Below are 72,089 nucleotides of genomic sequence, written 5' to 3' on the forward strand. Positions count from 1 at the left end.
TGTGATGACTCCTGACTGAGGTGTCCTGCGGGTCGCTGTCCCCCCCCCCCCTCTTCCCCTCCCCCCGCCCTTCTCCTCGTTGTCTCCCCCCCCTCCTCTACCTCCCTCGCCCCCCCCGCTTTGGGGGGTGGGGGGGGGGGTGACGATGCGGGGACGACGTCCGGATGGTGACTCTCTACAGTGAGTGCCCTGAGCCTGGCAATTGTCTTATTTATGGTGTATATCCTGTGATTTGTGTAGCCGGCCTACTATCCCACCCTAGATGTATTATGTATGTGCTGATTTGCTATGACTTCGTGCAATCATTCTGTTGCCTTTGTGGCTTGTACTGTCATTGATTTGTGTGTATCTTTGTTGTCTGTCTTCAAAATAAAAAAACTTTTACTGTTAAAAAAAAAAAACTTCAGTCCCGCCCAGCGTCTTAAAGAGACATTTTTTTGTTGTCATTTTTTCAAATGACAAAATTTCCATTTTTTTTTTTTTTTGCATTTAAGTCTAAATATGAGATCTGAGGTCTTTTTGACCCCAGATCTCATATTTAAGAGGACCTGTCATGCTTTTTTCTATTACAAGGGATGTTTACATTTCTTGTAATAGGAATAAAAGTGATACATTTTTTATTTATTTTTTATTTCAGTGTAAAAAATTATAAAATCAATAAAAAGAAATAAGAAAAGTAAAAAAATGTTTTAAAGCGCCCCTTCCCGAACGCATACGCGCTTAGCGCCCGCATATGAAAACGGTGTTCAAACCACACAAGTGAGGTATCGCCGCGATCGTTAGAGCGAGAGCAATAATTCTAGACCTAGACCTACTCTGTAGCTCAAAAAATGCAACCTGTAGATTTTTTTAAACGTCGCCTATCGAGATTTTTAAGGGTAAAAGTTTGACGCCATGCCACGAGCGGGCGCAATTTTTAAGCGTGACATGTTGGGTATCATTTTACTCGGCGTAACATTATCTTTCACAATATATAAAAAAAATTGGGCCAAATTTATTGTTGTCTTATTTTTTAATTCAAAAAAGTGAATTTTTTCCAAAAAAAGTGCGCTTGTAAGACCGCTGCGCAAATACGGTGTGACAAAAAGTATTGCAATGACCGTTATTTTATTCTCTAAGGTGTTATGAAAAAAATATATAATGTTTGGGGGTTTTAAGTAATTTTCTAGCAAAAAAAACTGTTTTAGTCTTGTAAACGCAGAATCTGAAAAACAGGCTTGGGGTTTAAGTGGTTAAATGTAACCTTATTGCTACGATTAGAGGCTCCTCTTCTTTTTTATACTCAGTTGTGACATGACGCTACTCTTATATCAAGACATCGCTTGTATATCAAGGCAAACATTTTAAAAACATTTTGCTTGTCTTGCAAAACGCTCTCAAACCAAGTTACTCTCAAATCAAGGTTTTACTGTAAAAAAAAAAAAAAAATGCTAAAAAATGCCATATGGGTACAGTGTTGCATTACTGCGCTGAAAGCTGGCGTGGGCAGGAAGGGGGGTAAAGTGCCGGGTATTGAAGTGGTTAGTGAAGGGGAGAGGGGACACTTCATTAGTCTGGGGTCCCAAGCAGCACTCACTAGCCGGGGCCTATGCGCTGTGTGAGCAGTCAGGAGATCACGTGTGTGTCTGTCATCATGGTGTCCCCCATCCTTCCTACATTGTCCCCTCCTGTCTCCAGGGTGACGTGCGCTGCCATCCAGCACCTGACATCAAAGCAGCTACTTGGAAAACAAGTGGGCGGGACATCCGCCGCCCAATCACAGAGAGCGCTGCTGAACTCTTGCGACCCTGTTGGCCAACCAGCGATGAGTCACATGGCGAGTCCGGGAAGCGGAAGCTGAGGAGAGAAGTGTGAAGCGGTGTAAACATTATTTGTGTAGGTAAATAATTGTATGCGATGTGTGTGAGGATCGGGTCCTTGTGTGTGTGTGTGGGTGTAGAGGGGAGGATAGGGAAGGGAAGCGCCCCAATACGGGGCTGTATACTTCTATAGGGAAGTCGCCGTGTCTACACTTACGTAACGTCACCAAGTGGCGCTGTGACTGGACGGGGTGTTGTGTGTTTGTGAGAGGGGAGGATGGCTACACTGCACACAAAGCGGGCTCATGCCATAACGTCATGACTGTCACTTTATATATGTCCGCAGCCTGACGTCTTGGTTACATTGTAAACAATGGTGACATTTGTGGCTGTGATAAGATCACAGCTCTCTTCTATAAAGGAGGCTGGGGGTCTCCTTTGTATGAAGTATCCGGAGACCTTCATGAGGAGGTGACACATTGTTTGTATGCCAATATTTTTACTGATGGGGAGTATAAATGGAGCCAGTTCCCATCACAAAAGGTGTGTGATTTTAACATCGCCCCCATTCCCACCGGTGCGACTTGTCATGCAATGTGACAGATCAAAGTCCACATCCTGTTCCCAGCTATGGAACTGTTCAAATTGGTGTGACTCCGGCGTGCACCGCCGTTGAAAAGGTTCTTGCACTATTTTTGGCGATTTTTCACATGCGACTTGCTATGACATCTATGCAGGAAAATGCACAGATGTCAGAAAGCCGCACATGAAACTGCGCTGACTGGCCGCTTTGAAATCGTGCTGTAGTAGCGCAATATCAAAGCTGCGTTTGGTGTAAACTGGGGCTAAAGCAGACTAATCCTTCCTGTCCTGCCATCTAAGGCCCCTTTCACATTGGACCGGGAGCCGGGTTGGCGGTATATCGCCGCTAAAAATCGGGAATCGCCCGCTAGCGGTGCGGTATTAACCCCCGCTAGCGGCCGATAAAGGGTTAATACCGCCTGCAATGCGCCTTACAGGCCGTATTGCATCGGTTTCCCATTGTTTTCAATGGGAAGGAGCGGTATACACGCCGCTCCTCTCACCGCTCCAAAGATGCTGCTTGCAGGAGATTTTTTTGTCTCTCGCCAGCGCATCGCCTCAGTGTGAAAGCCCTCTGGTTTTCACATTGAGGTAGCTGGGCAGGAGTTTTTCAGGCGGTATAGCAGCGCTATTTTTAGCGCTGTACCGCCTAAAAAACTCCTCAGTGTGAAAGGAGTCTAAGCCTGAGTTCACATTGGGCCAATTTGGCATGCGATTTAACATGCCAAATCGGAGCATATTGCCGGAAATGGCACCGTCCAAATAGCCATTACTTCCCTTGCAATCGATTTAGACTACATTTTTTATTTAGATTTGATTAAAGTGAAACAGTCACATAGGGTAGAAAATTATCAGTCAGCAGCACTAAGATGCTTTGAGCATGAATTTGGTCATATCTGAATCAATCAGATTATGTGTAGGTTCACACTGACAGCAGGAATGAAATTGTGCGAGTTCAGCTTAATTGCACTATTTCATTCCCGCATGTCAGTCCCGAATTTGGGGTGCGATTTCAGAGACATCTGTTTGGGTTGCTGCACAATGGAAATTGCACCCCAAAGTCGCCAAAAGTAGTACAGAAACTGCTTTTGGGAATGGATGCGGCGTTGCACCGATTGAGACATAGCGATTGTCGGCAATTGTAGCCGATTTGGCATGCGATTTTACCTGTCAAATCGCTCCACTGTGAACTAGGGCTTTGAGTTTGCATGTAAAGACAGAGATGCAACTGATAATTTACGACTGTATGTACCAACTATCTGTCAAAAGCCGCTCCAGTCCAGCCACATGATCAGGTCCCTGCACCACCTTCTGATTACATCAGGGATATGCAATTAGCAGGCCTTCAGCTGTTGCAGAACTGTATATGCCTGGTTTAGAGGAAAGGCAGAGACAGCGACTGAAGAACCTGGACGTCATCGCCCATAGGCTTACTGTGGGGCATCTGTTGTTGGCTGTCACTCCTCTACACTGAAGATGAAGTTGTGTAGAGGAAGGGGATAATTACTTATAAATATCATCTATTTTGTGCATTAAAGTGTTTGTTAACCCTCCCCAAAAAAATCGATTTCTCGGTCCTTTAAAGCAGATCAAACAGCACAGTGCTTGTGCTGTGTAATCTCCCCCCTCTAAACTGTAAAAAAACTGCCACTTCCTGTGTCCCTTTCTTTGTACTGACCACCGTGGTCAGAGTGCGTCCCTCCATCATACGCAGCCCTGCTCTCAGCTCCCCTCTCCCCCTCCTCCCTGCCTGTCATCTCTGCGTCTCCGTCCCCCGCCACTATTCGTAAAATTAAAGATTTTAAATGGTCCCTGCCAGCCCCTCTCTTTCAGCCTGGCATTGCACACTGCATTCGTATTCTATAAAAACAAGCATTGTAAATACTGATTTAGCACGATCTTCAGGCTGCTCACATGACTCTCGGCCGGCTTCCAGGATTACTGCAGGAGAGGCTTGTGATCTCTTCGGCTGCTGTGAGAGGGAGATCTCTGCCCTTCCTGCAGAAGTCATATATCGCATGTATACAGCGACTACAAGTCATGTGACCGGCCTGAAAGATCGTTCTAAATAGGTATTTACAACGCTCGTTTTTATTAAAGACTAATGCAGTGTGCACTGCCAGGCTCTAATAGGGTCTGGCAGTGTTTGTTATATATGGGTTAACAAGCACTTTTAGGGCCAGTTCACACCAAACGCAGTTCCGTTCAGTTCCGTGTGCATTTTTTCTGCACAAAATGCATGCACAGTGTTCTCAATGTATTCCAATGGCTCTAGTTCACACCATGCAGTCAGTTTCTGCACCGGAAACTGATTGCATGGTGTAAACTAGAGCCATTGGAATACATGGAAAACACTGTGCATGCATTTTTAGTGCAGAAAAAATGCACACGGAACTGCGACTGGTGTGAACTGGCCCTAAGGCTTTTCTTTTGCATACATGACATGTATTGTTTTGTGACAGCCCTAAAGTGGGATTTTGTACAGAATTAAAACAAAGGGTGAACAGAAAATGAGAGCTGAGCAGACATTTGTTTTCCTATTGCATGTTAGAGCTGTGTGGTAAATACCAGTAAGGATAACTATACAATTGTATTACAATAGCAACTTTTTTGAACCTTGTGATACATAAATGTAAGATGTATATTGTTTTTGTTCCTAGTTCATTAAAGTGTATCAGTTGCATTTATACAAATGTCTTTTTTTGAAGCTTACCACTACTGAGATGTGGTGGCTGCATTTTATGTCTAGTTCACACCCATGTGTTTTTTTTAGTGCGTTTTGCAGAAACTTTGGTAGGACCAACTATTACAGTGATTTGCAGCTTCCACAGTGATTTGCTCCGGTATGAGACATGTATAGGTACATTGGGCCAAATTCACAAAAGGGATACGACGGCGTATCTCCTGATAGGCCGGTGTATCTCTGTTTCTATCTATGCGACTGATTCATAGAATCCGACAGGTGTAATTGTTTTACACTGTCGGATCTTAGGATGCAGTAGCGCGGCCGCCGCTGGGGGAAGTTCGCGTCGTAAACCAGCGTCGGGTATGCAAATTAGGAGTTACGGCGATCCACGACGGATTTTCGCGTTCGCTACGTCGCCGCTAGTCTAGTTTCCCGTCGCAAAGTTAGTCGTCGTTTTGGGTGCCCTAACTTTAGTCAGCAATCGTATTGCTGTCTAATGTATGGCCGTCGTTCCCGCGTCGAAATTTAAAATTTAAGTTAATTTGCGTAACACGTCCGGGAATACGGAAGTACGCTACGCTCGTCGCCGTTCGAAAAAATGACGTCACAGCGCGCAAAGCACGACGGAAATTGCGAAACTGAGCATGCGCAGTAGGTCCGGCACGGGAGCGCGCCTAATTTAAATGGCACACGCCCATTTGAATTGGCCCGCCTTGCACCGGAGGCTGCCAGCGTAGTTTTCATCGCAAGTGCTTTGTGAATCAGGCACTTGCGATGAAAACTTGCGGCGGTGTAACGTATCTACGATACGTTACGCCGTCGCTCACCTACGTGAATCTGGCCCATTGTGCCAAGCTGGAGCAATATAATTATGCACTAAAGATCATACCTAGTGGTCAGTTTTAAAGACTCGGCACATGAGCAGTTTCGCCCTTATAGCGTAAAAACACAAAACATTTTAGAGGCAAAGTTGTAGTTTATAGTCCGCTGCCAACAGCCAGTAAAAATCAATGCAGGCTTAAATACGTGGCAGCTAATCCGAGCAATACTCACCTTTGGGGCTATATGCGTTTTAAGGATGTAGGCCCCAAACACAGAATTCTTACATTCGGTAAAAAAAATGGCTTAGTAAATTCTATGCAATAAAATGCTAAAAAACTTTATACCAGTACAGTACAGTACAGTCTCCCTTTTAATTTATATAGACAAAGCGACAGGGATATTCCACCTTTGGAACAAAGTCCCTCTTTCCTCCTCATTTGTCCCTAATTTTAGTCTGGTGTGTGTGTGTGTGTGTGTGTGTGTGTGTGTGTGTGTGTGTGTGTGTGTGTGTGTGTGTGTGTGTGTGTGTGTGTGTGTATGTATGTATGTGTATATATATATATATATATATATATATATATATATAAATATATTTATATAATATCTATACAATTTATTTATTTTTTTACAGTGCTAACCCTTTCGTACAATTTCTAAATTGTTGCATATATAAACTTCATAAGCCAGTATAAAGGAATAGTAGTGATAATAAAAAGCACTTGTGGGTTTAAAGTGGAGGTTCACCCGGAAATGTAAATTTTTAACATTAGATTAAGGCTCATTTTGTCAAGGGGAATCGGGTAGTTTTTTTTAAATCGAAGCCGTACTTACCTTTTTAGAGAGCGATCTTCTCCGCCGCTTCCAGGTATGGGCTGCGGGACTGGGCGTTCCTATTTGATTGACAGGCTTCCGACGGTCGCATACATCGCGTCACGATTTTCCGAAAGTAGCCGAACGTCGGTGCGCAGGCGCCGTATAGAGCCACACCGACGTTCGGCTTCTTTCGGCTACTCTAGATGCGACCGTCGGAAGCCTGTCGGAAGCCTGTCAATCAAATAGGAACGCCCAGTCCCGAAGACCATACCCGGAAGCGACGGAGAAGATCGCTGTCTAAAACGGTAAGTACTGCTTCGATTTTTAAAAAAACTACCCGATTCCCCTTGACAAAATGAGCATGAATCTAAGGTTAAAACATTTTTTTCGGGTGAACTCCCGCTTTAACTAATCAGTTTTTGTGTTTTAATTCTGAATGTAACAGGGGTGTGTCATTTGCCTCTTTCCCATCTCAGAAAGCCAGTTATTCTTCTGCTCAGTCTAGCATGTGGTAGGAAATCAAAGTGTTCTGAAAAAAAGATCACAAGATAATTTGCCACGCATAGTCTGCCCTCTTTAAAGCTTTGTTCTGATGATTTTAAAATTGAACTTTCTGTCAGTGTAAGGCTGCTTTCACACTGAGGCGCTGGGTGCGCTGGCAGTAAAGCGCCGCTATTTTTAGCGTGGTTTTACCATTGTGTTTGCTGCGATTTTTGGGCGCTAGTGTTTGGCCGAAAAAGGGTTAAAAACGCCTGCAAAAATGCCGTTTTGCGGGCGGGTTGGAGGCGCGACCCCATTGTTTTCAATGGGCCGGGGTGATATAAGAGCGGTATTTTTACCGCTCCTACTGCGCCTCAAAGATGCGGCTGGCAGAACTTTTTTAGCGTCCTGCCAGCCCAACGCTCCAGTGTGAAAGCCCTCAGGCTTTCACTCTGGATAGAAAGGAGTGGCTCTTTCAGGGCGCATTGCAGGCGCTATTTTTAGCGCAATAGCGCCTACAAAGCGCCTCAGTGTGAAAGCAGCCTTAAGGAAGCCTTTCTGCAAGTAAGAATGTTGGTCAGTATAGATAGTGATATCATCATCATCCATCAATTTTGCAGTCAGTATACTATATATACCAGGTGTAGGCCAGCCCAGGAACTAGGTAGCCATTGCACCTAAAAAGTACCGGTGGTGTTTCAAAGACCATTTTTACTCCTGTGAGGCGTTGACAATAGGATTATTTGTTTACATCTCCTTTCATTGATAAAATATTTTATTAGTTAAAAAAGGAGTGTTCAGTTGCTGTGGATCAGTATTTGTTTTTCTCAATGTTGACCAGCTTTTTATAGCTCACAGAGTAATGTGGTTTTGCACCAAAAACTACTTTAAATACGTTCCATTGTTATGGATCGCCTTCTTTTTTTCTTGATTTGCGTTTGTGGTTTCCTAACTGATTGGTCAAAAATATTTATTACAGTAAAAATAGGGTAATGCTAAGGTTATGTTTTGAAGTGTGTGTCATTTTATTTTTACTGAATTATTAAGTTCTAGTGTTATGTCTCTCATTTTAATGGAAAATGTTTTTATGTTTTGCTACATGAAAATGTATGTGTAATGTGCAGGGTAATGGAGGATGGGAACACGCAGTAGCAGCAGCGCAGGAGGAACTTCAGGGGATCCTCCAGAGGACTCCCACAACAGTTCCGGATCTCGCAGTGGACCTCAGGATGATGATGATGAGGAGAACGTTGACCTGGCGCAGGTACTGGCGTATCTTCTGCGCAGGTAACAACACACCCCACATGCCATCTATTGCACTTCAGAACAACACATCTTCATCTGTTTCTGCAATTTTTGGCCTAAACATCCTTATCAGCGGGACTTAGATCTGGACACTGCCTGCTTGATAATGTTCTGCACTGGATCGCTTTAGTACAACTAGCTTGTACATGCCTAATTCTCAGTTACTCCTCAGACTGATATTCACCTATTTCTCCACAAAGGCAACACACTTGATCCAATCCAGCATGTTTTCCTGTTCATTAATGAATTAAATAAAGCAAAAAAGACAAACGTTGCATACTAAAAATATAAACTTTAGCATATTTCCTTTATCATGAAATTTCCAACATTTACCCATATACAAACATTCTATAATTTTAAAGGATAAGTTCACCTTTGCAGGTAAAAAAAATGTGCATTTACAATTTTTTTTTAGCCTGGAAAGGACTGTACCAGCGATCAGATGATGGTGCCATGCAGGTCTCCTGCAGACTGTCAGTGTAGTACGGGCAGACAGTTTCACACTGACAGGAAGAATCGGTAAACTAAGGCCCTGTACACACGACCAAACATGTCTGCTGAAACTGGTCCGCGGACCAGTTTCAGCAGACATGTTTGGCCGTGTGTAGGCACGAGCGGACCATTTTCGGGCGGATCGGACAGGTTTCCAGCGGACAACTGTTTCCTGGACTTGCTTTAAACAGTCCGCTGGAAACCTGTCCGCCCGGACATGTATGGTCGTCTGTACAGACCTACCGTACATGTCCGAGCGCCCGCCGTCCCTCGCATGCGTCGAATGACTTCGACGCATGCGTGGAAGCATTTAAAAGGCAGGCCCGCCCACGTCGCCCGCGGACTGTTTACGCGCGGAGTTCTGTTCGATGGTGTGTACAGCCATCGAACAGAAGTCCCCGGGCAGACATGTCCGATGAAAACGGTCCGCGGACCGGTTTCATCGGACATGTCTGCTCGTGAGTACAAGGCCTTACAGAGCGCTCAACAGCACAGTGGTAGTTTCGTGAGAACTACGAGCCAACAGCCACATGTAAATAAATGATGCAGCCATGTGGGTGGAGCCCTGCACGGCCATCCTCTTTTCAAAAAGGAATAGCGGGTATGGGGAGAAGATCCCCCCCCCCCCCCCAATACTGCTGTCCCACAGAGGCAGCGGATTGGATGGAACAATGTAGCATTGTACCGAAGGTGAACTTATCCTTTAAATAGAAGGTTGATTATGGTAGTTATTTTCAAATGTTTAATATATGAGCAGTCCACTCAGATTGTCTTTGGCGTAAGCTTTATTTATACATAGCCAAAAGCAACTTACATTTAATACATTTTGATCATGAGACTTACAGTAGGATGCCACCTTAAAAACACTTGCCTCACTTGAAAGTACTTCATAAATTTTGAGTACCATAATACTTTAAAAATTCCTCTTCTTTATCTTTAAAGTAGTTTTAAAGCCAAGACATTTTTTACCTTGATGCATTCCCTGCATCAAAGTAAAAAATGTAACAGTATCGTCCTCTTACTCCCTAAAAACTTGTTTGATCCAGTGCTGTGCCCATCTGTAGCGGCTCTTTCCTCTCTCCCTATTCTCACATGCTTTTTTAAGGCAGAAGGATCCCTCGGCTCCTTCTACAGTCAATCAAATGCTGTAAGCAGAGATTAGGGGGCAAGGCCAAGCCACACTGTGTGTGTCTATGGATGCACACAGCCCGGCTTTGTAGCTCACTCGCATATCTGCCCCCCTTGCAAGTGCTTGCTTTGGGGCAGACATAGATGAGGAGGAGCAGAGAGCTCCAGCAGGTGACCCCAGAAAAGTAGGTTCAGGCCACTTTGTGCAATACTATTGCACAGAACAAGTTTTTTTTTTTGTTTAAAAAATCCTTTACAACCAGTTTAAGAGATTTAGGTATATATGTTTGCATTTGCAAATACTAGTGAAATTATCAGCTGTATCCTGGCTCCCTGTTAGTTTATGAAAGCATATCGTAATCAGTCGCTGAATGCGTAATGCGTGAACTGATAAGAAAGTGCACCAGCTTGAGTCAGGACATAGTTTACATATATAATGTTACAGCCCCATTGTTAATATTTAAACAAAGTCAGGCTGCATAAAATCAGTAAGTGCTAAATATCTTACGTTCTTTTTTGTTTATTCTTTTAAGTTTTCCCAGTGGAAAACTCTAATTTTGTCCAGAGGCTGCACATAAAGACCTCATGTGTGTTTTGCAATCGGCAATGCACACAATCCCTACTGGTTGCAGTGCTATAGCAATGACAAGGTGGGCCAGCATGTTGGACCACTGTAGAGAGCACTGCTTTAAAACAGAGCGTGTGCAGTTTATGAATGATGTTTTTATAGTTGTATTTCTCATTAAACAGAATGTATAGTGGCTTTGTATACATTCCCTTTGTTTATACCGTAGTCAAGGTTTAAAATACATATTTAAAAAATGTTTCCTTTTAATTAGGCAAGTATGAAATATTGCCTATGAATATTTTGTATTCTGATTTTCAGCCAGCAGGTGACAATTTAAGTAGGTTTTTTTTATTTTTTTTTGTTTCTTTTCATATGTTTTCTACCGTTGTTTGCTCTGCTTAAAGCCTAAAACAAACAAAAAATAAATAAATAAAAAACAGAAAAATCAGCACATAACTTGCAGTCCCTTGTGCTTCTTCTGTTAGTTGAAATCCTTCTCTATCCATGCCCCCACACTCTGTAATCTTCCATCAAGAGGCTTACTATGCCCATCCTTTTCACTCATAGAAGCTGCTATAAATGGAGGATGAGCGAAGTATTGATTGCCACACCCCCTTTATTTATAACTAGTTTCGTTCATAGAAGCTGCAGTAGGCCTTCTATGAATGGAGCAGATGGGGGGGAAAGGATGGACATAGTCTCACTTAATTAGAGCCTGTCACAGCCTCTTAGTTGTATTAACTCCCGCCGCACCAGACGGTTATGGTGGCGGGGGTGGGGGAATGGCATGGATCGAGGAGGATTTCAACTAACAAAAGAGACAACAGCCTCAAGGGACACCTCTCACTTGTGCTGATTTTCCAGTTTTTTATTTTGGCTTCACTTAGACTTTAAGACAGCCTATTTACAGACCTCAGTAGCTCAACCTGAAATGTACACTGCAAGTAAACAGCTTCTCCTGTGCCCTCTCTTTATATAATCTATAGTTCTCTGTAAACATTGTCACTTGTATACCCAGTTTTAAGTATTTTTTAGTAAATTAAAAACTGCTATAATAGTGCAAAAGTAGCTGTAATATAATATTTTTTTAAACAAAATAAAATTGACCCAAATCGTTTATAATTCCCTTTACTAGTCTTCTTCCATGTGTAGAGAATCTAATGACAACTATATTTAATAATTTGTGTAGACTGCTCCGTATAGGGTACAGAACTGCAGGTTACACAAAAGCAAAACATTTTCAACTCCACATTGAAATTAGTCATAGGGCCATATGCACAGTACTTTCTTTTAATATCAAACAGTTCGTAAAGGGCATCACAATTATTCTACCATATAATTCATTTCTGCACATATCATGTCCTATTCATGCATCACCACCTAAAGTGCAATCAAGTAAACATATTACAGAGTTGTGGTGTTTTGGCTGATATATTGTGTTATTTCTGTACATCCACAGAGGGCAGGTGCGGCTAGTTCAGGGAGGAGTTCCTGCAAGTGTGCATCTGATACAGTCCCTATCTGATTCTGACGATGACAATGACAGTGCTTGGGAGGGATGCTTGGGAGATCGCTACAACCCCCCTGGTAAGTGACTTCTCCTAAATCTTTAGGATCATGGTGTCAGCATTCACCAGCATTTAATCTAACGTAAAGCTTTTAATGGGTACAGTTTTTATTAATGTCACCGTGCCTTAAACTTGCATGTATTCAAATTTAGTAGAGTCCAGAAACTTAGGCTGGGTTCACACTAGTACGATGCCAGACATTTCATGTGATTCGCACCGTATTGCTGTGCACATCACATGCAATGTCTGTGCGATGCAAATTGGCTGAAATCGCATCACATTCACACCAAAATGGTGCAGGACCCTTTTTTGGTCCACACTGGAATCGGATTGCATGGGTGTCCACACCCATGCTATCCAATTCCTGCACCATTTCACAATTCGCACTGCGATCTGCAAACAGATTTGGGGGTGTCATTAACTTTACATTGACACTTGCAGCGGTTCACAGATGTCAATTTAAACTGCCTGCGATTCAGGCGCAATGCGGGAACCTGCACAGGAATTGCAGGGTTTTCTGCATCACACTGGTGTAAACCGAGCCTTACACTGATATACATGAACCAGCTTAACTCCTTTTAGGATCATATTAGTCAAATTTGTGAAGATAGGGTGGGTACCTCCATGCTCGGCCGCCGGATATATGTGTCGCTGTCCTTTTCTGGGGCGCTCTTCATCAATGCTCCCATAACTGTGACCAAGCTGTCAACTATCAATGATTGGGAGCCGGTAGGAGTGGTTGGTTACCTTATGATAAGGAGCCCCTAATACTGACCTTGGGCATCATGGCCCATTTAAAGTGCCGGCTCCCATTAGTGAAAAGGGGTTAACTAAAAAAGCGGTGGAAAAAAAATGTTGTTTCAGTAACCAATAGCACAAACCAAATAGACAACTTAAATTGCACCCCACATATGTTTAGGGGAGTAGAATAATGACGACTTAATAATGTTCTGCTACTTTGTCTGGAGTATGTTTTGACCAAGTGTTGCTGCTTCTGGTGTTGCAGTGCATGTTGGTGACCAGGCTGTGCTTTCTGGCAGGGGTGCTAGATAACAAAGCTAGCTGCACAGAATTCTATTTTATAAACAACCTGGTATTCAAGGGGTTAAAATAGGCTCGTGACTGCAGCAGCATCGGTGAGCTTGGTATTAATTTTTTTCAGACAGCGATTGGCATTCAAGTAAAAGTGATCCAAGTGGCTGTAGAGCCACCCAGTCACTTTTACAGGGCTCTGAAGGTGCTGCTGATAGCCATAAGGATTCACATGGTTCTGCTGTTCCTCTGGGAATCTAGGCCTGCAGTAAATGTATTACAAGACTTCAAGGTTCAGAGATGGCATTTCTTTGGCTATTGTAGCCTGGGAAGCAGCTAATCAAGTATGATGTGTGCTTTATTAGCTGTAGTGTAAGGCAGGGGAGACATAATTATAATAGACCCTTGATGTGTCACTAAAGAGGACCTGTGACTTGCCCATGCTATTACCAAGGGGGTCCACTCTAAAAAAAAATACACCAAAATGCTAAAAAACAATTGAAAAAATTTGATTTTTTTATTTATTTTACTTACCAGAAATTGCAGTTGCTATGCGGATCTTCCTAATCTGCCTCTTCCTAGTCCACAGCTGGTCTTCATCCTCGTTTGGGGAATGTGGCGCGCTGCCTTCTGGGAACTGTGTGTATCCCAGAGAGCAACCGCCTATTCATACAGCGCCGCAAGACTCGCGCATGCGCAGTAGGAAACGGGCAGTGAAGCCGCAAGGCTCCACTGCCTGTTTCCCTTAGTGAGGATGGTGGCGCCGGGACCTTCCACGATCGAGGGATCGGCCTCGGGGACATCGCGCGTGCCTAGGACAGGTAAGTGTCCTTATTAAAAGTCAGCAGCTACAGTATTTGTAGCTGCTGACTTTAAAAACAAAAAATCGTGGGTGGAACCCCGCTTTAAAGTTAAAAAAAAGAAAAAAAGTGTTAGAAAATATTAAAATTAATTAATTCATTGAAAGCACCCCTGACATCTCCATAAGGCCTCGTACACACGACCGAACATGTGCGCTGAAACTGGTCCGCGGACCAGTTCCCGCGGACATGTTCGGTCGTGTGTAGGGCCGACCGGACATCTTCCGGCCGACCGGACAGGTTTCCAGCGGACAACTGTTTCTTAGCATGCTAAGAAAGATGTCCGCTGGAACCATGTCCGCCGGACATGTCCGATGGTCAGTATGACTCATCGGACATGTCCGCTGGCCCGAGAACCCGCGCATGACGTCGAATTGATTCGACGCATGCGTGGAAGCATTGAACTTCCGCGTCAGAGAACGTCGGTGTCGTATACGTCACAGCGTTTTCTGTCCGCGGGGATTTTGGTTTGATGGTGTGTACAACCATCAGACCAAAATCTCCGAGCGGACATGTCCGATGAAAACGGTCCGCGGACCGTTTTCATCGGACAGGTCCGCTCGTCTGTACGCGGCCTAATGCGTTGCAAATGTTGCAGTGATAGTACTTAAATTAAAGCTTAACTTTAGGCTTCATTTCGTTTTAAAAAGTTTGTTTGGACCAAGCTGGTCTATTTCCTTTGCTAACACATGCACCTGCTGTCAGCATCATATAAACTGTATGTAGCATTAGTTCTGACAGTGGGATGGGGACTTCCAGTCCAGTTCCTTAAACAAAATAAAGTCAGGCTGAGTGCTGCTCAACCATTCACAGGAAGCTTTGTATCTTTATGAATGAATATAAGGTTTCCACGGGGTGTCTGAGATTGTGACAAGGTAGCTTGCGCATAATAATTGTATCTGCTGTAATTTGTTTTATATAAATATTTTTACTTTGTATATCTTTTATTAAGTTGCCTTATTTATTGAAAACATTTTGTTTGCTTTTGTTGCTCTTTCTTGTCACCTGCTGTAGCTGATCCAGCTCCAGACACTGCTTTACTGGATCAGAGCCAGATTAGAACCCAGGTTCTGCTAGCTACAGGGAGGTTACAAGCACGCACAGAGAAGAATATGACCCGACAACTGTTGGAGGTAAACTGTTCATTGTGTCTTATGGTAACATTTGTATGGTATTTTTACATGCATTACATTTTATGTTTTAGCCCTCATGAATTTCACATAAACTACCCTCTCCTACAAGCCCATCTCTAAGTAAAATGTACCTAATGCAGCAATAAAAGGAGGGAGGTACTTTAGTCTTTTATATTTTATTTGGTAATTTCACACAGTGCTGACCATGTTCAAGTGAAACTCAAAACATACCAGAAAGAAACCTTACTGTTTTTATCTGTCCTTTTTAAAGTGTGTCCTTTATAGGTGGAATCTCTTATTACTATGTCACTAGAACCTAGACCACTTTCAACCAATCAAAAAAAAACATGGTAAAACCCATGAGGTCTTGGTGATTCCACTTCGAGCCATTGGCATGCCACATTAAAAACTAGTGGTGCACCAAAATGAAAATTCTGGAACGAAACCGAATATTCAGATTGCACGTAACCGAAAACCGAAATAGACAGTTTTAAAAAAATATATAAGCAGAGGTCCATTCCCACCAGAGCCTTGGGGTTTTGTGTGATCCATCCATTTACACCATCTATACTGGAGATACCTGAGCGATTGGGTGTCCAGATTTGATGTGTAATCATCCCTGCTTGTGTGACTCATTTCCGTAAGGCACTTGGGTCCATACTGTCTGGTAAATGCAATATCACTATCCATGCCCTGGTGGCCATCGGCATTTGTGGATTATCATTTTCATTTCATTCACCCTTGTGGATTCTGATTGCATATGGGCACTTCCTTGTTTCATAGTGGACTGTTCTCATTATGAATTTTTCAATATGCACTCATTTGATCTGATGTTTTCACATACCTTTTGTGACATATGTTTATGTATATGATAATTGTATACACCATTTAGCGCTGCACTGTATGGTTTCCTAGTTAAGGCTGTTGACATGACTTTTACGTAAACCTTTGGTGATATCTTGCTTAGCATGCTGTGATCTCTAGCTCAAATATTGCCATCACAGAGTAAAAATAGTGACTTTCTGAAAATCTTTTTGTATACATATCAATGCTGTCTTATTGATGGGTCACTGGAGCCTTACACATTACAGTGAGATGATGATGGCCTTTATTTTCTCCACAGTTGGGACGCAAAGCTGTTGGAGAAGGGGCACTCCAGCATGAACTGATACCTTCTGCTGTTAACTGCCAGATACAGCTCTTATTTTATTATATTAGGTGTCACCAAATGTTTCTTTAGGTTAGCATTTAAAGTATAACCAAAGGAAATTTTTTCTTTTTGGATAAAGTGGAGATGGATTAGAACACCTTGTCAGGTAGAGCTGCACGATTAATCGTTAAGAATCGTTATCATGATTTTTTCCCCCCTCGCGATTTTGGTTCTTGATCATTTTCCCAAATTTTATTTTTATTTTTTATATATACAGAGAATTCTCTGCTGGAACAGACAGCTGTCAAAAAACAGGCAGTCTGCCAAGTATCATAACATTCCTCAGCCGCCTAGCTATAAACATTGTAACATTTTAAAAGAATGAACTTTGGTGTGTAAATGAGGAAAGTTTAGCCACTTAAAGACTAAACCCTTTTCTGACATTTGGTTACTTAAAATCATAATTTTTTCCTAGAAAACTACTTGAAACCCCCAAACATTATTTTTATACATATATAATTTTTTGCAGGAATCCTAGAGAATAAAATGGGGTTATTGAAATATTTTATGTCACACTGTACACTTTGCGCAGCGGTCTTTCAAATGCAACTTGTTGGGGGGGGGGGGGGGGGAAACACTTTCAGGAGTTAAAAAAACAAACAAACAGTAAAGTTAGCCCATTTTTTTTTTTGTATAATGTGAAAGATGATGTTACGCTGTGAGAATCGTGATCTGTATTCTAAGCAAAAAAATTGTGATTCTCATTTTGGCCAGAATCGTGCAGCTCTACTATCAGCTTTTTATTGCTGTCTGTGCCCCTGTTAGGGAGATTCGCCCTCTATATATGTCCTGTTTACCATTATCATCAAAAGTGAATGTAAAAGAATTCCCCAATTTTTTGTTGTGCTCTAACAAAGTAATAGAGGGGAAATTTTCCAATGGGATACTAGTTCTGGTAACCTGGGGGTCCCCAAGAAATTCCCTTACTTTTCAGAGCTTTTCTAACTTCTATTGTGGCTATGGGACAGGAAGTGAATGGAAATCTCCCCAATAGGACACAGATGGCAAAAAATAAAAATAAAATAAAAATAAGACTGTGCATCCTACTGCTAAATGTGGATGCTCCAACCCCTTTAATGGGTACAATGCAGGAAAGGTATACAATCCGTTATCAAGATGAAACCACCAAATATTGTTGGAGGGGCTGTTCCGAACTGGGAACTATGTCACATATATGGTGGACCTGTCCCAAAATTAAAATTTATTGGAATAATGTATTATTAATAATTGAGGAAATTACCGGAATTAAAATACCTGCCGATCCGTGGGTCTGTTTGTTCCACGGGACAGAAATGCCAACTCAACAGTATATGAGAACTCTACTTCCCCATGCACTAGATGCAGCAAAGAGCCTGATTCCCAGACAGTGGAAGGTCCCTATGAGTCCATCAGAGAGGAGCTGGCTTTGTAAAATCAACGATATATATTATGCTGAACAGCTCAGGTTCATGGGGGAGGAAGGCAAAGGAGAATTTAAATTAAAATGGCAGGACTGGGTTAATTATAGGCTTTCACCGAGTTACATAGATAGGATGATATAGTGCAGGAAGGGCAAGGGGCAAAAGGGAGACACAATATGAGATAGATTTCCGGAGATAGGGGCGGGTGGGGTGATAGGGTTGGGGGTGGGACGGGGATATGTTCGGCTTGGGGAATTTAATGTATTTATTCGTGTATTTATTCACGTATTTTTTTTTTCATTTTTTTTTGTATTTCTATTGGCATAGGCTTATTATATTTAAACGTATTTTTGCAATAACAAATATTTTCCCAACTATGATGTGAACTAAGGAGACTGCGAATGAACGCAGATTGATTAAGTCTCCTGCTAGTTCTCTGAGGCGAAAAAAAAAAAACAACCGTCTTTGGGAAGGATTTCAATTAATGATCCTAGACTCTGATTGACATACTATTGTTGCAGAGAATAAACTGAACAGTGTACCATGTTCTTACAAAATTAAGAAGATTAAAGCAACAATAAACAAAGAATATAAAGGACAAAATAAACAAAAGAGAGATAATTGTACCAAAGTAGGGTAGGTATCTCTAGGTCTATATCTAACGGTAGTACCATTAGGGAGGTTAGACTGTATTGGAGGGTCTAGACTGTATGATAGAATCTAGATGTCCATGGTGCCCATTGGCTATTGAAGGAAAGTACTGAACGAGATTGAATAGCAAAGTGTTTTTCATAAGAGTGCTGCAAATTGATCCTTTGATTTACTTCATTGGTATTAGGAACTAAATTAGATTTCCATTTTGAAGTAATTGTTAGTTTGGCGGCAATTAGTATATGGTTTACTATGCTTCTAAATTGCTTTGGAATATTTTTAATGGTCAGGGTGAGGAGGGCCAATTGAGGATTCGGCTTTACAAAGAAGCCAGTAATAGAAGATATTGATTTGAAAACCGCATACCAGAAGCTGCAAATGCTTTTGCAGTCCCACAGTATGTGATAAATATTGCCCTTTGTTCCACATTGCCTCCAGCATAAGCTGGATTCCAAGGGGAAGATCGGGGAGATCGGGGACAGCCTTACTGGCGTAAGGTAAGATCTGTGTAAAATCTTCATCAAAAGGTCCCAATGGTTGGTGCAGTGGGAGTATCTATAACAAGTTTTTATTGCCTCCTTCCATTCTTCTGGAGAATGGGTGGATCCTAAGTCCTTTTCCCAGTTTGTCATGCTAGAGGTTTTAGTGAAGGTATTGTAGTTTTGTAGGAGAGTGTAAAACCACAGCAGGCCTTTGGGCCTTTAATGGTTAGACAACAAATATCTCCACACATCACAGTGTAATTTATAAGATTTAGTTGGCTGGTTGGATTGAAAATGCTGTATCTGAGTCCTAGCGTAAGGCCCCATACACACGAGAGGATTTATCCGCGGATACGGTCCAGCGGACCGTATCCGCAGATAAATCCTCTCGAGGATTTCAGAAGATTTCTATGCGATGGCGTGTACACACCATCGCATTGAAATCCGCGCGGAAATCCTCTGGCGATGACGCGTCGCGCCGTCGCCGCGATTATGACGCGGCGACGGGCGCGACGCTGTCATATAAGGAATTCCACGCATGCGTCAAATCATTACGACGCGTGCGGGGAATCCCTTTGGACGGATGGATCCGGTGAGTCTGTACAGACGAGCGGATCCATCCGTTGGGATGGATTCCAGCAGATGAATTTGTTGAGCATGTCAGCAAATATCCATCTGCTGGAAATCCATCCCAGGGGAGATTTATCCGCGGATAAATATCCGACGGAGTGTACACACCATAGGATCTATCCGCAGAAACCCATTTGATGGGATTTATCTGCGGATAGATTCTATGGTGTGTATGGGGCCTAAGTATGAGAGGTGGGATTTCTAAGAAGTAAGTTACCATAAGTAAGTATGCCTTCTTTCAGCCATAACTGTATGTTAAGATTCGGAATCAGGAACTCATAAACTCTAAGGCCCCGTACACACGGTCGGACCGAACCGATGAGAATGAACCGAAGTTCAGTTTCATCGGACCAAACCGACCGTGTGTATAGGCCATCGGTCTGTTTTCCTTCGGTCCAAAATTGTAAAACATGCTTCAAAACCAAACCGATGGACCGCTGCCCGATCGGTCCAAACCAATGGTTAGTACAGAAAAGCATTGGTTCAAAACCCGCGCATGCTCAGAATCAAGTCAACGCATGCTTGGAAGCATTGAACTTTTTCAGCACGTCGTGTGTTTTACGTACCCGCGTTCTGACCCTATCGGATTTTGAACTGATGGTGTGTACACACATCAGACCACTTCTGCGGTGAACCAATGAAAACGGTCCGTCGAACCATTCTCATCGATTCGGTCCGACCGTGTGTACGGGGACTTAGATTTGTGATTTCTTGACGTAATTTAGATTCAGGATTCATGTTCAAATGGAACTTTTCCCAAGCAGAAAGTGTCGCCATAATGCAAGAGAGTGGAGGATAGATAAAGGGTATGTTTGTCAGTTTGGCTAGTAATAATGAAGGGAGATCTCTATTTTGTAAAATAGATTTTTCTATTTGAACCCATAGCTTAGTGGATTCTGGTTCGAACCAGGCCTTCATTTGATCTAGGATAGCCGCTCTATAGTAGTTATGTATATTTGGAAATCCTGTCCCCCCATTGGATCTATGCTTTTGAATAATTGAGTAGGGTATTTTAGACATTTAACTTTTCTAGATAAATTGCCTGAACAGCTTATAAATCAGCTTGAAAAAGGATTCTGGTAATACCAGATTATTTTTCAAAATTACAGCCTATAGCCCATTATATTTTTTCCTATTGATAATGAGAGTGATTTCATTATTGCACTTGACCAATATTCTTTCTTTCTTTGTTTTGTTTTCTTCTTTTAAGAGAGTGCGGGGAAGGTGTGGTTTTTCTCACGGAGATCAATGTCGTATGACTTCAAAGTAAGTGTTATCAAATTAGTAATAAAATGTATTTTTGTAAGCATATATTCAGTTGATGTGGAGAGAAATGATTTGCTGTGTATCTACGTCACAACTACTGCAGCCCTTTTGACTCTGAACTCTTTCATTTCAGTTTTCTGCCAAACAATGTGTCTGCCACAGATTTATACTCCCAAAAGGCATTCTGTGGAGTATATTCTCGAGATGGTTCAATCTTTATGTCTGCCTGCCAGGGTATAGTGTTTCCTTAATTTTTGCTATACTGTGTACAGTTTTGTAGGCATTTCAAGTTAATTTGACCTCTTGAAACTCTTACGCTTCCCTGTGTTTTATGTGTTTACATACTGCACACCTTTATGTTCTATGCTCTTCTTTTACTTGCAGAATTAGATGTAACAATTAAGCAGATATTTGCCTGTATGGAGTTTATAATTTCTGTGCATGTAATATGTTCTCATAATGTATTGGGAAGTGTCTGTGTCATAATTAGCAGCCAGATTGTATTTCTCATCTACTGGGCTTGCCAGAATTTGAATAAATGCTGTAGGCAGCACCTCACCTTCACCTTTTAGATTTGAGTATTTAGACATAAGTGTCTGCATGGATACCCAATAGCATTAGGATTGCTGTTACCGGAAGGAAAATGCTAAAATAACCCTGGAGACATTACCTGTTTGGATGTTTGCAGAACAATGGTGGCATTACTTATCCAAGTAGCTTCTCTTTAGAAAATACAAAGAAACAGTAACAAGTGATTGCAGACTAATTACTTTTGCAAAAAAACACACTTCCCATCCCTAGTGTGCAGCAATGAAAAATAGTTAAATTATGTTTCTTTATTTGCAAATACAGCATATGCAGAATCCACACAAACAACTTCTAAGTTGCCTTTTTGAGTAAAAACGTGTATAAATTGGGTGCAGCAGTACACAGGTTCCAGACTGGCCCAGGGCATCTGAAGACCTGTCTTTGCGTATCAGATGCCAACTTCTGACCCAGTAATGCCTACCCTAACCTATATCACTCAGTTACCTTTTCCATCACGTTAAGAACACTGGAACGTCTAATAAATATTCTGAGAAAAGCATAGGTAGAACAACTTACGTGTTTGACTGTCAGTGGTTTAAATAAATTGATTTAGGGGGAGATCCTCCAGCTTATTTGTGTGTCGAAAAGCACCTCTAGTGTAAAATAATTTATAAGGGGGAAAGAGAATTAGTCCATTAAGCCATATTTCAGAAATTACTATTTTGCATAGCTACACTGATCTAGGTTGGACCATTGTAACTCTGCATGTACCATAAACAAAATACGGTAATTGTGTTGTCAAACAAAATGCTAATGCATTTATAATACAAGCTATTAGCTAGGGATATTGCATTAAAATCACGTGAAAATCAATTCATAAACAAGTGTCCAGAGATGATAATTCAATAAAGTGCATGCTGCAAAATCAATCCAAATAAAAAGTGAACAGTGGAAGACATTTCTTGAAGTAAATGTGTATGTTGCCCCAATCTTCTTGTATAACCATATGCTAGAGCTGCACAATTAATCGTAAAAGAATCATGATCTCGCTTGATTCAAATCCCCCCGCCCCATCTCCAGCCTGGATTACCACGATTTTCAGGTGTCCTGGGATGTAGTGTAGACCGGAGGAGAAGTTGTTGGAACGCAAATGTCATTGATGGCGCCAATACCGGAACTGACATCAGCAGAGAGCATGATGCAGTGGATGCCTGAGCGGTACCACGTTTCTTCGTCTGAGACCCCAGCTGGGAAACGCCAGCATTGATCCGAGTAGGCATGGCATTCTTTTTCTAACATGTGAGCTTCATTATGACTGCACAATCGCATCCAGTAGTCTCAGTCCTCCCTATGTCACCATGCACCACTCTGCGACCTGGGGTTTGTCAAGCCCTGATACATATAGATGGATATCTCTCTCTCTCTCTCTCACACACACACACACATACACCTATATAATCAGTCCTTCATATGTTACCATGCACCACCCACAGATCTACATTTTATATATAATTTTTTCTTGTTCAGTTTACATTTTGATAAAGATTTTTCTTTTTTAAATTAACCATTTTAAAATGTAGATCTGTGGGTGGTGCATGGTGACATAGGGAGGACTGATTATATAGGTGTATGCATGAGAGAGAGAGAGAGAGAAGAAAATGGAGCCTGGTGCCTGGGCTGTTGTCAGGCCCAGTGACTAGCCTGAAGGGACGCAGAGGGGCGCAAAATTGCCAAGCAGATGTCCCGATGTTTTCTAATGCCATGGGCGGGGAGCAGCATCAGTGCGCTGCGCAGTCTCGTAAGTGGTGTTTTTTTCTTTTCAAATATTTTTTATTGTATTTTTCAAAGATACACAATAAAGCACGAATAAAAGTCATAACAATACAACAGTTTCTTAGTCATACTTTGTGTTCAACAGTGTGCCTGGGTAGGCCTCAAATTATCATTTCACTAAACAGTAACAACATAGGGCCTTAGTCCAGTTGGATGATGGTCAAATGCTTAACCACTTCCCGCCCGGCCTATGGCCGATTTACGTCCGGGAAGTGGTTATGAAATCCTGACAGGACGTTCTAGAACGTCCTGCAGGATTTCATGCCGCGCGCGCCCGTGGGGGCGCGCATCGCGGCGATCGGTGATGCGGGGTGTCAGTCTGACACCCTGCATCTCCGATCTCGGTAAAGAGCCTCCGGCGGAGACTCTTTACCACGTGATCAGCCGTGTCCAACCACGGCTGATCACGATGTAAACAGGAAGAGCCGCCGATGGCTCTTCCTCACTCGCGTCTGACAGACGCGAGTAGAGGATAGCCGATCGGCGGCTCTCCTGACAGGGGGGGTTAGCGCTGATTGTTTATCAGCGCAGCCCCCCTCGGATCGCCACACTGGACCACCAGGGATGCCCACCCTGGAGCACCAGGGTGGGCAAAAAAAAAAAAAATGACAGAAAAAAAAAAAAAAAAAAATGACAGAAAAAAAAAAAAAAAAAAGCATAAAGAAAAAAAAAAAGATGCCAGTCAGTGCCCACAAATGGGCACTGACTGGCAACCTTACAAAAATCAGTGCTGCCACCCCAGTGTCCATCAGCGCCACCCCAGTGTCCATCAGCGCCACCCCAGTGTCCATCAGTGCCACCCCAGTGCCACCCCACAGTGCCCATCCATGCCCAGTGCCCACCTATCAGTGCCCATCTGTGCCACCCATAAGTATCCATCAGTGCCGCCCATGAGTGCCCATCTGTGCCGCCTATGAGTGCCCAGTGCCGCCCATGAGTGCCCATCAGTGCCGCCTATGTGTGCCCATCAGTGCCGCCTATGTGTGCCCATCAGTGCCGCCTATGTGTGCCCATCAGTGCCGCCTATGTGTGCCCATCAGTGCCGCCTATGTGTGCCCATCAGTGTCGCATACCAGCGCCGCCAATCAGTGCCACCTCATCTGTGCCCGTCAGTACTACCTCATCGATGTCCATCAGTGCCATCTCATCGGTGCCCATTAGTGCCGCCATATCAGTGCCCGTAATTGAAAGAGAAAACTTATTTACAAAAAAATTAACAGAAAAAAATAAAAACGTAATTTTTTTTCCAAATTTTCAGCCTTTTTTTAGTTGTTGCGCAAAAAAAAAAAATCGCAGAGGTGATCGAATACCACCAAAAGAAAGCTCTATTTGTGGGGAAAAAAGGACGCCAATTTTGTTTGGGTACAGTGTAGCATGACCGCGCAATTGCCATTCAAAGTGCGACAGTGCTGAAAGCTGAAAATTGGCTTGGGCGGGAAGCTGCGTAAGTACCTGGTATGGAAGTGGTTAAACAAGTAACTAACAATCCCTGTTTACCCCAACTGGATCATGCTGTAAACAAGGGATTATGGTTCATTATCTCAAATTATAAAATCAAAATCAACCCCTTTAGGTAAGTGGTGTTTTTTGAGAATCGTGATCTTTATTCTAAGCAAAAGAGTCATGATTCTCATTTTGGCCAGAATCGGGCAGCTCTACCATATGCCGCTCCACACTCAGGTGCGCACCCAACTCACAAACAGCTTACCGTCAGGTAAGATCTTAGATATTGAGGCCTGGCTGCACTTTTTAGTAGAGATCCCTTCTGTAATAGATGGATGGCACACTTCAGGACACAGAATAAGGGCTTCCAGAATACTCTGCAGGAAAAGCTCAGGGGAATATAAAGATAAGGAAGAAACTCCTAGTGTAGTAGTATAAAACGCTGTAGCTCAACCCGACATGTTTCATCCAATGGGACCTCATCCAGGGGTATAGGAGTACACCCCCATTGGATGAAAAATGTCTGGTTGAGCTACAGCAGTGACAGAATCCCACCCGCTAGACTCTGAGTGATGACTGCTAATTTATCTACTTGCCTGATTTTATCTGCCTTTTGTGAGTAGTATTCTTTTTTAATAAACTGATTGAGTTTTATACTATCACACTATGAGTTCCTTCCTTATCTCTATATTCCCCTGAGCTTCTTCTGCTGAGTGTTTTAGGAGCCCTTATTCTGTGTCCTGAAGTGTGCCATCCATCCATCCCAGCAAGGATCTCTCCTAAAAGGTGAGGTCAGGCCTCTATATCTGAGGTCTTACCTGTCGGTAAACAGTTTGTAGGTTGGGTGTGCACCTGCGTTTGGCGCAGCATGTGGTTGCATAAGAAGATTGGGGGCGATTTATACACATTTACGTCAAGAATTTTCTTGTACTGTTCACTTTATATTTGGACTGATTTTGCACTGTGCACTTTAGTGAATTATCATCATTGGACACTTTTTGATTAATAGATTTTCACATGACGATTTTTATGCAATATCCCTATGCTAATGGTTTGTATAATCAATGTATTAGCACTTTGACAGCGCAACACAATTATTTTGATTATTGCTTTTACCTGTATGTGGGAGTTTAGTGAGTGTTCCTGTCACAATATTAGTTGATGTTAACTGGTTTCATATGATTGTTTGTTAGTGTTTTTCTTTTTTTTTTTTCTTTTTTACTGTAAGCGCAATCAATACTTTCCTATGCATGTACCATACCTGGTTGAACCCATAGACCCTGGAAATCACTGTAGTAGGCACCACTCCAAAGCATTCTCTGATTGGAAGAGGTGGAGATTGCGGCATCACTGCCTCTTCTCTTCATCCAATTGGAGAATACTTTGCATTCATTGAGAAAAGTAAAAACTGTTCTCTGACAGTGCGAGTGATCTCCTGTGTTTACTAAGCAGCAGGGCAGCTGCTCAGCACAGGACCCGGAAGCTACCGTCAACCACTACGTTAGCGGTGCCCAGTTTCAATGAGGAATCGCCAGATATAGCACATTCATAGTTACATTGGTCTAAGATAGACCAATGTAATTTTTGCAAAAATAGCCATACCTGTAATTTGAGCTTTGAGGTTCTGTGCAACACCTTCAAATTACTAATGTTTTCCTTTTTTTTTTTTTATCGGTTTCCTATGTTCCCCCATGTAGCTTACACTTTCTTGATTTGTCTTAGATCAAAATATTCGCCTCTATGACTGCCGGTATGGCGCCTTCAAGAAGTTCCGGACTGTGAGGGCACGAGATGTTGGATGGAGTGTGCTTGATGTGGCTTTTACTCCAGATGGAGGACACTTCTTGTACTCCAGCTGGTCTGACTACAGTCAGTATACACACTGTTTTCTTCTATCTATGCTTAGAAAAATGTGTCAGCAGGGCTAATCATTTTGTAGGGAGGACATAAAGATTGGAATTTCATATCATTGTCTATCGAGAGTAAATAGGGTAACATCCTACTTCATCAGTGTTGTTAAAAAGTGAAAAAATAAATAAACTTTCATATAATATTTTGTTAATATTTTTAGGTCTGACGGTTTGTGTTTTTTAGAAGGTAGTCACATCCTGAGAAGAAAAGCCTGCCTGTCTACTGTCAGCATGCAGTAGAGAAGGACCCCTGCTCTCTGTGAGAAAGAAATCAACTCTCTGCAGTAGTCTGACACTGCCCCTTGCTGAGTCGGACATAAAATTCTGCAATCAACAAAGTTCATGCTCTTGCTTATTAGAGAGTTCTAACTCTGACCTATCAGGGAGTGTGCTGGTCCTATCCAGAGAGACCACTGTTTCAATCCAAAGAACAAGGGTCCTTCTGTGAAGCATGCTGACAAGGGACAGACCTTTCTACTCAGGCTTTAGCTTCTTTCTAAGGAAAACAAACTGTAAAAATCACCACATACATTACAATCTGACTGTATAATCTTTAGATCTACTAGCAACTATGTAGTGCAGGGGCCTGTGTGGTTACAGATTGAATTGATAGTTTAGGTAGGTCCTCATATTACATAGAATTGGTAAATCTAAGGTTGATTGTTCAAAGATTTTACTGTAACATGCATGAGAAGCTTAAGATTTTACACATGATGCAACTGGAAAGTATTTAGCTAATTTAAAGTAGGAATTAAAGAAGCAGATACTTGCCTCCACTCTGACATGCGCAAGGTCAGTCGCAGCATCTTCTCCATGGCTTCTTCCTAGTGCCAGACCTTCAGTAGTCTTGATTGGCTGCTGTGGAATGATGTAACTCCTGCATATGAGAAGGAGTTCATTCATCCCGGCATGCAGAGAGTGTTCCCTGAGCTTTTCGCATTCCCAGCTCAGTGTACATTGTAAAAAAGATTTTGAAAAGTCAGGTACGTTTTTTATTTTTTTTGTTTTACACTTTATTTTCACTTTAAGATGAAAGTTCAGTTGGGCTAAAGCAAATTAGAAAAGCAGTAATTCACTTGAGGTACGCTTCAACAAGTATTCAATGTCAGAGTGATGGTCTTTTAGTATACCATAATTTTATTTGACTTTGCATCACCCACATGGGAAAATAGCAGAAAGTTTAAGAAAGAACATCTATACTTTCCACAAATGGCAAACGGTAAATACTTGCTTGAGAATATAAGGACTTTATTTTATATTAGATCACTTGGTGATGTTAAACAAAAATCTAGTAAAGACTAAGGTTAAGATCTGTATATACATATATATTCCCCATGTAAACTGACAATCATAAATTGATTCATAAAAGCTATATTGAATGAACACTGAAGGTAGCCAGACACAGTAATATTTTGCTTAAGATTTCAAGCCCAGCTGCAAAATTGTTTTAACTTTGGGCAGCGTGGATAAGGATTAAAACCTCTGTCTTGTTTAATTGCTGACTGTGTCCGCATTGGGAAAATTGCCCTTTGAATTCTGTCTATCTGATAGTGACACACTGAATGTGAAGAGATCGCTAAATGCAGAGAAATATAGATCGGGTAAAATAAGTATTGATCGCATCACCATTTCTAGGTAAATGTATATCTATATCTATCTTTTGCACCTCTCTTTCTTCAATACTTTTTCTTTGTGTCATTCCATTTTATTACACATAACTTAAAGTGGATGTTAATCCTCACATATACCAAGTGAAGTGAACAGCCTCCGATGATACACAGTAGGGATCAACCGATATATAGTTTTACATACAATACCATTTTTTTTTTTTTTTTGTACATTTAAATTGTATTTTTTTTTTTTTTTTTTTACGCTGTCATTTAAAAAAAAAAAAAAATGTATTTCTGTTATTGCTGTCACAAGGAATGTAAATATCCCTTGTGACAGTAATAGGCATGTGAAAGGTACTATTTATGAGGGGATCGAGGGTCTATAAGACCTCCGACCCCTCCTATGCATTTCAACGTATTCAAAACGTCAAGATCAGCGTTTTTGAATACTTGCGCCTTTATTTTTTTAAACTGGCGCCTTTAGGATGCCAGTAATTCCGGAAGTGATGTCATGACATTGCTTCTGGATTACTAGATCCGAGACCCGGATGCAGCATCGGCATTGTTTGGGTCTTCTGGCCAGCCGGCGGACGTGCGGGCTGGTGGCTCAGCCGTGCCGGTGGGAAAGGAGAGCCCGGGCGATTGGTGGGAGGGCGTCCCCTCCCGCTGCTTGTAATGACAGCCAAGCGGCATCAGTTGTTATTACAATAAAGCCGACCATCCGATCTAAAGAACGATACCGGGGTGATGCATGCAGTTGCATGCATCACCCTGGTAAAACCTCTTCAAGCAATATCGGTCAGTTTTTTAAATAAATATCGGCCGCACCGATTATCGATCGAGCCCTAATACATAGGGATGAAACAAATCTCCCTATATATATGTTTTACATGTATATCTGCAGTCTTCAGCTTTCTACACTATTTGGAAAGTGCACACCCTGTTAGAAATTTTGCTTCCTCTCTCAGCAGTGAGTGTGAAGTCTGGGCATACACTGGTGTGAGCTGATTGGAAGAAAGGCAAACTACTACCCCCACCCCCCCACATAGGCAGACAAACAAAGGAACTTGCAGAGCTGCAGTCTGAATAGACAAGCTCTCTGCTAATCTATCTCTAAGTTCCCTCCCTAACACAAATTTCCAGCTGCTTTTATCTTCTGTGTCAGAGAACTTGTCAGAATTTACAATGCTGATAACAGAGGATCAATGCAGCAGAAAGATACAGGACTCAGGCCCCGTACACACGATAGAATCCATCCGCTGAAAAATCTCAGCGGATCGGTTTCAGTGGATAGATTCTATGGTGTGTACAATCCAGCGGATCTGTTTCCGCGGATTTTTATCCCCTGGGATGGATTTCAAGCGGATAAAAATTTGAAGACATGCTTTCAAATCTATCCGCTTGAATCCATCCCAACGGATTGATCCGCTGGTCTGTACAGACTCACCGGATCAATCCGTCGGAAGGGATCCCCCGCATGCGTCGTAACGATTCGACGAATGCGTGGAATTCCTTATATGACAGCGTCGCGCTCGTCGCCGCGTCATCATCGCGGCGACGGCGCAACACGTCATCGCGAGGGGATTTCGATCCTATGGTGAGTACACTCCATCGGATCCAAATCCGCTGAAATCCTTGAGAGGATTTATCCGCGGAAACGGTCCGCTGGACCGTATCCGCGGATAAATCCTCTCGTGTGTACTAGGCCTTAGAGCTTTGGAGAGAGATGGGTAAACACTACATATATATGTGCCCAAGTTAGATTTCATAAATGGGGTTTACTTCCGAACTTTAATTTCTGAACTTACTTGCTTTGGTTTCTTTGTATGTATGGATTGCCTGGTTTGGTACCAATGTGTGGTGAAAATTTCATGTCAATAGCACCTTTTAGAAATATATTTACCTAGAAAAATGGTGACGTATTCAATATTTATTTTAACCACTGTACACACACACACACCCCTAGTTTTTCTAACCAACACATTGTGAAGAGCTGTTTTCCTGCAGCCCGGAGGCTTTTGTAGCGCTTCTGGTGAAATAAGTCTTCCATTTCTAAGCCCTGGTTCACACAGAAAATGCGGATTTGAAATCGTGCGAGTTCATTGGCGATTTGAAAAACATTTGTGTGGGTTCATGCACAGATGTCTATTAAAAATGGCAGCAATTGGCATAGTGCCTGGCAATAGGCTGCGATTTGACATGTCAAATCGTGCCGATGTGTCCACATCTTGCCTCTTAGCCAAATCTCACTAATTAGTCTCAGCTGTCTACAGGCCTTTTCTCATTTAGGCCCTTTTCACACGTGCAGACCATTCAGATCCTCCTGTCAGTTTTATCAGGCGGACCTGAACGGGCACTCCATGAACCTCCATGTAGCGTCGAATGTCAGCGGTGACATGTCCGCTGACACCCGATCCGATCCTCTCCGCTAAAGTGTGACGGATGCAAACCCTATTTTACATCTGTCTGGCGGATCGGATCAAATGAAACGGAAGGAGAGCGAAGATCTTACTGGTCCGTTTCTGCACAGTGTGCAGAGACGGACTAATCATCCACCGGCTCAGTGGGGATCAACGGATCGATCCCCGCTGAGCAAGCGGATGCCTAAAAACAGATCCGCACATGTGAAAGGGGCCTTAAACTGACTGATGTTAAAAGTTTTCTCTTTCTCTGCTATGAGAGTCTGGTGCTGGGTGAAAAGGTTGAGTGCTGATTGAACACCAAAAAGATACCAGAGTTGCCTGTGTCTTTTGGGGAACCCATTAGAGGGCACCCGTTAGGCCTCTTACACACAGGACAGGCTCCGTTGGAGTCTGCCTGTTCAGCGGGGAATCTGTCAGCCGATCCCCACTGAGGCCCCATACACACCATAGAATCTATCCGCAGATAAATCCCATCAAATGGGTTTCTGCGGATAGATCCTATGGTGTGTACACGCCAACGGATATTTATCCGCAGAGAAATCTCCCCTGGGATGGATTTCCAGCAGATGGATATTTGCTGACATGCACAACAAATCCATCTGCTGGAATCCATTCCAACGGATGGATCCGCTCGTCTGTACAGACTTACCGGATCCATCCGTCCAAAGGGATTCCCCGCACGCGTCGTAATGATTTGACGCATGCGTGGAATTCCTTATATGACATCGTCGCGCCCGTCGCCGCGTCATAATAGCGGCGACGGCGTGACACGTCATCGGCAGAGGATTTCAGCGCGGATTTAAATGCGATGGTGTGTACACGCCATCGCATAGAAATCCTCTGAAATCCTCGAGAGGATTTATCCGCGGATACGGTCCGCTGGACCGCATCTGCGGATAAATCCTCTCGTGTGTATGGGGCCTGAGCAGGCCTTCTTTATGGGCAGTTAGTTGTAAACAGGGGATCCAACTTGTGAGACCCCAAGTTGCATGACATGTTAAATCCAATTGCAGGTTAGGATGAAGGAAAAAAGCTGGGACAGCCGCACTCCAAAAAAACTCCTCCTTTTAATTAAAAATCACAAAATACATGCCACAGCAAAAAACAGCACAACAAAAGAAAAGCTGACGTTTCACACTATGCCTTGGTGCTTCTTCATAGCTAGCTATGAAGAAGCACTAAGGCATAGTGTGATACGTCAGCTTTTCTTTTGTTGTGCTGTTTTTTGCTGTGGCATGTATTTTGTGATTTTTAATTAAAGGAGGAGTTTTTTTGGAGTGCGGCTGTCCCAGCTTTTTTCCTTCATCCTAACCTGCATTTTGATTGCACTGCCTGCACCCTTGGTTTGGACCACAGGAATCAGATTACCTGGTTCTCTTTGAGCGGTTACCCACTCTCTCATGTTAAATCCAATGTTTTCCTATGATCGCCGTCTTAACTGATATAAGTCGCTCCGACTTTAGAAAAGCTTCCTGGACCTTGGTCCATTTTGGTTGCGATTTCAGCCCCTGTACAGGCTCCTGAATGGCATCCAAGTCAGATCAAGTCTGAAGGAAGTTGCAGTCGCAGCAGTGTGAACTGAGCCTTAGGCCCCTTTCACACCTGTGGACCGTATGTCCGCTTTTTCATCCATCCATTTGCGGACTAAAAAGGAACATACGCTGGTCCCTATGAGATCACGGATGTCGGCGGATGAACATCTGCTGACACCCGATCTTGCCCGCCTCCGCAATGATCCGATTCTGCAGACGGAAGAAAACCCTATTTTTCCTTCCGTCTTCGGATCAGATCGGATGAACACAGACAGACGGTCCATTTTCATCTGATCCCTCCATAGGGGAGAGCGAAGAAAAGATAGGGCGATCCCTGCACAGTGTGCGGGGACCACCCTGTCATCCGCTGGCTCAGCGGGGATCAACGGAGCGATCTCCGCTGAGCAAGTGGAGGTTTACGGGGCGGATCATTACTGATCCGCCCTGTGTGAAAGGGGGCCTTATTCAGAAATGAAGTTTAGTTAGTGACTCAGACAATCAGATGCTTTGTTTATTTGTTTGTTTATTGATGTTGTATTTGTTTATTGCTGTTCCTGGGTCATACATGGATTTTCCACTGACGATATCAGTTAGGGCCCTTTCACACGGGCGGATCAGTAATGATCCGCTCCGTGTGTCCGCAAAAGCTCAGCGGGGATCCTCCGTAAAATCCCAGCTGAGCTGGCAGCTGACAGGGCGTTCCCCGCACACTGTGCAGGGACCGCCCTGTCTTTCCTCCGCTCTCCCCTATGGGGGATCGGATGAACACGAACCGTATGTCCGTGTTCATCCGATCCGGCAGACGGAAGAAAAATAGGATTTTCTTCCGTCCGCAAATGCGGATCTTTGTGGAGGCGGACGATTACGGGTGTCAGCGGATGGTCATCCGCTGACGCCCGTAATCACATAGGGACCAATGTATGTCCCGTTTTCATTCGCAACCGATGGATGAAAATGCGGACATACGGTCCGCACGTGTGAAAGGGCCCTTAAGCCTGCCCCCCTTACCATAAACATACATGCAGAATTTTATGTATGTGTGTATATATAGTGGCCCTTTTTTTCTTACTTGTTTTTTGTTGCAGATTTTTTTCTGCTCTAGATTTTTCCATGTGCCAGAACCACTTATAACCAATGTGTATATATATATTAATTAGCATGAGGTCAACAACAAAAAATATGGGTCATTGCATGCTGATTTTTTTTTTATTTTAATTTTTTTATAGTTTTCTGGTTTTATGTTTGTTTTGTTTTTTTGTTTGTTTTTTACATAGTGTAAGGGCCAGTTCACACCAGACGCAGTTCCGTTCAGTTCCGTGCGCATTTTTTCTGTGCTAAAAATGCATGCACAGTGTTTTCCATGTATTCCAATGGCTCTAGTTGGCACCATGCAGTCAGATTCCCATGCAGAAACTGACCGGAACTGCGTTTGGTGTGAACTGACCCTAAAACATTATTGGGCAAGAAACCGCACTAGTGTATCACTATAGATAAAACATACATATAAAAAGAAGCAGCAGCTTGAAGTGAGATGCACACAATAATAGATAGAAAATGATAGAAACTGCGCTAAATAGTCCCACATATTCCCACATATTGCAGGAAAAAATCTTTATTGAAACAGCATGTTATTAATCAACATATAGGATGGAATGAATGCTCTTCCCAGTGGCACCACAATGAATCCAACTAAAAAGTTCCCTGCCATCTTAAGAAAAACCTGCTTACCGGATGGCAAGCAAAAAAGGCATGTGGCTATAACCCAACCAAGGCCTTTAGCTTGCACAGGCGATCTCTGGCCGTGTCCCACAGGATGGAGTCCATGACCACCACACTCATTAATTGACCCAGAAAAAAGACTGACCACAGTGTAATACAGTCTAATCGATTTCATTTATAAAAAAAGTATTGCACTTACATTTAGTATGTTTAAAAGTTGCATGTAAAAGCAAAGCCGGTCGGCAAACAACAGAAGCCCGTCCTCCTAGTACACTGCGTGGTGACGTCAGCACGTACCCTCTCTACCAGTCTCTGTCAATTGAGGGAAATTATGTAAAAATTCAGTTATTTTTGAAGACGTTCTGACTCCAATTGACTCCAATCCTCTGCTGCCATTTCCAGCAATGTCTCCTGAAACATGCTATGTTTGGATGAATGCCACAAGCATAATGATAAGAACTAAAAACATCAGTGTATACATAAATTAGTTGCCAGGTTTGACTTTAACACTGAGATGGTATTTTACTCCTACAGTTGTATAAGCCAGCTATGTATGTTATGATCTACCATTTCTTTATCGTACATCACGGGACACAGAGCGGCATATTCATTACTATATGGGTTATATGGAGTACCTTCAGGTGATGGACACTGGCAATCTCAAAAACAGGAAGTGCCCCTCCCTATATAACCCCCTCCCATAGGAGGAGTACCTCAGTTTTTACGCCAGTGTCTTAGGTGTTGGTCATGGTTTAGCTTGCCTCCACATCCTTGGGATTAAGGTGGGCTAACCGGTTCTGTCCAAAGGCCTCAGTGCTAAAGTGGTCAGTAACCGGACCCCAAACCATTGGGGTATAGCCCATAATGCTTTCTGTCACAGAGAGCTGGACTCTGGGCCCAGAACTTAGAAACCTTTGGGGGCCTAATGTTTCTGTTGCCAGGGTGCTATATGGGCCCAGGACAGTGGATCCTTCATAGGAACCCAGGGCCTGAAGGTCTAGACGCCCCACGGAGATGGGGGAAGATTGGACCTCTTGCTGTGCAAAGTCCTGCGGCATGGAGCAGGTAAGTGAAGGGGAAACTTGCGGAACTTGGTTCGCAGCAGGTTTTGTCTGGGGGAAGGTCACAGCGGGACATGCCTATGGTTTATGCGCTGCATCTGGCAAGGTGAGTCACATATCTTAAAGATAGGATGACTCTATATGTGTATAATCCCCATAATTGTGACCTCCCTGGTAGTATTGCAACTGGTGCTAGTAGCATTGAAAAGGGCCTGTGTGTATAGTGACAATTCTCTTTAGGAGAAGCCCCTGGGAATCTATTGAGGTTTCTTATGTAGAGAGTGAATGCTCTTACCTGCAAGCCTGCTCAGAGAGGTCCAGGCGGTTGCTGCAGAAAGATAAATGCCGCTCTGTGGATCCTGGCCTGGACGGCAGGATCAGCCTCTCCCCCCCCCCCCCCCCCCCTGCGGCGGGCGCGCGTCCCCGTGATATGGGCGCAATTTCGCGCCGTTTTTCTGAAGGGGAAGGGCGGGCCCGTAGGTAAAAGGAAGGGGCGGCCCTTCCAAAAGAGTTCCCACCTCAGTGATGTGTTGGAACTGAGAGAGGAAGGACCAGAGCGGCAGAGTGGGGCGCCGAGGACACACAGTGGCCAAAGAAAAGTATTACAGTCTTCAAACAGACTGTCTTTACCCTAAAGATAGGGTTTCTTTTTTCTTTTTCTTTTCAGCAGTTTTTATTGGCAAATACTACTAAGGGGGACAGAATGGTTTTTCTTTCTTTGGTTTAAAAAAAAAAAAAGAAACAAACCAAGATTAATAAGGAAAGGCATTTTTTTCCCCAGAAAGGGTTTGTGGGCAACAACTATTTATTTTCCCAAAACACCATTAAGTAGCGGGCGTACCTCGGTATTGTACCATGGCATCTGGTTCGGAGGGTACAAAAGGTGGGGATTCCCCCAGAGGGTCCGGGGTCTCGGACAAAGTCTTACCGCTACTTTCCCCAGAAGAAGCCTTGGTGAGACCATCGGGATCTGGGGCTGGAGCTGGCACGGGTCAGTCCAACCCTAGGGTGGTCACGGACGAGGTACTGTCCACCTCTCTAAAGGAGATGGAAAAAAGAATGGAAAAAATGATAGCCAAGGCTATGCGGGGCAGAAAACGGAATAGATCTCCGTCGCCCGAGCGTGAACCCTCAGATGAGGAGGTCCCTTCCGCAGAGGAATGGGAAGACCTCTTGGACAAGGACCAAGTAGGTTCAGGGATCGAGGATCCGGGTACGGAGGAGTCTGGCGCAGCCTCCCAAGGGGAGAGCTGGTGGGTTCAAGTTTTAACAGACTTGGTCCATAGGACGTTCAACTTGCCAGTACCAGATCTCCAAGTATCAACGGTCTCAGCTTTGGGCTCACTAAGAGCGCCTCAAACCAATGCGGTTTTTCCGATCCATCCTCTACTAGAGGAAGTTATGTTCCAAGATTGGGCCAAGCCAGATAGAATCTTTGTACCACCAAAGAGATTCTCTGCCTTATATCCTATGGAAGAGAAATTTTCCAAGAGATGGGCAGCCCCGGCTGTAGACGCAGCCATCTCATGTGTTAACAAGTCTTTAACATGCCCTGTAGAAAACATACAGGTGTTCAAGGATCCGGTTGATAAACGCTTGGAAACGCTACTGAAAACCTCCTTCACTACTGCAAGGGCAGTAGTGCAGCCAGCTGTGGCTGCAATTGGGGTTGCGCAAGCATTATCGGATCAAGCTAAGCAGATGCTTAAACTTATTCCTGCCCAGCAGGCAGAAGAATTTTCGGACGTCCCTAGGGCCATACGATTTACGGTAGATGCGATTAAGGATTCGATCCAGCAAGCGTCACGCCTATCATTATCCCTTATCCATATGAGAAGACTCTTATGGTTAAAGAGCTGGGAGGCAGAGCCCCCATGCAAGAAGCTCCTGGTAGGGTTTCCCTTCCATGGAGGACGACTCTTCGGAGAAGACCTGGACAAATACATCCAGACCATTTCAAGCGGAAAAAGTACTCTTTTGCCCACCAAGAGGAAGTTTCGGGGGCCTGCGTTTAAACGACAGTACTCCCCTGGGCAGGGGCCCTCCAATACCAAACAGTATCGACGGCCTCCTGCGAAAGCAAATTTTAACAAGTCGCAGGGACAGGCCGGCGCAGGCAAGAAGCAGTGGTTTCGCAAGCCAGCAAAGCCAGCCCCCAAGCCGGCCTTATGAAGGGGCGCCCCCACCCTCGAAGGTGGGGGGAAGACTGCGTCTCTTTACAGAGGTTTGGGAGGCCAGCATTCCCGACAAATGGGTACGGTCCTCCGTGGCTACAGGCTACAAACTAGACTTCCTAAAGTTTCCTCCTCCTCATTTTCAGGAGTCAAGAGTACCAAACGATCCGAAGAAGGGAGCCGCATTAATAGCGGCATTGAATCATCTACTCTCTCAGGAGGTAATAGTAGAGGTACCAGTCCAAGAACAGGGGCTAGGTTTCTACTCCAACCTATTCATTATCCCAAAGCCCAACGGCGATGTCAGGCCAATTTTGGACTTAAAAATGGTAAATGCATACCTAAAGGTCCGCTCATTTCGGATGGAATCCGTGCGGTCAGCAGTTGCCGCACTTCAGAAGGACGATTTTATGGCATCCATAGACATAAAGGATGCTTACCTTCATGTTCCAGTTTACCAGCCACATCAAAGATTTCTACGCTTCTCGGTGGCTCTACGTCATTTCCAATTCATGGCGCTTCCCTTCGGGTTGGCTACGGCCCCCCGGGTGTTCACGAAGGTCCTAGCTCCAATCCTAGCCAATCTAAGGATTCAAGGGGTCACAATCCTAGCATACCTGGACGACCTCCTAGTCATAGATCACTCGTCTCCTGGCTTGAAACAAGCAGTGGCCCTCACAGTTCAGTACCTCGAGAGGTTCGGCTGGGTCCTAAATCGAGAAAAATCAGCATTCCAGCCCACAAGGCAGTTGGAATATCTCGGCATGAGATTAGATACAGAACAACAGAGGGTGTTTCTGCCTCTGATAAAAGTCAAAGCCATCAAGGAATTAATTCTACTGGTTCTAAACAAGAAGGAACCAACTGTTCGCCTATGTATGCGGTTACTAGGCAAGATGGTGGCCACATTCGAGGCGGTACCGTACGCCCAGAGCCACACTCGCATCCTCCAGGCAGCCATCCTGTCAGCCTGGAGCAGGAGGCCACAGGCCTTAGATATCCCTTTGCCGCTCTCATCAAGAGTCCGACAAAGTCTGTGTTGGTGGTTAGACCCTCAGAATCTACTGAAGGGGAAGTCTTTCAGCCCAGTGGCTTGGAAGATAGTAACCACAGACGCCAGCCTAACAGGCTGGGGAGCAATTTTGGATGGTTGCACTCGCCAAGGCACTTGGGCAAAGCCAGAGAAGCAATTGCCCATCAACATCTTGGAACTCAGAGCTGCTCGACTAGCCCTCAGGGCTTGGACGTCCAAGTTGCAGGGGTTCCCGGTGAGAATTCAATCGGACAATGCCACGGCAGTGGCATACATAAATCACCAAGGGGGAACCAAGAGTCAAGCCGCTCAGAGAGAGGTGAGCTTGATTCTCCTATGGGCAGAAGCTCATGTGCCCTGCATATCGGCGATATTCATTCCAGGAGTGGACAACCTTCAGGCGGACTTTTTAAGTCGCCAGACTCTGTTGCCGGGGGAATGGTCTCTACATCCACAGGTCTTTCAGACACTCTGCCAGAGATGGGGAGTGCCGGACGTGGACGTCATGGCATCAAGACTCAACAAGAAGCTAGACAGGTTCATATCCCGCTCAAGGGATCCGATGGCCTGCGGAACCGATGCGCTGGTTTGCCCTTGGCATCAGTTCAGACTACTTTATGTATTTCCCCTGCTCCAGTTACTACCCCGCCTGCTGCGCAGGATCAGGGTGGAGCACATACCAGTCATCCTGGTAGCTCCAGCATGGCCCAGAAGGGCATGGTATTCACTAATCCTAAAGATGGTAGTGGGAGACCCTTGGACTCTTCCTCTACGGCCAGACCTGCTATCGCAAGGTCCGATCCTCCACCCTGCCTTACGGCATCTAAATTTGACGGCCTGGAAGCTGAATCCCTGATTCTCAGGGGTAGAGGTCTGTCTCAGAAAGTAATCTCTACCCTAATCAGAGCCAGGAAACCGGTCTCTAGGGTGATTTATTACAGGGTCTGGAAGGCCTATGTAGGCTGGTGTGAGTCCAAGCGATGGCTTTCTCGCAAGTTTACCATCGATAGAGTATTAAGTTTTCTCCAGCTAGGAGTGGATAAAGGACTGGCATTAAGCACAATCAAAGGACAGATTTCAGCTTTGTCAGTGTGGTTTCAGCGGCCGCTGGCCACCCACTCGCTAGTTAAGACCTTCCTTCAAGGGGTCTTACGTATTAATCCTCCAGTTAAATCCCCGCTTTGTCCGTGGGATCTAAATCTTGTTCTGTCAAGTTTACAGAAACAACCTTTTGAGCCGTTGGCTGAAATTCCTTTGGTTTTACTGACAAGGAAGTTAGTATTTTTGGTCGCCATAGTTTCCGCCAGAAGAGTATCGGAACTGGCAGCCTTATCCTGTAAGGAACCATATCTTATTTTGCATAAGGACAGGGTCGTTCTCCGCCCTCATCCTTCCTTCCTACCGAAGGTTATATCCAGTTTTCATCTAAACCAGGATTTGGTATTACCATCCTTCTTTCCTAAACCTACTTCCAGAAAGGAAGGGTTGCTGCATACCTTGGATATTGTCAGGGCCATGAAGGCCTATCTTAAAGCTACAGAGAAGATCCGGAAAACAGATGTGTTGTTCATTTTAGCGGATGGGCCCAAGAAGGGGCAGGCAGCTGCAAAGTCCACCATCTCGAGGTGGATTAAACAGTTAATCACTCAGGCCTACGGCTTGAAAGGGTTGCCTCCTCCGTTATCATTAAAGGCTCATTCTACTAGGGCCATGGGCGCCTCCTGGGCAGCACACCACCAGATCTCTATGGCTCAAGTTTGCAAGGCGGCAACCTGGTCTTCTGTCCACACGTTTACAAAATTCTACCAGTTGGACGTAAGAAGGAATACGGATACAGCCTTTGGGCAGGCAGTGCTGCAGGCTGCAGTTTGAGACCCTCGGATTCCGGGGGGCTCCCTTTTGAGTTAAATTTAAAAATTTATTTTTTCTCAACTAAGTTGGATTTATTATGATTTGAGTATATCTCTAAATTAAATCCTTTTGTCTTAGGAAGATGTTCTCCCTCCCCTCATTGTAAGCATTGCTTTGGGACATCCCATATAGTAATGAATATGCCGCTCTGTGTCCCGTGATGTACGATAAAGAAAAAGAGATTTTTAATACAGCTTACCTGTAAAATCTTTTTCTTGGAGTACATCACGGGACACAGAGCTCCCACCCCTCTTTTGGGGACCATTTTGGGAGGCATACTGCTTGCTACAAAACTGAGGTACTCCTCCTATGGGAGGGGGTTATATAGGGAGGGGCACTTCCTGTTTTTGAGATTGCCAGTGTCCATCACCTGAAGGTACTCCATATAACCCATATAGTAATGAATGCCGCTCTGTGTCCCGTGATGTACTCCAAGAAAAAGATTTTACAGGTAAGCTGTATTAAAAATCTCTTTTTTATCTCATTTTAGTTCATGTCTGCAACATATATGGCGAGCCGGAATCACACACTGCACTGGATCTCTGGTAATAACCTTAAATGAAAGCTGCACTGAAAAAAAAATGTAGGCATCCATTGACTGACCTGCTAATGGAAAATGCTAGTTTCTTGGCTGCCTCTAATTGCAATGTTTTTATGTCAATGACCTGAAAATAAGTATGCAGTCAATGGAACGGCATGAAAGCCAGACCTCCATCATTTTCAGAATGAACTCTGCAGTGTAAACCTGCATATTTGTTTTAGTGCGGTTTCTCTAATGCCGCGTACACACGGTCGTTTTATGTGATGAAAAAAAATGACGTTTTTAAAAACGTCACTTTAATTGACCGTGTGTGGGGGAAAACGTTGTTTTATGTCTTCTAAAAAACTACCAAAAAAAATTGAAGCATGCTTCAATTTCATGTGTCGTTTTTCAAAATGTCAACTTTTACTTCACAGAAATTGACCGTGTGTAGCAAAAACGTCGTTTAAAGCGACGTTTTTTCATCCGCGCATGCCCAGAAGCTACTTATGAAGCGAGCTTCAATGGAAAAATGTGGTGGAACGTAACCTCGCTTTGCTAGAACATTGTGAGAAAAACGATGGTGTGTAGGCAACTTCGTCTTTGAAAATTGAAGTTTCAAAAACGTCGTTTTTTACTTCACAGAAAATTTTGTTTTTTTTCTTCACATAAAGTGATGGTGTGTATGCGGCATTAGATTTGGAGATATTACATTTATAATTTACTGTACACCTGTATAGTACCTAAAATTGAATTTAATCTGTAATATTTTATTTCCTTTTTATCTACAGTCCCTCAGAACGGCGTTTTGCTGTTTTCTCTCTTACTGTGTCTTCTGATGGACGGGAAGTGCTTGGTGGGTAAGTAGTTATTTGAAGTGAAAGGCATTAAAATGGAAGGTTAATAAGAATATATATAACCACACATATTATAGGTTGAATTAAAAACCAAATTCTGTACATGTCTGGAAATTGTATTATTATATTTGGTCTTCAGCAATATCTATGCACTTTTTCCACAGAGCCAACGATGGATGTGTGTACGTGTATGACCGAGAGCAAAACCGTAGAACACTTAAGGTATAATCTAACTTCCCTCTAACTTGGATTTGAAATATTTTCATGCAAGGGTTTTTCTCTTTTTTTTTTTTTTTTTTTTTTATGGGTTTATTGAAACATGCTTATCTATGTGTGTCTTGGCTGGCCATACATGAGTTTTGTCTTCCTTTTTTTTTTTTTTTTTTTTTTTCAACAAAAGAAAATGGCTCGATTCACCCATCCACACACTCAATGTGGATGGGGGAATTCTCCTGCTGAGCCTTTATATTCTGATGGCGGGGAGATTTCCCTGCTGTTAGAATACACTGATCAGCACCGCCAGGTATAGCTAGTGGCACTGATCGAGACAAAATATTCCAACAGGCTGGTTGTACACAAGTTAACAGACCAACTTGTGTATGACCAGACCACCCATTAATAGATTCAAATTTGGCTGATCCCTGCTGAACCGGCCTCATGCACACTGAGCACTTCCTTTGAAAGCCTTTTCTCTTGGCAGGAGAAAAGCTGCTTAAAAAACGTAGTAAAAGCAGTGTACTATACAGGCGTGTATGCACGTAAATGCACGTTTTATCAGCCCAAACGCTCCTCCCCTAACTGCTGTGCACTTTTTTTGGTTGCGTTTCCCAGCTTCTACATTTTCCTCTTCTATTAGGCCCCGTTCACACCTAAGCAATTTTCAGCTTGTAAAATGCTTAGCTCTGAAGATCCAAAAGGCCCAACAAGCGAAATTCCATTCATTTCAATGACCCCTGTTCACATATGAGCATTCTGTCACCTGGAGCAAAATGCCAAAGCTCAAAAAAATACATGAGCTTCTTTTTGGCAGATTTGCAAGCATTTTTGGCCCCATAGACTTCAATACAGTGCATCCGGAAAGTATTTACAGTGCTTGACTTTTTCCACATTTTTGATATGTTACAGCCTTATTTCAAAATTGGTCAAATCCTTTATTTTCCTCAAAATTCTACAAACCATAACCCATAATGACAACGTGAAAGAAGTTTGTTTGAAATCTTTGCAAATTTTTATTTTAAAATAAAAAAACAAAAAAAATAAAAAGGTACATAAGTATTCACAGCCTTTGCCATGACACTCGAAATTGAACTCAGGTGCATCCTGTTTCCACTGATCATCCTTGAGAGGTTTCTACAACTTGATTCCGTCTGTGGTAAACTCAGTTGATTGGACAATATTTGGAAAGGCACACATCTTAAGGTCCCACAGTTAACCATGCATGTCAGAGCACAAACCAAGCCTTGAAGTCCAAGAAATTGTCTGTAGATTTCCAAGACAGGATTGTATCGAGGCACAGATCTGGGGAAGGGTACAGAATTTTTTTTGCGGCATTACGGGTCCCAATGAGGATAGTGGCCTCTTTCATCTGTAAATGGAAGAAGTTTGGAACCACCAGGACTTCTCCTAGAGCAGGTCGCCTGGCCAAACTGAGCGATCAAGGGAGAAGGGCCTTAGTCAAGGAGGTGGCCAAAAAAACAATGGTCACTCTGACAGAGCACCAGCATTTCTCTGTGGGAAGAGAACCTTTCAGAAGAGCAACCATCTCTGCAGCATTCCACCAATCGGGCCTGTGTGGTAGAGTGGACAGACGGAAGCCACTCCTCAGTAAATGGCACATGACGCCTGTAGTTTGCCAAAAGGCACCTGAAGGACAAAATTCTCTGGTCTGATGAAACAAAGATTGAACTCTTTGGCCTGAATGGCAAGCGTCATGTCTGGAGGAAACCAGGCACCGCTCATCACCAGGTCAAAACCATCCCTACAGTGAAGCATGGTGGTGGTAGCATAATGCTGTGGGGATGTTTTTCAGTGGCAGGAACTGGGAGAACTAGTCAGGATTGAGGGAAAGATTAATGCAGCAATGTTTAGAGACATCCTTAATGAAAACCTGCTCCAGAGCACTCTGGACCTCAGACCGGGGGCGAAGGTTCATCTTCCAACAATGACCCTAAGCACACAGCCAAGATAACAAAGGAGTGGCTATGGGACAACTCTGTGAATGTCCTTGAGTAGCCCAGCCAGAGCCCAGACTTGAACCCAATTGAACATCTCTGGAGAGATCTGAAAATGGCTGTGCACCGACGATCCTCATCCAACCTGATGGAGCTTGAGAGGTCCTGCAAAAAAGAATGGGAGAAACTGCCCCAAAATAGGTGTGCCAAGCCTGTAACATCATACTCCAAAAGACTTGAGGCTGTAATTGGTGCCAAAGGTGCTCCAACAAAGTATTGAGCAAAGGTTGTGAATACTTGTGTACATGGGATTTTTTTATAATTTTTTTTTTTTAATAAGTTTGCAAAGATTTCAAACAAACTTCTTTGACGTTGTCATTCTGGAGTATTGTTTGTTGAATTTTGAGAAAAATAATAAATGTAATCCATTTTGGAGTAAGGCTGTAACATAACAAAATGTGGAAAAAAGTGAAGTGCTTTCCGGATGTACTGTAGAAATGCCTGACTTAAGCAGAAAAATGCTTGTAAAATGCTCAAATAGCAGCTTTCCACTCCAAATTTCCTCTCCCTCTCCTCCCCCTAATGCTTTCTATTGGCTAAACAAAAACACTTGTAACACACTTCTAAAATGCTAGTAAATCAATACACTCAGGTGTGAATGGAGCCCTAAGCTTGGAAACTCCTATGTGTGCATGGCTACATAGTCTAACTTAAAAGTGTGTTTACAGGCTGAAAAAAAAAGTAAAACGCCGGTATCCTGTGTGCATGAGACGTTTATATTATTGTATTAAATTATGATTTATCTTTAGTTGTGGGTCACTATCACCTGTCAGTGGCTTACATTAAGTACTGTAACATCTAACGGCGTGCCACCAAGACAAAGTAGTGACTTTTTTTTAAAAATGTCTGCCATCATGTTGTAAGGTTTGTTTTTTAATGCTGAACTTTTTTGTTCATCCGTTCATTCTCCTTGCTTATCTAGATTGACTCTCATGAAGATGATGTGAATGCTGTTGCATTTGCCGATGATAGCTGCCACATTCTATATTCTGGAGGAGATGATGCCCTATGTAAAGTTTGGGACCGTCGCACAATGCGCGAAGATGATCCTAAACCAGTGGGGGTGTTAGCTGGACATCAAGATGGGATCACCTACATTGACAGCAAGGTGAAAATGATTCATTAGCTCGGATGTCATTATTTTTTTTGTTAATTTTATATTATTTATATATAAATAAAGAAATATCAAAAATATTTTGCTCTGTTCTATTGCTGCTAGCCAGATACACATTTTTGTTTTCTTATTATAGAATTATTGTTGTCCTTGCTCCCATCTGCCAACCTTATCTGTGTTTCTGTCACACTATCTCCACTGCCTTTTTCTGTACAATGGTCTGTCTTTTGTTTTTTTTATTTTACCAACTTTGACTTTCTGTACAGGGAGATGCACGATATCTCCTCTCCAATTCCAAAGACCAGAGCATTAAGCTGTGGGATATCAGGCGGTTTTCAGGACCACAGGGACTTGAGGCCTCGCGCAGAGCCGTAACACAGCAGAACTGGGATTACAGGTGGCAGCAGGTTCCCAAAAGAGGTAAGAATGTCGCACAGAATGTATAATGTATGTATGTGTATATACACACACAGGGGGTAAAATAAGCATTGAACACGTCACCATTTTTCTAGATAAATATATTTCTAAAGGTGCTATTAAAATTTTCATGTTGGTAACAACCCATGAAATCCATACATACAAAGAAACCAAAACAAATAAGGTAAAAAATTTATATATGTGTCATAAAATGGATAATACAGGGAAAAGGTATTGAACATGCTAACTGAAATGTATTTAATACTTTGTACAAAATCCTTTTTTGGTAATGACCGCTTCAAAACTCCTTCCGTATGGAGAAATTAGTTGCATGCATTTCTCAGGTGTGATATTGACCCATTCTTCCACACAGTCTTTAAATCTTGAAGGTTCTGTGGGCCTCTTCGATGAACTCTGATCTTTAGTTCTTTCCATAGATCTTCTATTGGATTCAAGTCAGGTGATTGGCTGGGCCATTCTAGCAGCTTTATTTTCTTTCTTTGAAACCAATTGAGAGTTTCCTTGGCTTAGTGTTTGGGATCATTATCTTGCTGAAATGTCCACCCTTGTTTCATCTTCATCATCCTGGTAGATGACGAAAAAAGTGTGTAATGAAGGCCTACAAAACACCTCCCAGCGCCAACAAAGGATATAAGCTGATTATAATAACCTAATAACAAACAAACGCAGATAACAGATGATCTGTATACTACGATAATGGGAGCAGCCGTTTAAAAAATGAAGACATGATAAAAAATGATCACAATTAAAAGAGCATAAATGCACAAATAATACAATCACAAACAGCGCTGATAGTGACAGTTCTAGTGTAGATGCCCAAGGCACCACTTCTACACTTCAAAAATTGCGTGAAGAAAATCAGTGGGTAGAGGCAAAAGTTCAAAAAAAAAAGGAGTGTGGTCCACTTTAAGAAAGGACAGACAGTAAGCACCTTCCACCCGAACTCCTCAAGAGACACCACGTGGGACAAAATAAGCCCCCTCTGGAGTACGCACTCACCAAAAAGTAAGTAATATAAGGCGATGTATGTGTAACTCCAGACTGATAATAATCCTTCAAGCAGGGTAATCAAACATCTGTGTGGAAGCTCCCAATTAAGCCAAAAAAAGACAAAAAAGGTGCCATAGCATAATTCCGTTTTTAATGGATTAAAGATATTAATAGCCCACAGATGTAAAAACCCCTTCAAACATTAAACGTACAATGATTAACAAGCGCATAGTCACCAACTCCTGTATGATAGGTGAAGCGTCGTACTGGTCCTGCTTCAGTCTCAGAGAGACTAACAACTTCTGGTTCCAGCCGAGGCCCTGGTGGAGCGCAAGCGTCACTTCCTGAGCGTCGTGAGTAGCCACGCCCTGACGCGTTTCGTCATAGGACTTCGACAGAGGGCGTGGCCTCACGACGCTATCCACCAAGCTTAAATACATACGGCTCTCAAAGACACACCTATCGCCGCAGAGAGGTGGGCGGGCAAAGGTGCTTATCCCGCCCACTAGCTCATAAAACCATGGCGTATAGGGGCGAATGGGAGATATCCAAATACAACATCCGTCTCGTGCTGTCACACACAATGGCCGCAAATAGCGGTGACACTAAAAAAGGTGACAGGCAACGCACAGACGAAAGAATGTAGTTTAAACATAATAGTAGACTTATATAACTAGTATGAACACTACACTGTAACTTAAGGATATATGAACAAACAATCAAAAACGGGTGTCATAGGTAAACACCTAATAGCATACAATGTGATAACTTCACTGAATAAATAATCGATTAAAATTCATTACATTATATCTGTATACATATAATTAAAACATATGCATTATTACCATTAAAATATACATTAATAAATATAATCATTCAAAAATATATAAGTAACTAAATAATAAATAGTAGTCCCATTAACGTAATATATGACATATTGTGCAATGATAAATAGACCACAGCTTTAAATAGCACCATCTTGTGGCAAACAGATATATAGCATACAAATCAACTTTATATTAAAAAGACGGGGGAATGTAACCATAATTAACTATATAACCTGCATCGAAAATTCGGTGATCCTTAAAGGAAAACACAGCTAAAAACAGAAGACCGAACAAATCTCATAATAAAAAGAGCAGGTTAATAATAGAAAAAAGGTAACTCTTAACCACCTAGATAATAATATAAAGGGAAGCAGTGAGTAAACACCCTGATCTCTAAATGACCATTTAAATCATACTGTCAAAAATCGCTAATAAAGCAATTGATGTCTAGCTCGATATTCAAGCCCCTAGGGGCAAGAGTATCGGCCGAGAAGATCCATTGGGTTTCTCTCTTTGATAAATCCCTGACCAGATTGTTTCCTCTCCATGTTGGTTTTAAATGATCCACACCCCAAAACATTAGACCACTCGGGTCTTGGTTATGGAACAATTTAAAATGGAGCGAAACATTGTGGTCTTTATACCCCAATAATATATTGGCGATTATTGGGGTATTATTGTATTAGGATATCTCCCATTCGCCCCTATACGCCATGGTTCTATGAGCTAGTGGGCGGGATAAGCACCTTTGCCCGCCCACCTCTCTGCGGCGATAGGTGTGTCTTTGAGAGCCGTATGTATTTAAGCTTGGTGGATAGCGTCGTGAGGCCACGCCCTCTGTCGAAGTCCTATGACGAAACGCGTCAGGGCGTGGCTACTCACGACGCTCAGGAAGTGACGCTTGCGCTCCACCAGGGCCTCGGCTGGAACCAGAAGTTGTTAGTCTCTCTGAGACTGAAGCAGGACCAGTACGACGCTTCACCTATCATACAGGAGTTGGTGACTATGCGCTTGTTAATCATTTTTATTGTACGTTTAATGTTTGAAGGGGTTTTTACATCTGTGGGCTATTAATATCTTTAATCCATTAAAAACGGAATTATGCTATGGCACTGTTTTTGTCTTTTTTTGGCTTAATTGGGAGCTTCCACACAGATGTGTTTGATTACCCTGCTTGAAGGATTATTATCAGTCTGGAGTTACACATACATCGCCTTATATTACTTACTTTTTGGTGAGTGCGTACCCCAGAGGGGGCTTATTTTGTCCCACGTGGTGTCTCTTGAGGAGTTCGGGTGGAAGGTGCTTACTGTCTGTCCTTTCTTAAAGTGGACCACACTCCTTTTTTTTTTGGAACTTTTGCCTCTACCCACTGATTTTCTTCACGCAATTTTTGAAGTGTAGAAGTGGTGCCTTGGGCATCTACACTAGAACTGTCACTATCAGCGCTGTTTGTGATTGTATTATTTGTGCATTTATGCTCTTTTAATTGTGATCATTTTTTATCACATCCTGGTAGATGGCAGCAGATTTTTATCAAGAATATCTACGTTTTTCCATTCATCCTTCCTCCAACGATATGAAGTTTGCCAGTACCGTATGCCAAAAAACAGCCCCACACCATGATGTTCCCACCTCCAAACTTCACTGTTTGGTGTTTTTGGGGTGATGTGCAGTGCCATTTGACCAGTTTATGGTAAAATTATGTTCTTTCCACTTCCGGATTATAGCCCCAACAGTGCTCACTGGAACATTCAGAAGTTTTGAAATCTTTCTGTAACCAATGCCATCAGTTTGTTTTACAACAAAAAAGGTTGTAAAGGTTTTGAGAGGGCTCTTTGCTTTTACCCATCATGAGATGTTTCTTGTGTGACACCTTGGTAATGAGACACCTTTTTTATAGGCCATAATCTGAGACTGAACCAGCTGATGTTAATTTGCACTGATAAGGAGCAGGATTGCTTTCTAATTACTGATAGATTTCAGCTGGTGTCTTGTCTTGGCTTTCCATGCCTTTTTGCACCTCCCTTTCTTCATGTGTTCAATACTTTTTCACTGTGTCATCCCATTTTATTACACATAACTTAATTTCTAAACCTATTGGTTTTGGTTTCTTTGTATGTATGGATTGCATGGGTTGTTACTGACATGTGGTGAAAAGTTCACGTCAATAGCACCTTTAGAAATATATTTACCTAGAAAAATGGTAAAAACAGTAATACTTTGAATTGCGAGTAACGTGTTTAATGAGCGCTTTACAATACAAGGTATTATTTTTTTTAAATCCTCACTTGGTTTACAAACATTTTCTTGCAAAATAAGCAGGATTCAAGCCTCTGCGGTGTGCAGTACCGCATTTGGCCAGAGCTGTGGGGTGCGCTGGTAACACTTGGAGCCCCTCGGATGCACTTGGAGCCACTCGGAAACACTCAGTGACTTCTATTGTATGCAGTACCGCATGTGGCCAGAGGTGGGAAACTCAGAAACCACTCAAAAACACTCTGAGAGGCTCGGGAACAGAGTGTTTCCAAGCCTCTCAGGTTTTTTTTTCAAGTGTCTCCGGCGCCCCCTCACCTATGGCCACATGTGGTACTGCATACAATAGAAGTCACTGTGAAACAAATTATCTGAGTTTCCATTGACTTCTATGGGGAAACTCTCTTTGCTATATGAGTGCTTTGGATTACAAGCTTTCTTCTGGAACTAATTATGCTCGTAATCCAAGGTACCACTCCGTGTGTGTGTGTGTGTGTGTGTAATACAAATACATACACAGTATAATGACCGGTTTGAATAGCTCTCCTGATTTTAATGTTTCAAGACTTGGAAAAGTGCTGTATACTGACCAGTATATTGATATATTTTCAGCTCTCAGGAAGAAACGCCTTACCGGTGACACATCTCTGATGACTTACCGTGGTCATGGAGTCTTGCACACTTTGATCAGATGTCACTTCTCCCCTGCGTACAGTACTGGTCAGCAGTATGTGTACAGTGGGTGTTCCACTGGTCGAGTTGTCAGTAAGTAAAGACACGGTAATCTCCATAATCTTTAAAGTAAACCTGTCATCGGAGCAGTTTGGGTGCTGTCATTGTTGACCTCCCTCTGAAAATGCTAGTTGCCTGGCTTTTATGCTTCAATATTTTATGTCATTGACTGGAAACAAGTATGCGGGAGGATCAGGGCAAAGCCAGGCAACTTGTTTTTTTTTTCTCATGACAGGTTCTGTTAATGAATGAAGGGGTCAGAGTGATATTTTGTATTATTGTGGTGTTTTATTTTAATTTTTTTATCAGTGTTTGGTGTTTATCATTGCCAGAATTTTTTGGTACTCTATGCCTATACATGTCAGTGATTGCCTTACCCTGTACGTTGGTGGCAGCAATGGGTTTTACACACTTCCACCAGCTGCAGCCACCTTGAGTGTATGTAAATCTGACAAGGCGATTGTCAGATGGAAGCATTCTGGCAGCTTTGAACCTGTTGGATCGCTACCGCACACCCTGGTAATGGCCACTGCATTTGTTTCTTTCTAGTACAGGTGCCACATCATGGGTCTATTAGACCTTTTAGACCCCGATTTCTCATTACACAGAACCTGTCACCAAAAATGCATTATATAGAGGACTTTTTGTCCCCTATGAAATAAAATAAAAAAATGTTGAAAAGTGTAAAAAAATTAATTAACACCCACCCAAGCACTTAAAATCCCCCCTCTCAAAATGTTTTGGAGGCCCCCCACCCCTACATACAGGCACTTACGAACCAATGTAAATGAACGAACAAAAACGTTGATTGCGATGTTACATATTGCTTAGCATGCCGGAGTGAGAGTAATAATTCTAGGCCCATTATTTACAGTTACTGCACCTCTAAACCAATGACCTGGCTTTTAAAGTGTTGCCTATGGAAAATATAGGGTACTGAAGCTTGTCACCATTTCTAGTTACGCTTTGCAACCTAATTTTTTACATTTTACCAAAAGCTTGGGTAATCTATTGCATTCATGTGCCCTAAAATTCAATTGACTGTACTTTTTACTAAAGTTTTTTTGTTACAGCCAATGGGTAAAGTATTTTCCGGCGTATAAGGCGACTGGGCGTATAAGACGACCCCCTAATTTCCAGCTAAAATGTTGGTTTTGGGATATACTCGCTGTATAAGATGACCCCCTTCCTACTAGTCTGTCTGGAAGCTGAGGGGTAGCCGGAACAACTGCTGACAGTAACGACCGCTGACAGGAACAGGCTTTATTCAGCTTTTTTCAAATCTCACTGTGCCATTAAATGCCTCACCTCACTGTGCCGTTGCATGCCTCACTGTGCCGTTGCATGCCTCACTGTGCCATTGCATACCTCACCTCGACAATCCCATACCTTATCCCTAACATGTAGAGTCTCAGTGAGAATGCGGGCGTACATTGTTTAAAAATCTGCGCCTCCTCCTCGTGCTGTTCCGTGATAGGCGGAACACTCAGTTTCCCAGCAGAGCCTGTGTTCAGTGTTCCGCCTGTCACGGATGTCCTCTCGTCCGAGGATGAGAAGACCTCCGTGATAGGCAGAACACTAAATAGAGTCTCTGCTGAGAAACTGAGTGTTCCGCCTATCACGGAACAGCATGAGGAGGAGGCGCGGCTTTTGAACAATGGACACCCGCAGTCTGACTGAGACTCTGCATACAGGTACCGGCGTATAAGACGAGTTTTGAGGCATATTTTTAGGTATAAAAGGTCGTCTTATACGCAGGAAAATACGGTATGTTTGTTTAAAAATTAGTTTACACTTGGCGAACACATGGGGGCAAAGAAAAAATTTACAGTGTCTCCCAATCTACACAATCATGCCTTATTCATGTCATCAGTTAACAGCAGCACCTATATTTGTGAGCAACTATTTTCAAGGATGAAGAGCTGCAAGGGCAAAATTAGAACCAAAATATCTGATGAGCACCTTACTAATTCTGTGTCCAATCTTTTTATTAAAGTTTGGAACTCATAGATAATGCATTGTTGAGTAGCACAAATTAGTACAAAATAGAACTGTCAACATAAACCGTGCATAAAAAAAAAATTGGTAGCACCTTGAGAATTCAAGAATTACTACTACATCCATCAAACCAAATATTGATGTGTTAGTTTATCAAAAACAGTGTCAAATGTCGCACTAGTTTTATGCTGCGAAAAAAATAAAATATGTTTTAATAAGCCAGATAGGTAATTATCTATATCAGTGATCGTTAATTTGTGATATGCCTGACTTTTTCTGCTCTACAGCTATTTTTATTAGTGTATTTTATTTGTGGCCCAGGATCATTCCTCTTCTTCCAATGTGGCCCAGGAGGGTCAAAAGGTTGGTCACCCCTGCTCTAGAGCATCTGCTTTGAGAAAAATCTATAATATTTGGGGGTTTTACGTAATTTTCAGGCTTATAATGATTCTTTAAACATGTGTGCAAAAAATGCAAAAACGGCTCTGACAGAAAAAGGTTTAATGCTGGAGCACAATGTCTTTTTTGATGGTACAGTTTAAAAGCTGACAAGATCATGTCTTTGTTTTTCATTCTTACAGTATATGATTTGTTGACTGGTCAGATAGTGAAGAAACTGGCCAACCACAAGGCATGTGTACGGGACGTAAGCTGGCATCCATGTGACACCAGGCTTGTGAGCAGCTCTGTGAGTAATCCATACAAATAACGAAACAAGAACATTTGGTATTGAAGTCTTATAGAAGCTATTAAGTGTGTATGGACAGATATTCGGATATTAAGTGTGTATGGACAGATATTCTAAATCGGTATAAACTGTCATGAGTGCAACCAACCCTGTTAAAAAAGAAAAAAAGTGATTGGCCAAGACCTGCTGCCTGACCAATCGGAGAGCAGTACAATTGCATCTGGATAAAAAGCATACTTGGTAATAATAATCCACATATAATAATAACCGTATTAGGTCAGTGTGGTCTGTAATACTTTACACAGGTGATCATTGTTAAGAATGAGCTTAGGTTTGGTCCGAACATGGATTTTGACCAAACTCGGAAGGAAGCTGTAACTGCTGTGCAGTCAACTGCGGTCAGGGCATTCCATCATACACAGAAGGGTGGAGGTGGCATCATCGTGATATCATTGACCTAATATAGTCCAAGCTCATCCTGACTGCTGAATAGCAGTTGAAGTGATCATTCAAGATTTCCTACAATTTGTCAAAACTCAGAAGGAGCAGTCTGGTTTATTGTGGTGTTTCTGTTGCAAAAATCTGCTTGGTCATGTCATATGGGGCGCTTTTAAAACTGCAGGTTGTCAGAAAGTAAATGCAGGTATGTGACACTGGCATACATTTCTATTCCACCTCTACTTGGCAGTAAGCTGTCTGATTTTGGGGTGGCCAAGCACTGATAGATGCCTCATCAAGGATAACAAGGAAATATTCACAAGTGATCACAATGCCCTACAGCGTACATATTTTCAGGTGTTGATGTGTATTGCATTAGTCAGTCCATTCAAAAGGATTTGGCTGTAATGCACCTCAACATGAAAATTTTGGACAGTGCATAGCAATGATGTGCATTGTTGTACAGCAGCGCGGGTTCTGGTGGTGGTGTTGAAGTGTTATTCAAAATGAATGGCACTCCTGCCCATTGAAATAAATGGGCAGCGCGGCAAAGCGCCGCTACAGCAGTGCTTTGCAGGTGGATTTAACCCTTTTTTGTCCGCTAGCAAATACCTCTGCAAAAACAACGATGAAGCGCCGCTAAAAATAGCGGCGCTTTACCGCCTGCGCCCCAGTGTGAAAGAGCTATTGGTGTATTTACAATTTTGCAGTCAAATTTGAGAAATCCCACTATATGTTTGTGTTCCTATTCACACAGCATACCTTAAAATAATCAATGTATATATACAGTACAACTTACTATTTGAGATGTTTGGAGCAGGCCCTGGGAAGACTACAAGCTACTCTGAGTGGTCCCTACCGACAAAAAGGAACATTAACTTACACAGCAGACACTCCGCTTCTATTTTACTCACTGAACTAAACCTTTATTTGTATCATGTTTTTTCTGGAATTTTGGTTGATATGCTGTCTCTATCATTTAAAATACACCTATGATAAAACATTATAGACCCTTCATTTCTTTGTAAGCAGGGGATCAAATAATTATTTTCCCCACTTTATGTGACTGACATGTAACAGATATAATTATTTATATATATATATATATATATATATATATATATATAACCTTCATTATTTGCTTTACCCCTGTGTGATCTTATGTCATTCTCATTGCAGTGGGATGGCACCGTTCGAGTCTGGGAACACCAACAGTCAGAGTTTTATGAAGATGACCTTTATGTCAAACCGCTGGACCATGATGGTAGCCCCGCCAGCAGCTCCAGCTCTTGGTAGCCCCCCGGCTTGTCTGACATGATTTTAGAGAATGTGAAGACCTATGGTTAGAGCATTGAACAATGTGGGTTTGTGTGTATGTGGTACTGAATGTGATTGTATAGGGAAACTTGTGTTTCCAGTAACCTGAAAGGGCTGCAAAGGTCGTTTAAATGGGGGATCCTCTTTATAGCAGGGTTCACAAATCTGGTGGTGGGCTACTTGATGGGACACAGCAGCAGCACCTGCTGGTGACATGTAGAGAACATATAATACTGAAATTAATATGTTGTGTTCCTGACTTCCATATCTTAATAAACATGTCCAAAATGTTTGATATTTTGGCTTTTGTTCTAGTGTTACGTGTGTAGAGAGAGCCTATATGGTAGTCACATTTCTTTTTGTTCATGGATTTCATTATGGAAATATTTGCCTAGTACTGATATTCTGATAAGATTAGCGTTTACATGCATATCTTTTACAGACATCGTTTCTGCACACCAAGCTGGTCCAGATGAATGATTTACTTTACTAAGACATGCAGTGGCTCTCTGTGCTGTATGGACTGTATGTAACCTCAGCTACATACAGTATACAGCACTTTGTTTCGGCAGTTGGATGGGAACTTCCTTTCCCACACCTGGTACTAAATTGAGTCAGGCTGAGCTTTGCTCTGCCATTCACAGAAAACTTTATATTTTCTAAATTAATAAAAGATTCCTGTGATTGGCTGAGTCGGAGAAGCAACACACGATGTCACATTCTCCAACTTAACCATTTAGAAGAAGCTATGCATTCATTCAGAAAATATGATTCTCCCTGTGAATGGCTGAAAAGCGCTCAGCCTGACTTTGTTCCAGGTGTCCCCATCCCACTGCACCAACACGAAGCTGTATACTGTATATAGCTGTGGTAACATAAGGGTTGATTTTACTAAAACTGGAGAGTGCAAAATCTGGTGCAGCTTTGCAAAGGAAACCAATCGGCTTCCAGGTTTTATTGTCAAAGCTTAATTGAACAAGCTGAATTTAGAAGCTGATTGGCTACCATGCACAGCTGTACCCAATTTTTCACGCTTCAGCTTTAGTAAATCAACCCCATTGTTTTAATGTTTGGATAGAGTGGGGAAGGGTAAAGGCGGCCATACACGGTTCGAATTTCAAAAGAATTTTCTTTCGAAAATCGTATCAAAGATTTTACATACGAATTTCGCACCGTTGGTGGTCTGCAGCAACAGCCGATTTTCGTGCGGCAAACAAATTTGAGAAATCCGACATGTTGGAAATTTTTAGAAAAACTAACGATTTTCTGATCAATGATGGGAGAATCGTGGGAGAAATGTAATAGAAAAGAAAATGCGCATGTGCAAGAAAAGAATATTCCCGGCCACATGAAGGTTTGGTCGGTCGAATTTCAAAAATCAATGGTGGCATCATCGGATCACAAAAAAATCAAACTTTCTGATTTTGAAAAGAAAATTCGACCGTGTATGGCCTGCTTAAAACCGCCGTCCGATTATTATTTTAATTTTTTTGCTGTCTGTGTCCCTGCTAGTAAGATTTGCTTTCTTCTGTGTCAAAAATTTGAATTGTCACCAGATCATGAACAGAGTTGACATTTTCCTCTGGGGAAACTTGTTTAAGTGGCCACTGTCGGGGGACATTTTTCTTACTTTGGAGTGATTTCATCTAATATCCTGTTGTGTCTACATTACAAGAAATCAAGAGACGTCTCCCCAATAGGACATAGATGGCAAAAAACCTGAACCAAATGAAAAAAAGTGTTTTTGCTGTAGATATCTTTTGATTGTTACACGAAATCTTGGAACATTTTTCTTGGGCTATTGATCATAGCATCGCTGGGTCTGCAGTTACCCGCAGTTTGGATTTTGGCAACATCACCTCTAGCACACACACACAGTTCATCTATGTTATTACAGAGAGATAGAAATGGTCATTCCTTGGTTACGGTAAATTTCTAGTGTGTTGCCAAATCTGAATGATTACAAGCATTTCCAATATCCGCACATGCATGTCCTTATCAACACTGTGAAAGAAAACGGATGATTTCAGAAATAAATGGAGGCTGCCAGTGCGGACTTCTGAAATTCTAGTTGCCTGGCTTTCATGTTAAGCCACTTGCTTCCATATGTAGTTAGTTGTTGATCTGGTAATACCATTCAGAGCTGAGTATCCAACCTCTCTTGTTACATGCTCATTCAAGACTAGTGACTGTGAGGGCTAATTCCCACCAGCCATGCAGTGGCTGGTGTGCAGACCGGTCTGGCGGGTTCATTGCAGTACTCGTTTGGGCACATCGCACTGTTCACCTTTTTTTTTTAAAAAACAAACTTTATTGAAATATCACACACATACTTTATTAAAGAGGAAGTAAACCCTGATGAGTTTTGCTTCCTTTCTTTGACCCTGCAAAGTAAAAGCATAATGTGCTAGTATGCATTGCATACTAGCACATTATGTGACACTTGCCTGCAAATGGAGCCCGTGCCGTCCCCGCCGCTGCAGGCCACATCCATCTTTGCCCCTCTTCCTTCCGGGGCTGCGGTCTACGGCTCTGTGACTGTTCGGAGCCGCGTGACGTTGGCATGCACGGGAGCCACCAGTCACGGCGCACTCACCTGAATAAACGGCACGGGGGGTTTCATTACAGCACATGTGCCGATGACCTCATTGGCGCAGTATACAGTAAATATCTCCTAAACGGCACCACATTTAGAAGATATTTACAGTGCCAATAGGTAAGGCTAATTCTAGGCTTACCTATAGGTACAACTTACAATGGGAGGTTTACAATCTCTTTAAAGCGGAGGTTCACCAAAAAAATAAATTTTTACCATTACATTCAGCCGAGTTGTCCTAATGACAATCGGCTGTTTTTTTCTTTTTTTTTCCCGTACATACCGTATTTTCACCGCCGCTTCCGGGTATGTCTTCTGCGGGACTGGGCGTTCCTATCTGATTGACAGGCTTCCGACCGTCACATACAGCGCATCACGAGTTGCCGAAAGAAGCCGAACATCGGTGCGCAGGCTTCTTTCGGCAACTCGTGATGCGCTGTATGTGACAACTCGGCTGAATGTAATGTTAAAAAAAATGTTTTCGGGTGAACCCCCGCTTTATGTTCAAAAGGCCGCTGAGTAGTGCAAGGTGGTGGATTACCTCCCAGTGCGGGAGTATGGCTTGCCGCAAGGCCGTGGTGTAAACTGGGCACACTGGGGACAAGCCATTTTGCCTTGTTTTGCAGTGTGACTGTGCTGGAGTAGCTGCCCAATGCAGGCCAATCTCTCCTGGTGTGAAAGGACCTTAAATGTATTTTTTTTTTTATAAAGCTGCCAGCAAAATCAGCCTCCAAGTTTTTCTGTTTGTACAGATTTTCAGTACATATGCACAGTGAATTTCTGTTTATTTTGTATACTCCATTTTCTAAGTGGCAGTGACTTCAGTAGTGTCAATTGGAACGGCTCTCATAGAGATACATGGCATTTCACATGTCCTGTGACTTTGGGTCTCATAAGAAAAAATGAGAAGGGGGGGAAAAAAAGGGGGTAACCAAAAGGACCCCGGGGCTTTTGAACGGTGCAAATAGATAATCAGACAAAATTTGATTATAAAATTAGAAAATATAATTTATTACACAAATAATTAATATGCCATAAATACGATAAATTTGAAATACATCTCGATTAAATACGTGATATCAAGACGAAGCATTGTTTAAGTCAGCTCTACATGTTTCACTCCGACGAGTTTCTTCAGGAGCTTTCAGACATACAATGCTAAATATCAAAAGAAAAAACAACAAGACATATAATTAAATGACTGTTGAAAACAATCATTTATATATCAATACATTTTGGTAAATAATGTCAAAAAAGGGGAAAAGAAAAATATTGATCATGAATACATCAGTTATTGTAGATAATGCATGCTCAAGGATCTCAACTACATATAAACAGGGGCCAAAAGTAAAAACAATAATATTTACTTACCAAAAAGGTAAAACAGCAAAAGACAGCAGACCATACAGGAAGGAACCAGAGTCCTCAGGGAAAACAGAATAGTTCAGGAGAACCACAGCAGGATTTTAAGCCATTAATAGAATTAATCTGAAAAATCAGGAAAGCACATGTGGAAACACATATGCAAACTACTCTCAGTTGTATTATGCAACAGTGGGTAAAGAGAATATACACTCCAAAAACTTGTTATAATGAACAATATATGTAATATATATACCTGTCAATAGTAAGCAAAAATGCCTATTGTCAGTAGAAACAGTCTAATGTTTGCCATAGATATGGATTGAAAGAGGATAAAGGGGAAGGAAGACACTCTCACAGCCCCTCAAATAACCTGATCAAAAAGCGGCATCCGCTCTGTTAAGAAAAAAGGGGAGAAATAAAAAAGTATATTATAAGTAAATAGGGATAGTTCAGTGCCAAAAAATGCACAGAACAAACAAATCCCTAATGCTCACAGTGTGTAAGCACAAAGCCAAAAAGCTTGTAAGGTAAATACCTGATTAGGACAAAGTCCAAAGATGAAAAGGCAGAGCCACCTAGATAGCTGTGCATACAGCAGCCTTTCCTTGCATTAATTAGGTCTGGTCTCAGCTGGAGCGCCTAACACAGCGCTTGGGCTTTAAATCTGCCACCACGGCGATGATTGACCAATCAAAGCGCCGCAGTGCAGACACATGACCTGGGCGTCAGCAGAAGGAAAATAATCCACCCAGCTGACAAGCTCAGCTGATCCCAATGTAGCCAAAAGTAATGACAGCACACATGAGACCAAGGAAAAGGTCTCTGTGGGCGGTCCAAAGACGATCGGCGCCATTTTGGAGGCTGGAAAGGTTTCCAGTACAAGATAGCTGGAAGGCAAATGGAATAGACAGCGCAGCAGCGCTGAAAAAACACACAAAACTCAAGCTGGGAATGGATGTGCTGGCGTAAATGGTCTAAAAGAAAGGGACCTGAGGGGAAACAATAATGAAAGGGGAGTGATAAACCCTCTTAACCCCTGCAGCTCCCTACGTGTCCGTATGGCTCTCCTGAATCCATCCTGCGCCCAGAGGCATAAGGGAAAAACATTCCTTGGTGTGCCGTCATTATGAATAGAAGTAATACAATGAAAATAAAAATAAATATAAATAATAAAACAGTATGATATAGTGTTACTACTTGAAAGTAGAAAAAGCAAGGTGTTTTGACATATAGTGTTCTTAATTAATATTTGTAAATAGCACTCTGTTTTATGAGATCCATGAGCAAGCAGATCCAACAATCATTAAACACAAAGTTTTATTTGGAGAGACAATCCATACATAATTGCATAAGAAGTTACAGTATGATAAACATACAGTGATTATTGCATCTGGAAATATCCTAAGTGATTTTTGGATTTCAATAAAAAGAAAAAGAAAAAGAAAAACAGAAAACAAAAAACAAAATAAATAAAATGAAAATAAAATAAAATAAAATAAAAATGAAAATAAAAAAATAAAATAAAGAAAAAGGAATTAATTGTAATTAATAAGTAGATGAAAAATAAAAATAAAAAGAAAATGAAATTTTATAGAAGATACATATGAGTATCAATATACAATGATGTTGATAAATATTGCTATATAATCAGAAACATATATATATATGTGATATATGAATTATGAATTTTAACAATAATGATATAATAGAAGTGAAAATGAAAGACAGCCCTATAAGAAAGGCTTGAAGCTCAAAGCTTCATTTAACCCTGGAGCAATCAAAGCGGACAAGGAGTAAATCCACTTTACCTCCCTTTGGAGCAGTATTTTATCATAGTCGCCCCCTCTCTCACCGGGGGTGATGTATTCCAAGGCAGAGAATTTCATTTTATGACTGTTAAATTGGTGGTGAATGCCTGAGTGGCGGCTTATCGGGGTTTCCATCTTTTTCTTAGCAATCAAGGTAACCTGGTCCCTGATCCTATGAAAAAATGGACGCTTGGTTTTTCCCACGTAAAAAGCCCCACATTCGCATTGCATCAAATATACTATGCCAATAGATTGGCATGTTACGGAGAAAGTTGGTTTCAATATTTGTCCATTTGGAAGATTCACGGTGGTGGAAGCGTGAATGTAGCAACAAAATGGGCATTTGTGGCATGGTCTAGAGCCCCTGGGTCCACACAGGCGTGTGTTACCTAAGGAAAAATGGCTGCGGACCAGCCGGTCCCGCAGCGATCTAGATTTCCTAAAGGTAATCTGTGGATAGTTCTGTAAATGTCTAGACACAGCTTCATCGCTGAGTAAAAGACACCAATATTTCTGAAGGATGGAACGCACCTTCTGGTGGTGGCCAGAAAAGCGTGTGATCAATCGTATGCCCGGATCGGGTTTGGAAGTTTTTTGGTCATGGAGCAAGGAACTTCTTTTGTTTTGCTTTGCCCTGAGGTATGCCTTTTTAAGGCCCTTTTTGCTATATCCTCTCTCTTGGAATCTGGTTTGCAATAACTTTGCCTCATGCTCAAAGTTAGATTCAGTACTACAATTGCGACGTAGTCGCAAATATTGTCCATAAGGAATATTAGAGATAAGAGATCTTGGATGTGAGCTAGAGGCATGCAAAAGTGCATTGCCTGCCGATGGTTTACGGAATAAGGATGTCTCAATCATTCCTACATTGTCTATTGAAATCTGAATGTCTAAAAACGTTATAGACAGTTGGCTCATCTCAGAGGTAAACTTAAGATTATATTCATTGCTCTCCAAACTTTTCAAGAAGGATAAAAGATCAACCTTGGGGCCCGTCCAAATGAAAAAAACATCGTCTATAAAACGACGCCACAGGGGGATGTGCTCAAAAAATGAATGCACATCATCCGTGCGTAGCAAATTTTGCTCCCACCCCCCCAAGTACAAGTTCGCGTAGGAAGGGGCGCACTTAGTCCCCATAGCTACGCCTTGTACTTGGAGGTAGTGGGAGCCATCAAAAAGAAAAATATTATTGGATAAGATAAAGTCCAACAAATCCAAAATGAATTTATTGTATGCCGGGGAGGCTTCAGAATTTTCCAAGATGAAGCCCTCTACAACCCTCAACCCCAATGAATGGGGGATGGAGTTGTAGAGGGCCTCCACGTCCAAGGCTACCAGCCACGAATCCTTGGGGATATTAATCCCATCCAATGTTTTCAGAAGATCGGTAGTATCCTGTAAATGCGAAGCCAGATTTTCAACCCAAGGACGAAGATACTCGTCGATGAGTTGACTGGCTTTTTCAGTTAGGGATCCGTTACCCGAAACAATCGGTCTGCCCGGTGGATTAGTCGAATTTTGGTGAATTTTGGGCAACGCATACAGCGTCGGTGTCCTAGGATGCATCACATTCAAAAATTCCCATGTAGATTTCACAATGAGGCCCTGATGATAAGCTGAATTGATTAGGTTTTGGTATCGCAATATGGTATTTCTAAGATGTGTCTCACTTACTTTTTTATACCATTCTTTGTTGTTTAAGATTTTATATACCATCAATTTATAGCTTGATTTATCTTGAATGACAATATTGCCGCCTTTGTCAGAAGGCTTTATGACAATTGTGTCATTGGTCTGTAAGGAGCTGAGAGCAGATTTGTGTCTCCGATAAATTCGAGTGGGGCATATGGGACCAGTTTGTTCTACTGATTTCCTTTGTTACCTGATTTGTGAAAGCCCATATACTGGGGTTTCCTTGCAATGTAGGGAACATTTTGGACTTTGGTTTGTAGTCCCTAGGTTTGGAAGTTGGGACATGTGTTGTTACCAAGGCATCGGATAGAGAAGCAGGGAGGGTGGATGCATCAAGGAGAACCGCCTCCATTAGGTCGGTCTCATCGATGCCTCCCTCCTCCCAAAGTTCTGTAAGCTCCTCAAGAGCTTTGATATCTTTTAGAGTCATTTCTTCCCAGATGGGGTTTTCAAAATTGGTTGATGCAACTGACGGTTTGGGTTTGTCAAAGAGTACTTTTAACATTAATCTACGAGAAAATAAATGTATATCCTTAATTAAATCAAAGGTATCCGTATTCTGTACAGGACAAAATGTCAGACCTAGGTTTAAAACATCAATTTGTTCAGTGGATAGATGGGTTGAGGATAAATTTACTATTTGGAAACCCCCCAAGGTGGTTTGAACAATATCTGATGATTTAGAAGTCATTTTTTGTCGTCCGTCACTGGCTGGGTGAGAGCCCGTGCAGGACGAAAATCCAACTCTGTGGAGTTGCTTTGAGAGGTGCCTACCGTAGGAGTTTTTAATGCACTGAACATATTATTGACCATACCACTCGCTGGTTCCGATAAAGTCAATGCGTTTGCTGAAGATGCTTTCGCAGCTTGTGCTCGCGTGTTGACCGTGGTCCTTGTTGATGATCTCGAGGAGTTACCTCTCATGTTTCCTCTGTTTGATTTTGGTTGGAAAAAGCCGTGAGTTTTCACATTCGGTATTTGATCTGTTGTCGAAATAGAAATAGTGGAGGATAAAGAGAAGTCAGAGCCAGTAATATCACTCGGAATATCAGGACGTTTGGATTTGGGTTTATCCCCCTTCCGTTTACGGTACTTGGAGGCTGAGCCCCAGTTGTATGCTTGAGAGTTGTCGTAGGACAACTTGTCTCTGGTAAATTTTTGTTCTTTATTTTTTAAAAGTACTGAAACATAAGTTTCCAAGTTACCTTTTAGCGTGACTTCTCTTTCAGAGAAAATCTCATCATCTGTGATGCTTTTGTTCTCACTATACAGTTTCTCTATTTCCCTATCCAGGGAGTCCAAATCCAAAGTGTATCTCTGACATAGAAGTGTCATCATTTTAAAGGAACAAATTTGAAGATTTGTCTCCCATTCAGTTTTAAACTCTTGGTCTACATTGGAGATTGTTGGAAAAATTTGAATCCTTAAACCCCATGGGGTAATTTTGTCATCCATATATTTCATAAAGTACCACTTATTCCAAAAGAGTCTGGATTTTCTCTCCAGCATCCTTTGTAATCTGACAAAAAAATGGTCCATCGATAACCCCCCACTGATTTTGTTTTGTGACCTATGAATATCAGTCATTAACCCACTAAAAGCTTCCCCACAATAATTAGCCATAATTACAAAACAGAAAAAAAAAAAAAAAAAAAAGAAAGAATGAGAAAGTGAAAAAAAACAAAAAGATTTTTGAAACCATACATAAATCATTAAATGTATACTTAGCACATGCATGGACGTCGTCCAATCAATATCAAAAGAAAAAAATACTTTGATTATATATATAGAGACTTTGATAAATGTCCACCAATGGTGATAGGTGAATAAACACCCAAGAATCAGAAAGAATACGTTTTGTGGACAAGTATCAGTAGTCACAGGCACCTCACCCCAATGATAAGAAAAAATGAGAAGGGGGGAAAAAAAAGGGGGTAACCAAAAGGACCCCGGGGCTTTTGAACGGTGCAAATAGATAATCAGACAAAATTTGATTATAAAATTAGAAAATATAATTTATTACACAAATAATTAATATGCCATAAATACGATAAATTTGAAATACATCTCGATTAAATACGTGATATCAAGACGAAGCATTGTTTAAGTCAGCTCTACATGTTTCACTCCGACGAGTTTCTTCAGGAGCTTTCAGACATACAATGCTAAATATCAAAAGAAAAAACAACAAGACATATAATTAAATGACTGTTGAAAACCGGAAGGAACTCTGGTTCCTTCCTGTATGGTCTGCTGTCTTTTGCTGTTTTACCTTTTTGGTAAGTAAATATTATTGTTTTTACTTTTGGCCCCTGTTTATATGTAGTTGAGATCCTTGAGCATGCATTATCTACAATAACTGATGTATTCATGATCAATATTTTTCTTTTCCCCTTTTTTGACATTATTTACCAAAATGTATTGATATATAAATGATTGTTTTCAACAGTCATTTAATTATATGTCTTGTTGTTTTTTCTTTTGATATTTAGCATTGTATGTCTGAAAGCTCCTGAAGAAACTCGTCGGAGTGAAACATGTAGAGCTGACTTAAACAATGCTTCGTCTTGATATCACGTATTTAATCGAGATGTATTTCAAATTTATCGTATTTATGGCATATTAATTATTTGTGTAATAAATTATATTTTCTAATTTTATAATCAAATTTTGTCTGATTATCTATTTGCACCGTTCAAAAGCCCCGGGGTCCTTTTGGTTACCCCCTTTTTTTCCCCCCCTTCTCATTTTTTCTTATCATTGGGGTGAGGTGCCTGTGACTACTGATACTTGTCCACAAAACGTATTCTTTGGGTCTCATAAGTTGGATCCTAAGTCACAGAAGTGTGAACAAGCCTTAAAGCGGACTTTCAGTAATTTTTTCATCTTTCCATCTATTAAATCCTCTGCCCTTGTTGTGTTAACTTTGGATAGTAAAAATTTTTTTTCTTTATCGTTACATCACGGGACACAGAGCGGCATTCATTACTATATGGGTTATATGGAGTACCTTCAGGTGATGGACACTGGCAATCTTAAACAGGAAATGCCCCTCCCTATATAACCCCCTCCCATAGGAGGAGTACCTCAGTTTTTACGCCAGTGTCTTAGGTGTTGGTCATGGTTTAGCTTGCCTCCGCATCCTTGGGATTAGGTGAGCTAACCGGTTCTGTCCAAAGGCCTCAGCGCTAAAGTGGTCAGTAACCGGACCCCAAACCCTTGGGGTATAGCCCATAATGCTTTTCTTTTTAGAGAGCTGGACCCTGGGCCCAGAACTTAGAAACCTTTGGGTGCCTAATGTTTCTGTTGCCAGAGTGCTATATGGGCCCAGGACAGTGGATCCTTCATAGGAACCCAGGGCCTGAAGGTCTAGACATCCCCACGGAGATGGGGGAAGATTGGGCCTCTTGCTTGGCAAAGTCCTGCGGCATGGAGCAGGTAAGTGAGGGGAAAACTTGCGGAACTTGGTTCTTAGCAGGTTTTTTCTGGGGGGTCACAGGGGACATGCCTAAAGTTATGCGCTGCATCTGGCAAACTAGTCACATATCTTAATGATAGGATGGCTCTATGTGTATTATTCCCCATAAGAAGTGACCTCCCTTGTAGTGTTGGAAAAGCATTGAGTGGGGCCTGTGTGATATTAAGTATATGTGTGTGTCAGAGAGCTATGCTTACCTGCAAGCCTCCAGGCGATGCTCCATTCAGTCTTCCTCCTCAGGCAAAACGCTGACCTCCTCGTGGTTCCAGGCTGCAGGCTGCAGTTTGCTGGAGCAGAGAGGTCCCTTCCCCCCCCCCCCCCCCCCCCCCTGTCGGGCGCGCGCGCGGCGCGCGTTCACGTATTATAGGCGCAATTGGCGCCGTTTAGCTGGGGGGGAAGGGCGGGTCAGTGGCTTAAGGAAGGGGCGGCCCTTCCTTGTTCGTTCCAAACAGCTCATTCAATACATTGGAACTGGGGAGGAAAGACCAGAGCGGCAGCACGGGGCGCCGAGGACACACAGTGGCCAGAAAGGATATTGCAGTCTTCAGAAGACTGTTTTCAAGCCTAGGAATAGGCTGTTTCTTTTCCATCTCATAGTTTTTTCTTGCAATACTACTCAGGGGGACAGAATGTTTTTTCTTCCCTGGATTTGAAGCAAAAACGGAAAAAAAAAAAAAAAAAGTCATCTAGGGGAGAGGAAGCATTTTTTATCCCCCAAACAGGTGTTTGGGCAATTAACTTTTATAGTTCCAAGTACCAATAGGTAGCAGGTGTACCTCGGTATTGTACCATGGCATCCGGGTCAGAGGGTACAAGAGGTGGGGATTCCCCCAGAGAGTCTGAGGTCTCGGACAAAGCTATGCCGCTGCTTTCCCCACAGGGAGCCTTGGGGCCATCGGGATCTGGAGCTGGCGCGGGTCAGTCCAACCCTAAGATGGTCACGGACGAGGTATTACTCACCTCTTTAAGAGAGATGGAGAAAAGAATGGGAAAAATGATAGCCACAGCTATGCGGGGCAGTAAACGGATTAGATCTCCGTCGCCCGAGCGTGGACCCTCAGAAGAGGAGGTCCTTTCCTCAGGGGAATTGGACGATCTCTTGGACAAGGACCAAGTAGGTTCAGGGATCGAAGATCCGGATACAGAGGAGTCTGGAGCAGTCTCCCAAGGGGAGGGCTGGTGGATTCAAGCCTTAACGGACTTGGTCCATAATGCATTCAACTTGCCAGTACCAGATCTCCAGGTATCGACGGTTTCAGCTTTGGGCTCACTGAGGGCGCCTCAAAGCAATGCAGTGTTTCCGATCCACCCTCTATTAGAGGGAGTTTTGTTCCAAGATTGGAACAGGCCAGATAAAATTTTCTTACCACCTAAAAGATTCTCTGCCCTATATCCTATGGAAGATACATTTTCCAAGAAATGGGCTACTCCTGCAGTGGACGCAGCCATCTCATGTGTTAACAAGTCGTTAACATGCCCTGTAGAAAACACAGGTATTCAAGGATCCAGTTGATAAACGCTTGGAAGCACTACTTAAGAACTCCTTCACTACGGCAGGGGCAGTAGTACAGCCAGCTGTGGCTGCGATTGGGGTTGCTCAAGCATTATCGGATCAAATTAAGCAGATGCTTAAACTTATTCCTGCCCAGCAGGCAGAAGAATTTTCGGATGTCCCTAGGGCCATATGTTTTACAGTAGACGCAATTAAGGATTCTATCCAGCAAGCGTCACGTTTATCGTTATCCCTTATCCATATGAGAAGACTCTTATGGTTAAAGAGCTGGGAGGCCGAGCCCCCATGCAAGAAGCTCCTGGTAGGGTTTCCCTTCTATGGAGGACGACTCTTCGGAGAAGACCTAGATAAATACATTCAGACCATTTCAAACGGCAAAAGTACTCTCTTGCCATCTAAGAAGAAGTTTCAGGGGCCTGCGCTTAAACGACAGTACTCCCCTGGGCAGGGGCCCTCTAATGCCAAACAGTATCGACGGCCTCCTGCGAAAGCAAACTTCGGCTTCAACAGCAAGTCTCAAGGACAGGCTGCTAGAGGCAGAAAGCAGTGGTTTCGCAAACCAGCAAAACCAGCCCCCAAGCCCTTATGAAGGGGCGCCCCCACCCACGAAGGTGGGGGGAAGGCTGCGACTCTTTTCAGAGGTTTGGGAAGCCAGCATTCCCGACGAGTGGGTACGGTCTTCCGTGGCCACGGGCTACAAATTAGATTTCCTAAAGTTTCCTCCTCATTTCCAGGAGTCGAGGATTCCAAACGATCCGGAAAAAGGAGCCGCATTAATGTCGGCATTAAATCATCTACTTTCCCAGGAAGTAATAGTAGAGGTACCAGTCCTGGAACAGGGGCTAGGTTTCTACTCCAACCTATTCATCATCCCGAAGTCCAATGGAGATGTCAGGCCAATTTTGGACCTAAAGATGGTAAATGCATACCTAAAGATCCGCTCATTTCGGATGGAATCCGTGCGGTCAGCAGCTGCCACACTCCAAAAGGACGACTTCATGGCGTCCATAGACATAAAGGATGCCTACCTTCATGTTCCAATTTATCAGCCACATCAAAAATATCTACGCTTCATGGTGGCTTCGCGTCACTTCCAATTCGTGGCGCTTCCCTTCGGGTTGGCTACGGCCCCCCGGGTGTTCACGAAGGTCCTAGCTCCAATCCTAGCCAAACTAAGGATCCAAGGGGTCACGATCCTAGCATACCTGGACGACCTCCTAGTCATAGATCACTCGTCTCCCGGCTTGGAGCGAGCAGTGGCCCTCACGGTCCAATACCTCGAGAAGTTCGGCTGGGTCCTAAATCGAGAAAAGTCAGCTTTCCTGCCCACAAGGCAGTTGGAATATCTCGGCATGAGATTAGACACAGAACAACAAAGAGTGTTTCTACCTCTGAGGAAGGTCAAAGCCATCAAGGAATTAATCCTACTGGTTCTAAGCAAAAAGGAACCGACTATTCGCCTATGTATGAGGTTACTAGGCAAGATGGTGGCCACATTCGAGGCGGTACCATACGCCCAGAGTCACACTCGCATCCTGCAGGCAGCCATCCTGTCAGCATTGAGCAGAAGGCCACAGGCCTTGGATATCCCGTTGCCGCTCTCATCAAGAGTCCGACAAAGTCTGTGTTGGTGGTTAGACCCTCAGAACCTACTGAAGGGGAGATCTTTCAGCCCAGTGGCTTGGAAGATAGTGACCACAGACGCCAGCCTGGCAGGCTGGGGAGCAATTTTGGATGGTTGCACTCGCCAAGGTACTTGGGCAAAGCTAGAGGAGCAGTTGCCCATCAACATCTTGGAGCTCAGAGCTGCTCGACTAGCCCTCAGGGCTTGGACGTCAAAATTGCAGGGGTTCCCGGTGAGAATTCAATCAGACAATGCCACGGCCGTGGCATACATAAATCACCAAGGGGGAACCAGGAGTCAAGCCGCTCAGAGAGAGGTGAGCTTGATTCTCCTATGGGCAGAGGCTCATGTGCCCTGCATATCGGCAATATTCATTCCCGGAGTGGACAACTTTCAGGCGGACTTCTTAAGCCGCCAGACTCTATGGCCGGGGGAATGGTCTCTGCATCCACAAATCTTTCAAGCACTCTGCCAAAGATGGGGAGTGCCGGACGTGGATGTCATGGCATAGAGACTCAACAAGAAGCTAGACAGGTTCATGTCCCGCTCAAGGGATCCGATGGCCTGCGGAACCGATGCGCTGGTTTGCCCTTGGCATCAGTTCAAACTTCTTTATGCGTTTCCCCCGCTTCAGTTACTACCCCGCCTGCTGCGCAGGATCAGGGTGGAGCACATACCAGTCATCCTGGTAGCTCCAGCATGGCCCAGAAGGGCATGGTACTCACTAATCCTAAAGATGGTAGTGGGAGACCCTTGGACTCTTCCTCTACGGCCAGACCTGCTATCGCAAGGTCCGATCCTCCACCCTGCCTTACGGCATCTAAATTTGACGGCCTGGAAGCTGAATCCCTGATTCTCAGGGGTAGAGGTCTGTCTCAGAAAGTAATCTCTACCCTAATCAGAGCCAGGAAACCGGTCTCTAGGGTGATTTATCACAGGGTCTGGAAGGCCTATGTAGGCTGGTGTGAGTCCAAGCTATGGCTTCCTCGCAAATTCACCATTGATAGAGTTTTAAGTTTTCTCCAGCTAGGAGTGGATAAAGGATTGGCATTAAGCACAATCAAAGGACAGATTTCTGCTCTGTCAGTGTGGTTTCAGCGGCCGCTGGCCACCCACTCGCTGGTTAAGACCTTCCTTCAAGGGGTCTTACGTATTAAACCTCCAGTTAAATCCCCGCTTTGCCCGTGGGATTTAAACCTTGTTCTGTCAAGTTTACAGAAACAACCGTTTGAGCCGTTGGCTGAAATTCCTTTGGTTTTACTGACAAGGAAGTTAGTATTTTTGGTCGCCATAGTTTCCGCAAGAAGAGTATCGGAACTGGCGGCCTTATCCTGTAAGGAACCATATCTTATTTTTCATAAGGACAGGGTCGTTCTCCGCCCTCATCCTTCCTTCCTACCGAAGGTTATATCCAGTTTTCATTTGAACCAGGATTTGGTATTACCATCCTTCTTCCCTAAACCTACTTCCAGAAAGGAAGGGTTGCTGCATACCTTGGATATCGTCAGGGCCATGAAGGCCTATCTTAAAGCTACAAAGAAGATCCGGAAAACAGATGTGCTGTTCATATTACCGGATGGGCCCAAGAAGGGGCAGGCAGCTGCAAAGTCCACCATTTCTAGGTGGATTAAGCAATTAATCACTCAGGCCTACGGCTTGAAAGGGTTGCCTCCTCCAGTATCATTAAAGGCTCATTCTACTAGGGCCATGGGCGCCTCCTGGGCAGCACACCACCAGATCTCTATGGCTCAAGTTTGCAAGGCGGCAACCTGGTCTTCTGTCCACACGTTTACAAAATTCTACCAGTTGGACGTAAGAAGGAATTCTGATACAGCCTTTGGGCAGGCAGTGCTGCAGGCTGCAGTTTGAGACCCTCGGATTCCGGGGGCTCCTCTTTTTTGAGTTAAATTTAAAATTTAAGATTATTTTTCTCAACTAAGTTGGATTTATTATGATTTGAGTATTTCTCTAAATTAAATCCTTTTGTCTTGGAGATGTTCTCCCTCCCCTCATTGTAAGCATTGCTTTGGGACATCCCATATAGTAATGAATGCCGCTCTGTGTCCCGTGATGTAACGATAAAGAAAAAGAGATTTTTAATACAGCTTACCTGTAAAATCTTTTTCTTGGAGTACATCACGGGACACAGAGCTCCCACCCCTCTTTTGAGGACCATTTTGGGAGGCATACTGCTTGCTACAAAACTGAGGTACTCCTCCTATGGGAGGGGGTTATATAGGGAGGGGCATTTCCTGTTTGAGATTGCCAGTGTCCATCACCTGAAGGTACTCCATATAACCCATATAGTAATGAATGCCGCTCTGTGTCCCGTGATGTACTCCAAGAAAAAGATTTTACAGGTAAGCTGTATTAAAAATCTCTTTTTTTCTGACAGTAAATACCTTATACAGCCCACTTCCTGTTTATTGTCTGGTAAAAAGCCTAGGCTTATGACATCATGCACAGCTTTCTCCAACTCTTGTGAGAGTTTGCCAGGAAGGGAGGGTGAGATAAGTCATAAGAGGGCCAATGAGAGCTGCAGGGCTCCAGAGCTGGAGGTGTGCCTCCTGTGTAAATCCAGGAAGTGAACAGGCAGCAGCTTCAGCTGCCCACAGTTAAAAGGTTTGCAGCCAGACTCAGTGGAGGGAGATTTCTGCAGCATATTTAGCAAGTACAGAATCACAGTATATTTAAAATAATATGCAAAGTGGTTGGAGGGAAGCTTCAGAATGGCAAAGATGTTTCTATTACAAATTATGTGAGCAGACTGCAGGTCCTCTTTAAGTAAAGAATGATTGATTGTGGCAGATGTTCTCCATTATTGCAACAAATTAGATTCCTTGTTTCATTTTTACAGTTAAGGTTTGAAATGCAAAATATATAAAAATCTGATTAGTTAGGTATGATGGAGAACCTGGATTTCCTGTCCTGACATTTTCTAAGCAATAATGCTAATAAATAGCAAAGTTGTATAGTAAGTAATATAACAACATTAATCTGACAAGCTCACACTAGCCTGTACACTAAAACGCAGGGTTCCAGCACATCACATTGCCTGTGTTTTTGGGACTGAAGCGTGGTGCCATCCAGTGCAGTGCTGAAAAATTCAGTCAGGCTGCATTTTCCTGCACTGCAACGCACATAACATCAGCGTCGTGGTGTGAACTGGGCACATAGAAACAATTGTGATTTTTGTGTGCCCTAATCGTTATCCAATACGAAAAAAAACGCAGGTCACCGCACATAACCCTGACTGTCCAAGGGATTTTTTTTTTGGCACAATATAAATTGAAACCCCCCAGTTAGAACATGAACTCCTCACCACTTTAATATATTAGACTTTTTTTTAAAAAAAATTAAATAATGAAATTGTGTTTTTTTATTTTTTTACAGGGGGAATCTACAAATGCATACAGTATATTGTATATAAAAACAGTGTGTTACATTGGTAGCTAAACATAACAGTTGTATAATTTTGCATATGTCTTTTATGTATAATCAGTTTATGTTGGTTTTCATG

At 42.8% G+C, this 72,089-nt stretch overlaps 1 protein-coding gene across 3 annotated transcripts; it reads left to right on the forward strand.

Moving 5' to 3' along the window:
- The first annotated feature begins 1,768 nt into the window (after nt 1–1,768).
- DCAF11 (DDB1 and CUL4 associated factor 11) lies at nt 1,769–54,785 on the forward strand. Of its 3 annotated transcripts, none has more exons than XM_040354571.1 (15): nt 1,769–1,875; nt 8,307–8,469; nt 12,135–12,262; nt 15,150–15,268; nt 20,852–20,907; nt 21,041–21,141; nt 26,434–26,580; nt 40,575–40,629; nt 41,396–41,464; nt 41,626–41,683; nt 44,615–44,800; nt 45,073–45,226; nt 49,930–50,082; nt 52,629–52,735; nt 54,353–54,785. In XM_040354571.1, the coding sequence occupies exons 2-15, from the start codon at nt 8,318–8,320 to the stop codon at nt 54,467–54,469; spliced, it is 1,602 nt and encodes a 533-aa protein (XP_040210505.1). In that variant the 5' UTR covers nt 1,769–1,875; nt 8,307–8,317; the 3' UTR covers nt 54,470–54,785. The 3 variants fall into 3 exon arrangements, with proteins under 3 accessions (XP_040210505.1, XP_040210513.1, XP_040210519.1); XM_040354579.1 differs by having other exon boundaries at nt 1,775–1,879; XM_040354585.1 differs by lacking the exon at nt 1,769–1,875 and having other exon boundaries at nt 8,315–8,446.
- The last annotated feature ends 17,304 nt before the right edge of the window (nt 54,786–72,089 follow it).

This window comes from Rana temporaria, chromosome 1, assembly GCF_905171775.1.
Source record: "Rana temporaria chromosome 1, aRanTem1.1, whole genome shotgun sequence".
Classification (NCBI taxonomy): domain Eukaryota; kingdom Metazoa; phylum Chordata; class Amphibia; order Anura; family Ranidae; genus Rana; species Rana temporaria.

Excerpts from the sequence above, each read along its gene's own strand:
- DCAF11 (XM_040354571.1), top strand. The coding sequence starts at position 8,318 with ATGGGAACACGCAGTAGCAGCAGCGCAGGAGGAACTTCAGGGGATCCT. Across the intron at positions 21,142-26,433 it reads CTTTATGTCTGCCTGCCAGG|ATCAAAATATTCGCCTCTAT; the intron begins GTATAGTGTTTC and ends GATTTGTCTTAG. Across the intron at positions 40,630-41,395 it reads CACACTGCACTGGATCTCTG|TCCCTCAGAACGGCGTTTTG; the intron begins GTAATAACCTTA and ends TTTTATCTACAG.